This window comes from Hordeum vulgare, chromosome 3H (assembly GCF_904849725.1).
Source record: "Hordeum vulgare subsp. vulgare chromosome 3H, MorexV3_pseudomolecules_assembly, whole genome shotgun sequence".
In the NCBI taxonomy this organism is placed as follows: Eukaryota; Viridiplantae; Streptophyta; class Magnoliopsida; order Poales; family Poaceae; genus Hordeum; species Hordeum vulgare.
In genome coordinates, this window is record NC_058520.1 from 11,891,251 (window position 1) to 11,963,339 (window position 72,089).

Below are 72,089 nucleotides of genomic sequence, written 5' to 3' on the forward strand. Positions count from 1 at the left end.
AGTGGATTTTGCATCCGTGGCGCACCCCCAAACAAACGGGCAAGCAGAGCGGGCGAATGGACTTATTCTTCAAGGGTTGAAGCCTCGACTCCTACGAGAAGTTGGACATGCCGCCGGCGTATTGGTCACCGAGCTGCCTTCGGTGCTGTGGGGCCTCCGCACAACTCCGAATAGATCTACAGGCCGATCCCCGTTCTTCCTCGTTTATGGAGCAGAGGCAGTCCTTCCGAGTGATTTGCTTCACAACTCTCCACGAGTCGAACTCTTCTCCGAAGCCGAAGCAGAGCAAGCCAGGCAAGACGGAGTGGATCTTCTAGAAGAAGAGCGCGAGATGGCACGGACTCGCTCAACAATTTATCAACAAGATCTGCGGCGATTTCACGCGCGGCACGTCAGGAATCGCACATTCCAAGCACGCGACCTCGTGCTCCGAGTGGAGCAGCAGAGACCACACAAGTTGGCTCCCGCCTGGGAAGGACCCTTCATCGTCTCTAAGGTGCTGAACAACGGAGCATATCGACTCTACAACCTCGACAGGGAAACGGACGAGCCGCGAGCATGGAATGGAGATCTCCTGAAGCGCTTCTACACATAACCGCCGACGGGGGCAATGTAAAGAGCAAGTATCATTGACGTAATACAACGCAGATTGATTTCTTGCCGATTCAAAATTCTTCTGCATTTGCAGACTCCGGTCTAAAATATTCGCTCCGAGTGCACACTAAAAGTCGCACTCGGGGACTTAGCTGCGACCCAGAATCGCCTAAGTAAAAACCTCGCTCCGAGTGCACACTAAAAGTCGCACTCGGGGACTTAGCTGCGACCCAGAGTCGCCTAAGTACAAACTCGCTCCGAATTGCGCACTAAAATTCGCACTCGGGGACTTAGCTGCGACCCAGAATCGCCTAAGTACAAACTCGCTCCGAGTGTGCACTAAAAGTCGCACTCGGGGACTTAGCTGCGACCCAGAATCGCCTGAGTACAAACTCGCTCCAAGTGTGCACTAAAAGTCGCACTCGGGGGCTTAGCTGCGACCCAGAGTCGCCTAAGTGCAAACTCGCTCCGAGTGTGCACTAAAAGTCGCACTTAGGGACTTAGCTGCGACCCAGAATCGCCTAAGTACAAACTCGCTCCGAGTGTGCACTAAAAGTCGCACTCGGAGACTTAGTTGCGACCCAGAATCGCCTGAGTACAAACTCGCTCCGAGTGTGCACTAAAAGTCGCACTCGGGGGCTTAGCTGCGACCCAGAGTCGCCTAAGTACAAACTCGCTCCGAGTGTGCACTAAAAGTCACACTCGGGGACTTAGCTGCGACCCAGAATCGCCTAAGTACAAACTCGCTCCGAGTGTGCATTAAAAGTCGCACTCGGGGACTTAGGTGCGACCCAGAATCGCCTAAGTGCAAACTCGCTCCGAGTGTGCACTAAAAGTCGCACTCGGGGACTTAGCTGCGACCCATAGTCGCCTAAGTACAAACTCGCTCCGAGTGAGCGCTAAAAGACATGCTCTGAGACTTAGCTGCGATCTAGAGTCGCCTAAGTAAAAAAGCTTCCTCCAAGTGTATACTCAAGATCCACTTGGAGGCTTAGCAGATCCTCATTGAGGCTCATGTGGATGTGAAGACAACTGACAACTACATGAGTAACAACTCACTCCGAGTGCGCATGAAAAGTCACACTCGGAGACTTAGCTGCGACTCAGAGTTGCCTAACTAAAAAAGCTTCCTCCGAGTGTGTACTCGAGATACACTCGAAGGCTTAGCAGACCCTCATTGAGGCTCATGTGGATGTGAAGACAACTGACAACTACATGAGTAACAACTCACTTCGAGTGTGCACGAAAAGTAACACTCGGGGACTTAGCTGCGACTCAGAGTCGCCTAAGTAAAAAGCTTCCTCATGTTTGCCATTGGCTTCACCAAGAAACGCCAAACAAAAACCACGAGCCAAAATCGTGTCAAAAAAAACTTGGCGAAAGAAGAGCAAAATATTCTATTCGAATTCAAAGTTGGATCTACGATCAGTCGGCTTGGTGTGAATCAAGCTTATCCACACCAAACCACGAATGTGACGGCCAACAACAGTGGCCAAAGTTTGATACAGATACCACTCGGCATACTGAGGTAAATGTGCGTTCACCATCAAGTTTTTTTCAAGCGTCACCGGGACTGGCAGGTTCCACAAAGGTGTCAAGGTCGATTCCGTCTGCAATGCGAGTAGCTGTGTCCAGGAAGGTCTCCATGAAATCTTTGAATCGAAGCTTCTTGGTGTTGGCAACCTGCAACGTCTTCAGCTTATCTTCGCGAGCTGCCTTGCAGTGCACTCGGACCAGAGATAGCGCCACGTCCGCACCACAACGAGCGGCAGACTTCTTCCATGCCTGCACTATGCTCGGGACTTCCTCGAGCCGAGTCATCAACCCATCTATTTCTTGCCAAGAATCGTCTTCAGGCCACAGCTCCTTGTCGATCCGATCGATGACTTCTCTCGGGCGGCCAATGAAAGGTCCCACCCTGCTAAGGCGAATATGCGCTCGGAGCAAGTCCCGGTTGGCTTCGTCGCCGAGTGGAACGTTCGGAACAACCGACCGTTCAATGTCGGCTGCTTCAACCTCAACGTCCCGACAGAAGTCTGCAAAGAAAAGACAAGCAGAAAGTAAGCGCAGAGTGGACTCCAAAGTCAAGAAGCGCTCGGCAAAAACTTACTACCAAGCAGTGCAACCATCTTCCTTGCCCAGTCGCTGACGTACTTCTCCTGCGCCATGCACCGAGTGTTCATCAACTTCAGCTGGCCCATCCATTCAGATCTTTGACTCTTCAATTTTTCAACTTCGGCTAGTAATGCCTTGTTGGTCTCCCGAGACTCCTCCAAAGACTTCTCTCGGTCAGCAAGAGCCCCCTTCACACCAGCCAGGTCATTCACAGCCACCTCCAAGTCCGCAGCAAGCTGAATCTTCTCAGCCTTCAGAGCATTGTACGCACATCCCATTTCACAAGTCTTCTGCCAAATAAGCACAAAGGGAAGATCAGACACATTCAACAAGGAAAACAATCAAAGCTCAAAGTTCTTTAGACCCCTGTCAATGCAAGCAATCGACAGCACTCTCGGGGACTACACCCAGTGGGTTCACTAAGAGTTACCCCACTGGCATGAAGCTCGAACAGGTCGGCCCTATTGAACTACATGACAAACACACAAATCTATGAGACTACTATTACCCGACCTGAGTAACACTACTCTCGGGGACTACACCCAGTAGGTGCACTCGGAGTGCCCCCACTGGTACCATTCGGGCAGATCAGCTCTAATCTGTTCAGGTCACGGAAAATACATATAAAGACAACTGCCGGTGCAAGCACTCGACAGAAGTCTCAGGGACTACACCCATTGGGTTCACTCGGAGTGAACCCACTGCAAAATCATCCTACTGTATCCGAGTATATCACTGAAACCCCCAGTGGATGACAAGAGGAAAGTAAACACTTACTAGCGCACTTACTCGGATATCGTCCCGGAGCTCCAAGCTTTTCTTGTACAAAGACGCGATGGAGTCATACGCTCCCTTGGCATCACCCACCATCAGCTCCACCTGCACCATGGCGTCCTTGGTGGCCCCCACCTGGTTTTTTGGGAGATGTCGGGCGTCATATTGAACGGTTGACGGACCCGACGCAACAGAAGACTCCCTGGGCATCCCGAGCTCAGCTCCAGTCGGTCCCGCCGTGAGGGGCACCGTCTCAGTCGGCGGCACCGTCTCGGTCGGCAGCACGTTCATGGTGGGAGCAGCAGTAGATGGGACAACCTCAAGGACAGGCGCCAAAGCTGGCTCCGACCCCCTTTGGTCGTCGTCCTCCAGATGGATCACCTCCGAAGGAAGCTCGAGTGAACAAAATGAAATTACAGAAAAAGGTCAAGATCAAAGACAGCACTCGCGAATCAATAATACAAACTCTCGGAGTCGTGACAACGTACCATGCTGGGACGTGGCGGCGTTATCCGTGTCCATGGGGTCATCGTCCTGGCGCGGCAGAGAGGTGGCGGAGGTAGCAGCTCTGTTGAGTGAAATCCACTCGACGGGTAAGCATGAGTTCAATCAGATACTGAAGGAAGATAGAAGAACAAGACACTTACGCTGAGGCGACTGGAACAGCGATCCTCATCCGAGGCAAAGCTTTCCGAGGCTTAGGCACACTGGGTTTGGCCACCTTGGACGGCTGGTCCGTGGGCTCGGCAGCCGCGTCCCTGGTCCTCTTCACACTCCGAGCACTCGGAGCCACGGGAGGAGCTGGCGGAGCACTCGGGGCCGCTGGAGGAGCCGGCAGAGCAGCGGGATCGTGACGGCGCTTAGTTCGGTGCTCTCGTGGTGGAGGTGGCGAGCTCTGCTCCCCATCCTCCTCCTCCTCCTCTTCCGACTCCTCCTCCGTCTCCCCATTGTCGGAGACGTACTCGGTGCTATCCACGCTGCCCTCCTGGCTGACCTCCTCTTCCTCGGCTGGATTCCCGTTTGAGACAGCAGAATACCAGTTAGTCCACTCCCGCACAAAACACAATCGGCAACGTCAGTCAGCAGGACAAGAAAAGTTATAAATCTAAGAAGATTAAAAGCACTCGACAAGATGCACTCACCTCATTTGGAGGAGGATTGTCAGCGTGGAAGGGCTTCACCCGTCGGGCTCCTTAGAGGTTGTCACATGCGCCTGTGATGCCGCGGACCCACGCTCTCACAGTCTCCCCGGTCACGCACTCTGGATGAGACCGAGTGGAATCCGAAGGCCCCGCGTAGTGCCACATGGCATCGTGTCGGGCCTGCAACGGCTGGACGCGCCGACCCAGAAAAGTCTCCAGCAGGTCCGTGCCGGTGACTCCCTTGCGGACGACAGCTATCAGCGCGTCGACCAAAGGTTGGATCTAGATCTTTTCCCCCTTAGAGAGCGCAAGCTTCCTGGGAGGGCCCAGACGGTCTAGGCTAAAAGGTGGCAACCCACTCGAGGCATTCGGACAAGCAATGTACTGGCAATTGAACCAGGTCGAGTGCTAGTTCCTAACTGACTCGGACAGCTGGAGGGGGGGTAGCTACTCTTTGTTTTCTTCTGGAAGCCTAAACCCCCGCAGAGCTGGAGGAGATGGGTCTTATCGTCCGACTGGCTAAGCTTTTTGACGGTTTGGGATCTAGCGGAGAAGACGTACTTAAAGAGCCCCCATTGAGGGGGACATCCAATAAAGCACTCGCAAAGGGTGACGAATGCAGCAAGGTGGGCTATTGCGTTTGGAGGAAAATGATGGAGCTGCGCCCCGAAGTAAGTCATGATACCTCGGAAGAAGGGGTGGGGAGGCAAGGAGAAGCCCCTGAACACATGGCTGAGCAGCAGAACGCGCTCCCCCTCCTTCGGCGCCGGCTCCGTCTCGCCTTCCGGCAGCCGCCAGGACTTGTTGACGATCATGCCATGCTCCACCAACTCCAGCAAGTCGTCCTCCGTCACCGAGGAGGGGAGGAAATCCCCCTGGATCCAACCCGCCGGCAGCGCCCGCTGCCGCCGCTGGGAAGGAGTCGCCCCCTTCTTCTTCTTCTTCTTCTGCGACTCAAGTTTGCCGGTCTGCCCCTTCGTCATGGCGAAGGTGACGGATCCGCGGAGGAGGAGGGGAAGGAGGAAGCTTGAGGCGTGCAGAGAGCTGCGGGAGGAGCGGGATTAATGCAAGGAAGATGAGCAGCGCAACAGAGAATCCCGCCGGAGAGGCTTAAATAAGCTTTCGACTGGGTCACTAATAGGTGGACCCGAAATCTTATCTCCCCAACCGGCTGCTGCGATGTTAGTGGAGAAGATAAAGGCACGGTAATCGAGGCGGCGAAACCTAATCGATGGCAATGTCGTCATCCCCGCTGAGCGCGCGGCAACCGAAATTTGAGGATCCCGGAAAATCCGGCGCTGTCAGTTTGACCAGTCACGTCGAAAGATTCCGCGGAAGCACTCGGTCTCTGACGGTTCGTTTCACCGATACCTTCACTCGGATCACTGGTTGAAAGGACAAAATGGATCGAAGCAAACAACGCCAAAGTCACCTCCATACCAGTCGGAACCATACTCCAGACATCACTTCATCGTTCCAACCCCGATCCATTCGGGGACTAATGATGGGGTTATAGTCCTAGGATAGGGCCATAGGCCTTCCCTATAGGTCCTACCCAAGGACTACCCTTCATAAAGGAGGAGGCCCTTGGACAGTTCCGACTGAACTAAGGACTCCCCCATCATCAAGTCGGTGACGAGCACTCGGAGCATATTTAACGTACCGACTGGATTCCACTCTGTACATCGTAACCTCTCAGGAGGACAACGGTCATACGTTTTCATACACCATTATTAACATTTAAGGCTTATGTTACCTGTAACGTAGGCATTTATTCGCCACTATTCCACCCCTGTCCACCGGGCCATTATGAAGGGCAGCGCACTCTACATAAGCAGCCCTTCCCCACTGGTGAGGGGGTTGACAATACATGCTACATAATGTATAAAAAAACATTGAGTGAATGAATGAATGAATCAACAAGTTTAACAAGAAGAAGCAAAACTTACGATCTCACACGCAATGGTCACCTTGCCTCGAGCATATCAACCACATCAGAAAACGTGGTGATGGTGGTCTAGATGGTGTTCCATCGACATGCTAACGACTTCACATTGATTTCATGTACGATGTGCGTGTCGTAGGGTGTAATGTGCTTCCCCGCGTGAAATGAATAATGCACATGTTGCCAGAAGAGCCCCCTTCTGCTCCTACCTACGAAATCCGGGGATACGGCCAACCACGCATCACACAACTCATCCTCCATGCTCGATTACCTTCACCGGCCTTTGTACTCCAAAAATGACATGAAGTCATAAAATAAGCTAAATGGCATTGGACTGAATAACTGTCGGGCGTGGTGACTACCATGAATGTCGTCGAGAGGGGCAGAGGTACCTCGATGTGGACGAATCCTCGGTCGACGGTGTTTTAGTACAAGGCGAGCAGTTGGTGGCTGCGGACGTTCGACAATGTCGTACATCGTCGGAGTGAGAGGATGAGGGTGTGGATGCAAAAGCAAAGTGAAGCAGGGGCAGAATGAAATAGAATGAGACGGGAAGGGGGGTTTGAGTGAGACGGGGGGTGTTGGAGTCCTACGTACCTGATGTCCAGACTTCTGTCCCCCCCCCCTCCCCCCAACCCATGCACCCCACATTGTTTCCAATTTGCAAGGGGTAAAAATCCGGACTGGTTGGCACGTCGATAGAGGCCCGTGTTAGATGACAAAATATGTCTAGACCGGTCCGACTCATGTGATTTGAGGGCTCCTTTTAAAGACTCCCTAAAATCTAACAGGTCCGTGATCTTCAATCCCGAAATGACCACAAAACATTTGACTATGTGTTGTTAAAGCCAGCAATTTGACAAGTTGTCTCATTGACTTTGTTGGCTCGCTGAAATCAGTGCAAGAAGAAAAAAATTACTCTGCATATATACATATGGGTAGTCGACTCGGCTAAAACCAAAAGAATTACATACTCCATTCATCCATTGCAATGCACTGCGTATCTTCTGATTAGTATGATACTACCTTCATAGTGCATAGTATCATAAACTAGTATCATAGTTGATCTCCTTTATTGACATGCATAACACATAGTAGCATAGCATTTAACATGTTACAGTATCTACCTATGTTACTCTAATCCTCTCCCTCTTCTTTAATTACTTGACACATCATCATATTTGCTAGTTCCAAGACTATGTTACTAGCTATGATACCCCCACTATGGCCAGCCTGACTATGTGTTGTTAAAGCCAGCAATTTGACAAGTTGTCTCATTGACTTTGTTGGCTCACTGGAATCTGTGCAAGAAGAAAAAAAAATACTCTGCATATACATATGGGTAGTCGACTCGACTGAAACCAAAAGAATTACATACTCCATTCATCCATTGCAATGCATTGTGTATCTTCTGATTATCTATAGACACATATAGCACCCACTGCCGGCGAATGAATGGTTGTCAATCGTCAAGAAACAAGGTGCAAAACGGATCCCGCCGCCTGCCCGAGTAAGTGCAGCGCGATGACGGCGGAAACCGGCACACCGACGAGCACCAGCGCGGCAATAGCAACCGTGACGCCGGACCTGGTATCCATGGTCAGCAACTGCAGAGCGCCGGCGAGCGTGGACACATCAGAGACGTACGCCGGGTAGTAGCTCCTCTCCCAGGCCTCCCACCCCGGCGGCGCCTCGTAGTTGGTCTCGGCCATCCGCGCCTCCCGGATCCTCCGTCGGAGCACCGCCATGCACTCGTCCACCAGTGCACCTCCGTAGTGGTTCCGCCGGAAGGCACCGCAGCGCACCGTCGCCACCGCCCGTGGCCTCGTCGGTCGCAGCACCGGGCCGTGGCAGGGCGGCGACTCGTGCAGCTGGCGCCCAAGTCACTAGTAGAAAACGGGCCTTTGGCCTGGACCATTTAGTCCCGGGGTGCCTCTGGGCCGGGACTAAAGGCCCGGCCACGTCGCCCCAATTCTCAATGCCTCCCTCGAGGCTTTAGTCCCGGGCCGTAAGGAGCCTTTAGTCCCGGTTCGTGTCTCAAACCGGGACTAAAGGGCTACGCGGCGGGCGGTGGTGGTGGCAACCGTTCGTATCCCCCTTTAGTCCCAGTTGGTGGCTCAACCCGGGACTAAAGGCCTAACACGTGGCATGCCGTGGTTGTGGCGGCGGTTGGTATACCTCTTTAGTCCCGGTTGGTGGCTCAACCCGGGACTAAAGGACTAACACGTGGCCTGCCGTAGTGGGGCGACCGTTGGCATACCTCTTTAGTCCCGGTTGGTGGTTGAACCCGGGACTAAAAGCCTAACATGTGGCCTGCCGTAGTGGTGGCAACCGTTTGATATACCTCTTTAGTCCCGGTTGGTGGCTCAACCCGGGATTAATGGCCCAAACGGTTTGCATCCCGCGTCGTTTCGGGCGATGAAAAGCACGAACCGAAGCGTACAGTCACCATTTCTCTATTCTTCTTCTCTCTCGCGTCGCCCTCTCTGTTCTTCTTCTCTCTCACGTCGCCCTCTCTGTTCTTCTCCTCTCTTCTTCCCTTCTCTTCTTCCACCATGCCAACTACCTTTCGTGAGGTGTTCGCGCATGGCGCGACGAAGCTCCGTGTCGTGTACACGAACCTAAGCGCGGAGGTGCCGCATTTCCTTCAACAGTTGAAGGAACGATGGTTTAACCACGCACCGGATCATGAGAAGTTCTTCGGGCTTGATCTGGAGTACACGGCCGATCAACGTGGTGTCGCCGTCATCCAAATATGCTTTGCAACCCATGTCTTGATCTTCCAATGGGCGAAGTAAGTTTTGAGGCTTTCTTTGATCCAAGATAATCCCTCCCCTAGGGTCACTACTCCCACGTTCACATGGATTTTGTGTATTTGTGTATCTGATTAAGTAGCGTAGTAGGTTTTGTGTATTTGTACATTTGATTTAGTAGTGTAGGATGTGTGGAATACATTTGATTTAGTAGTGTAGTTCATTGGATTTAGTAGTGCAGTACATTTGATTTAGTACTGGAATACATTTGATTTAGTAGTGGAATACATTTGATTTTGTGTATTTGTACATTTGATTTAGTAGTGTAGTACATTTGATTTAGTAGTGTAGTATGTGTGGAGTACATTTGATTTATTTGTGTTCATTTATAATTCACATTGGATCGAATTTTGTCAATCCGATAAGACTTAGTTTGTAGTTTGGATTTACTAGTTAACAAGCTTTCTTTTGTTTGCATATTATGCATAATGTCCATAATCTATCATAGTGAATTCCACGTATAAGTTTATTTGTTTCTATCATAGTTGGTTCCCTTCAAATAGTTGTAGTGAAACATGTTTCCTTATTGCAGCAGTAGGTTCATAATCTATCTCTAGGTTCCATTGCATATGTGCTATATGAATCCTAAAGATAAGTTTCTCTGTAGTTGTAGTGAAACATGTTTCCTTATTGCAGCAGTATGTAACATTTGGTCCATTTTAATTTGTTTCTGTTGCAGGAGTGACAAGCATTGTCCAGGACTCATGGAGTTCCTTCGCAGCGGCGTCACTTTTGCTTCCGTTGACATAAGGAACGACAGGCTGAAGATGAGGCACAGCTTCGGTATTGAGATACCAGTTGGTTGCCTCGTTGATATCCAACCGATATTCAAGCTTCAACATGACAGGACTTCGATGGCTCGTATGGTAGTTGCCTTGATCGACGATTCATATGCTGATATGAAGACCAGTTTCCCAAGGTTTCAGCACAGACTTTGGGAGAAGGGCCCACTTGATGAAATCAACATTGAGTATGCAGCAAAAGATGCATATGTTTCATACGAGTTGTACCGCAAGATTCGACTCGTACACTATGGCCAGCGTCACCTATATCCCCTCGAGGAAGGTGGACATTCTGATTCATATGATTCAGACGAGTAGTGTTCTTAACGTCGAACACTTGTATATATATCTATTGTAGCTATTATTATGTACTGTTTGGACTAGTATCATGTACTTCTTGGACCAATTTATATATGTCTAGTTTCTGTTTGTGCCATTATAGTTTCCAAATTTGAATGGTTTAGCCCTTTCTAACTTCATTTGCTACTTTTGAATGGTTTAGCCCTTTCTAACTTCATGGTATCATGCATTTCGACCACATATATATACAAAAAGTCTTCAGTTCAAATAAGTTCAAAAAATGAAATCCCTTTTGTAACAGATCTGTTTTTGATTAAAACAATCACTTCTCCTTCTTCTCCTTGTGCTAGATATTGGTTATGCACTAGGGGAAGTAGGAGTAGCGACCATCATCGATGGTTGAAAAATTAGGTGAGCTAGTGTCCACCGTATATGAGAGAAGAAGAAATCCCTTTGTGATGTGCCTTTGAATGGTGCATTTTGAACACACAAAAAGTATGGAGTTCAAATAATTAAAAAAAATGAAATCCCTTTGTAAGAGATGAGTTCTCGTTCGAAACCCTCCTACTTCGAGAGAGATTGTCAGTTTTGTACACGAAGTGCATCCAGTCTTTGTCGTAGCCCTCTCAACTTTCTAACACATGCTATGTGGGTGAAATGATGATAGCATGCCAACTTTCAACATTTTCAAAGTTCATTTGTAGTGCTTTTCAATTTCCGGGTCAACTAGCTCAAAAAAAAAAGTAAATGCAAGAAATATACCAAATGAAGTCAGAAATTGTTGAAATTTTGTGATGTGCCTTTGAATGGTGCATTTTGAACACACAAAAAGTATGGAGTTCAAATAAGTTTTAAAAAAATGAAATCCCTCTGTAAGAGATGAGTTCTCGTTCGAAACCCTGCTACTTCGAGAGAGATTGTCAGTTTTGTACACGAAGTGCATCCAGTCTTTGTCGTAGCCCTCTCAAATTTTTAACACATGCTATGTGGGTGAAATAATGATAGCATGCCAACTTTCAACATTTCCAGAGTTCATTTGTAGTGCTTTTCAATTTCAGGGTCAACTAGCTCAAAAAAATAAGTAAATGCACGAAATATAACAAATGAAGTCAGAAATTGTTGAAATTTTGTGATGTGCCTTTGCATGGTGCATTTTGAACACACAAAAATTATGGATTTCAAGTAAGTTTAAAAAAATGAAATCCCTTTGTAAGAGATGAGTTCTCGTTCGAAACCCTCCTACTTCGAGAGAGATTGTCAGTTTTGTACACGAACTGCATCCAGTATTTGTCGTAGCCCTCTCAACTTTTTAACACATGCTATGTGGGTGAAATGATGATAGCATGCCAACTTTCAACATTTCCAGAGTTCATTTGTAGTGCTTTTCAATTTCAGGGTCAACTAGCTAAAAAAAAATAAGAAAATGCAAGAAATATAACAAATGAAGTCAGAAATTGTTGAAATTTTGTGATGTGCCTTTTAATGGTGCATTTTGAACACACAAAAAGTATGGAGTTCAAATAAGTTTAAAAAAAATGAAATCCCTTTGTAAGAGATGAGTTCTCGTTCGAAACCCTGCTACTTCGAGAGAGATTGTCAATTTTGTACACGAACTGCATCCAGTCTTTGTCGTAGCCCTCTCAACTTTTTAACACATGCTATGTGGGTGAATGATGATAGCATGCCAACTTTCAACATTTCCAGAGTTCATTTGTAGTGCTTTTCAATTTCAGGGTCAACTAGCTCAAAAAAAATAAGTAAATGCAGGAAATATAACAAATGAAGTCAGAAATTGTTGAAATTTTGTGATGTGCCTTTGAATGGTGCATTTTGAACACACAAAAATTATGGAGTTCAAATAAGTTTAAAAAAATGAAATCCCTTTGTAAGAGATGAGTTCTCGTTCGAAACCCTGCTACTTCGAGAGAGATTGTCAGTTTTGTACACGAACTGCATCCAGTCTTTGTCGTAGCCCTTTCAACTTTTTAACACATGCTATGTGGGTGAAATTATGATAGCATGCCAACTTTCAACATTTCTAGAGTTCATTTGTAGTGCTTTTCAATTTCAGGGTCAACTAGCTCAAAAAAAATAAGAAAATGCAAGAAATATAACAAATGAAGTCAGAAATTGTTGAAATTTTGTGATGTGCCTTTGAATGGTGCATTTTGAACACACAAAAAGTATGGAGTTCAAATAAGTTTTAAAAAATGAAATCCCTTTGTAAGAGATGAGTTCTCGTTCGAAACCCTACTACTTCGAGAGAGATTGTCGGTTTTGTACACGAACTGCATCCAGTCTTTGTCGTAGCCCTCTCAACTTTTTAACACATGCTATGTGGGTGAAATGATGATAGCATGCCAACTTTCAACATTTTCAGAGTTCATTTGTAGTGCTTTTCAATTTCAGGGTCAACTAGCTCAAAAAAATAAGTAAATGCAAGAAATATAACAAATGAAGTCAGAAATTGTTTAAATTTTGTGATGTGCCTTTGCATGGTGCATTTTGAACACACAAAAAGTATGGAGTTCAAATAAGTAAAAAAAATGAAATCCCTTTGTAAGAGATGAGTTCTCGTTCGAAACCCTGCTACTTCGAGAGAGATTGTCAGTTTTGTACACGAAGTGTATCCAGTCTTTGTCGTAGCCCTCTCAAATTTTTATCACATGCTATGTGGGTGAAATGATGATAGCATGCCAACTTTCAACATTTTCAGAGTTCATTTGTAGTGCTTTTCAATTTCAGGGTCAACTAGCTCAAAAAAATAAGAAAATGCAAGAAATATAACAAATGAAGTCAGAAATTGTTGAAATTTTGTGATGTGCCTTTGAATGGTGCATTTTGAACACACAAAAAGTATGGAGTTCAAATAAGTTTAAAAAAATGAAATCCCTTTGTAAGAGATGAGTTCTCGTTCGAAAAGTGCTACTTCGAGAGAGCAAAACCAAATCGTAAAATAAGTTTAAAAAGAATATTTAACAAAAATAGTTTTTAATTGAAAATAAAAAAATAGATAATAGTTTGGATAGTAAAAATTATTAATTATGAAAATAAAAAATAGTTTTGCATTATTTATTCAATTTGAAACACTTTTCATTATCATAGTTTTGTCAAATTCTCAAATATGCAAAAAGAATATTTAATAAACGTAGTTTTTAATTGAAAATGACAAAATAGATAATAGTTTGGATAGTCAAAATTATTAATTATGAAAATAAAAAATAGTTTTGCATTATTTATTCAATTTGAAACACTTTTCATTATCATAGTTTTGTCAAATTCTCAAATATGCAAAAAGAATATTTAATAAACATAGTTTTTAATTGAAAATAACAAAATAGATAATAGTTTGGATAGTCAAAATTATTAATTATGAAAATAAAAAATAGTTTTGCATTATTTATTCAATTTGAAACACTTTTCATTATCATAGTTTTGTCAAATTCTCAAATATGCAAAAAGAATTTTTAATAAACATAGTTTTTAATTGAAAATAACAAAATAGATAATAGTTTGGATAGTCAAAATTATTAATTATGAAAATAAAAAAATTGAAACTATATTCGAGATCATAGAGAAAATTCAACCTAAATTCTCATTTGAATTTAGATTGAATTTTCCCTATAATTTCTAATATAGTTACAATTTTCAGTGAGTTTAGGCCCGTAAGCCTGCTTTAGAGAGGAGCTCGATGGAGAAGCTGCGACGGGGCTTATAAACAAGTGTTAGTCCCCCTTGCTGGGCGAGGTGGGACTAAACTTATCGTACAGCCGAGGAGGGTCTTTAGTCCCGGTTGGAGCCACGCCCCGGGACTAAAGACCCCCTTTAGTCCCGGTTGGAGCCAAGCCCCGGGACTAAAGACCCACTGCGCCTTTTGGTCTACCCGAAAAGAGGCCTTTAGTCCCGGGGCGTGGCTCCAACCGGGACTAAAGCCCCTCCTATATAAGCGGGACTTCGAAAATTTACAACCAAATTCGTCCATTTCTCTTCTTCTTCCTCTCGTTCTCCTGCCCGGCGCGGCACAGCGACGAACGTAACCGACGCCGTCAGGCTGCCCGCCGTCCTGCTCGCCGTCGGCCGTCCTCCTCGCCGCCGCTCCGTCCTGCCATCCTCCTCGCCGTTGCGCCGTCCTCCTCGCCGTCGCGTCGTGCTCCTCGCCGTCGCGCCGTCCTCCTCGCCAACACTCCAGCCAGTAAGCCCCCCACCCCCTCCTCCCCAACACTCCGGCCAGTATAGAAGAAAAGAAGAATAAGGAGAAGAGAAGAAGAAAAAGGAGAAGAAAGGAAGAAAAAGGAGAAGAAAAGAAGAAAAAGAAAAGATTTTTTTGTCATTTAATTCCTATTGTTATTAGGTTTGTGCTAGATTATTACGGTTAGTAATATTTAGAATTAGGTTAGGGTTACAAGAAGAAGAAATATGAACAAAAATAAGAAAATAAGATTAGGAAAAATGAAAATAAGAAGAGGAGGAGAAGAAAAGAAGAAAAAGTGTATATTGTATAGTGTATATGCTTAAGTGTATAGTGTATATAGTGTATAGTGTATAAAGAGAGGGGGAATTTTGCTATAGTGTATATAGTGTATAGTGTATAAGAAAAGAAGAAAAGAAGAGGAGGAGAAGAGAAGAAAAGAAGAGGAGGAGAAGAGAAGAAAGAGGAGGAGGAGAAGAAAAATGAAAATAAGTGTTAATAGTTTAATTTTGCTATTGTATATGCTTAAGTGTTAATAGTTTATTTTTAGCAAGAAAATTAATAGAACTAGTTTATTTTTTTAGTTCATTTTACGATGCCTATCCCGCATCCTCGTCATCGACTCGGCGGAGGACACCTGCTTGATCAGAGGGGCCCTGTCCGAGACTGGGCTCCGCCCGGCTCGTATTGGGAGGTGCTACCTTCCGGGGGGCGTAGGTTGGTGAGGAGCCAGCCCGTCGTTGACCCGATCCTTGTTTGGTGGCGGTCGCGTGGGCCAGTGAGGGTGTCGAGCCTTCCGGACACCGCGAAGGTGGTACGTCACCGTGTCAGCGAGGAGGATGAGCACGTCCGTCGCTACATGGTTGCATTGGGGGGCAGGTTCGAGCATACCTGGCAGGTTCTTTGAGGATCTCACTGGAGCTATGATCCTGTGATGGTTCCTTCTCTTTGGGTGTCCACCGCCCGCGCCGATACCCGTCGGGCGCTACGGTTCTAGATGTATTAGTGATGCTATATGTATGATAGTATTCGAGGAGTATTAATGATAATATTCGACGATGTACGGACAAAAGTGATGATGTATTAGCTTATAATTGGATGCATGCTAATTTGAATACTACTTTATTTTACGATTTGGTTTTGCTTAGTGAATGCTCAAATTGGAAATTTACTCCTACTTTGAATACTATGCATAAATCTAGGAGTCTCAAATTGGAAAAGTACTCCTACTTTGGTTTTTGGTACAAAGGTTAAGAGAATCCGTTTTTTGCAGAACTATGGATCCACATATCAGGAACCTCGAAGAGGAAGAACTTCTGGAAGATATAATCAAAGACGGCCCCGACGTTGAACCAGCTGAATCTCCGTCGTTATATCTAAACCAGGACGTTGGAATGGAGGTCGAGCGACACGAAGATGAAGCCGATGGGGCAGGAGATAGGTTCAATGACGGAGAAGGTGATAGCTCCACTGATGGAGAAGCCGGTGAAGAGGAGAAGTCCGGCGAGGTATACATATGAAGTTCGACAATCACTTGTAATATGTGAAAAATATTGGAGATAGCTCTATATTGTATACATATACATTCATTTGACAAATGTTTCTCCCTCTTAGGCCTCCACATCGAGCAAAACGACGAAACGAGGCTCGACTAGAAAGTTGGATGCACGGACGCATTACACATTTGAGGTGATATTTCCTACGGGCGAACCCAAGCTTCCTAAGAATGCTGCTGACACATTCAAGAAGCAATGCGGAATTCTCGTTAGGGATCACGTCCCGATCAGCGTTCGGGAGTGGAACAAGCGCAAAGGGGCAACCGATAGTGACTATGTCGCCGAAAGGTACAAAGATAATCTTTGGAATGATCTCATGTCACATTTCAACCTGCCAGAATGTGAGAATGAAGACGCCGCAGACAAACTGAGGGCCAAAGTCAAGCAGTGGACTCTGAAGAAGATGGCCGAACTATTCCGTAGCTGGAAGAAGAAGCTATGGAAAAACTATCTGAAGACATAGAAAGTGTCAGTATTCGAGGGGTATCTAGCCAAGCAGGCGAATCACTGGAAGGCATTTCAAGAGTACAAGGAGTCAGAAGATGCCCAGGCATTATCAGAAAAGAACAAGATAAATGTCGACAAGAAGATATATCACCACAAGCTGGGGCCAGGGGGCTATGAGACTGCCATCCCAAAGTGGGATAAGAAAGAGCAAGATCTGATAGCTAAAGGCGTCGTACCTGAACCACTCCGTAATGATTGGGAATTGAGAGCAAGAAATTGGTTCCTTGCGCGTGATGGGTCGTACAACGAAACAACAGGGGACCTCATCTGCAATGACAATCTTAGGATACCCAAGGAGAATTGGAAAAGGATAGTGAAAGAAATTAAGGAGGGAAGAAGAAAGTTCACTGCGGATAGAGAGAAAGATTTGCTCACAATGGTCCTCGGCAATGACGAACATGGAGGACGAACACGAGGCTTCGGTCCTTCTTACCCGTGGTGGCTTGGGTTTGCCAGAGACCAAGACACTTACAGAAGCCGAGAGAGAGCAAAGAAGCGGCAGCAGGATGAGGAGAATGACAAGTTCAACCAGTTGCTTGCCAGGATTAACGAGCAACAGAAGCAGATTGATGAGCTTAGAGGAGTACCGCGCCAGGAAGATCCTGCAGTTGATATTACCGGCGCCCCATCTAAGCGGAAAAGCAGCGTGGCTGAATCTGAGGCCCCGCCCGACGATGAACGAAGAATGATAGAGGGCGGTCCCGGCTACCCCGTGGATGGAATCAAGGAGTCAACATCATGTGAACTCCATCAGAAATTCAAGAACATATCCATGAAGGTGGCCGTCGGACAAGCTTTACCTTCTGGCCCTGATGCACGCTGGCATGGCCGTGAGATTCCAGCTGGCTTTGCTAAAGTCGGGGTGGATGAAATCATGACGGGGTTTAATGATATGGAGCTCGACATAGCTGGATCCAAAGATGAGAGGACACTCGGAGAAGTACTGGGTGGAGTCATCCTATTGGACAAGAACTACATCAAGCTTCCAGGCTCGGCCCCAAGGACAACACCGCCTTCGAGTCGTCGCAGGTCACCTACACCTCCATTACCTCCAAGCCCTCCACATGACGTCGGCCAGCACAACACGAGTCCATCTCGATCACCGCCGCCGGACTTGGGTCGTCCGTCTTCGCCGCCGCCCGCACATGATACTAAGCGGAAGCGTGCCAGCAAGAATGCTTCGTCGATGATTTCTAAGCGACGGAGCTCCCCAAAGCGCAAACTGTCGCCCGTCCCAAAGGTACCTCATGCTAATCTTCCTATCAGACCTTATGATCGTACCCCCGAGGAAAACGCCAGGATAGCAAAGGAACAACATGAGGCGCAGATGAAAAGGAAGGAACCCAAGCCCCGCCCGAAATACACCGAGAAGAACATAGCATGGGCAAAAGACTTCATAACCACTCCATCACAGTATGACTTACACTATAAGCCTCATGACTATACACGCACATTGCAGAAGGAAGTGAAAAAGAGCAAGTCACATGCAAGTGCAAGTGGGAGCAAATCAAGTTCAACTACAAGCAAGAAAAAATCAGACGTTCCTCAGCTTGGACAACAGGCCAAACAGTCGATCCCACCCCTCAAGGTGTTAACCGAGAATGTTCCCCCTCCGGTGCAGGGGCAAGCTTTTGAAAACGCAAAGGAGTTGACGGATGAATGTGGTATATTGGTTGAAAATTTGCTGGCTAATTCCCAAGACGACAGGATACCCAAGGCTGTGGTAGCCCCTAAGCCACAGTTTGTCATGGGAGAGCCTTTGGTCAGCAAAGATGATCTCCCAACAAATATGCGTTACTTGCATAAATGGTACTTAAGTGAATCAAAGAATGGGAGAACGATGATCGTGCTGAGTGTCCCACAGGAGTACTACGGCCGCTCCGAAGAAATCCATATCGACTTTGATGAACTCTTCCATATGTACAATGGCGACGCCCTCGACAAATCGCTTATGAGTTGCTATTGTCTGTAAGTTTTTCAATTCGTTGTCTACATATAACTTGTTTAGTTATTTCAATTCATTGTCTATATATAATTAACTTGTACTCTATTATGCAGAATGAAGATTCTGGAGTGTAAAAGTAAGAGCATCATAAATATTGGGTTTATTGATCCAGATAAAATACATATAGCGACGCTGACTAATTATCCCAAGGAGACGGAGGAAAACCTTCTAAGGTTTCTAATAGATCAAAATTTCTGTGACCACATACTGTTTCCATACAACTTCAGGTGGGGGTCTTTACTCTGTTGTGTCCATTCACTTATAAGTGTAATTGATAAGTTACTCACACACACACACATATATATATACATGCGCAACTTCCATTGGATTCTGTTGGACATTCAAATTGATAAGGGAAGAGTTGATGTCTTCGACCCATTATCGAGACCCTTGGAACAGTTCCAAAGCCTGCAGGACATGCTCCAAGGGTAATTTTAATCATTCTTGCGCTCTATCGGTCTCTTTCGATGATTTTCTGATATATCAATTAATGAAAAACTTAGCAAATCATTATACTTGTCGAGCAGGGTTTGGAATCGGTTCAAGTGCGTGACTCCCGGTAACTTTCCTGAGAAGCTGACCTTTAGAGCGGCTCAGGTAAGTAGTAGTATGATATACTTCTATTAATTTTCAATACATTTATGATGCTAGATTATTATTTTGATTATATATATTCCATTCTCGTAAAGTGCGACCAGCAGCCACGGGGAACGCATTTATGCGGATACTATGTTTGCGAGACCATTCGCACGTTTACCTCTGAGTTCAAGGAGCACCGAATCGACGTAAGCAATGAACATTCAAACCTCTATTTTTACCCGTCATTCTTTGTTATCATGATTGATATTCATATTCATCTCATCTTCTTATATAGCACGAGGCCATGAGGACGAAGGTCCTACCAGAGCAACGCGCGATTGCTGTTGCAGAGGAGCTTGCGAGATTTCTGATGACGGAAGCTATAGAAGACAAAGGACGATTTAGTGTAGCTAAGGGCCATTACTGATGTTCGTCCATGTAATCGAATAGACGGGCTCTAGTCCCGATAATTCAGATCTCCATATAATTGTATATGATCGCTTGTAAGATGAGTTAATCTTATATATATATATGCATAATTATTTCTATTTTAAATTATATGAAAACTAATTCCCGAACACAAAACGAGGCATCACGTTAATCTCCTGAACACCTAAACCCTAAAACCCTAAAACCCAAAAATAATTTCATTCAAAAAAAAAAGCCAAAAACCAGCAAAATCTGAAAATCTTGAGTCCCGATCCGTGTAACGAGCCGGGACTAAAGGGCCTGCTCCTGGGACGCTACGATGCGCCCACGTGAAGCACCTTTAGTCCCGACGTGTAAGAGGACCGGGACGAAAAGGTTAGACCTTTAGTCCCGCCCCTTTAGTCCCGGTTGATGAACTAGGACTAAAGCCCCTTACGGGCGGGGCTATAGGAGGCTGCCGGCCGCATCGTCGACTGCAATGACACGGCGGACGACATCGATTGTGCCGAACCTGCTAGCGAATAGACCGAGCGTGTGATCAATGGAAGATATGATAATTGGTAGCACAACAAGAAAGCGATGGAAGGATGAGCGATGTAGCCTGGAGTGGGTTTGCTTCAGTTTTATAGACGGGGAGTTCACACGGTTGCATGGACGGCGGGTTTTTGCCGCTGATCTGACTTTGTTTATGTGGATTGGATTCCAACTAACACCTGCCTGCCAACTGCCTCTTGGTCTCCTCGATCAGTTGATCAGATGAATAGTTGGGTTGAACTAGTAATGCAATGCATGCCTCGCCTAGACGGCAAGTTTATTTATTAGAAAAAGTGCAAGCGCGCGACAGGTTCTCTGGATGTTGGTCTAGTCAGGCCGGACTTGAGATTTTGGCGGCCCGGGCCGAAACAAAAATTTAGGGGCCCTTGAATATTAGTTGGAGGTGCATGCTTTGCACGCATATAACTATACGATCACTTCTTCATGTTTAATCCGTGATTGATTTTTTTTAAAGGTATAAATTCTAATTAGCACAAAGACAAAATTAAAAAATATGTGGTACTGTATTACGTGTCATGACTTTATTAATTCTACAGGAATCCGAAGATCTTGAATTTGCAATGATGTGAGCGAATACGCATACCATCACATAAGACAATCCGTAAGAGTACTAAACTAAAATGAAGATAAGATGTAGAACAAGTCATGCAATGATTCGTATGGGAATATATACTTGAATCAAAATTTAGAATCCTTTAGGTTTTAAAATCTATGCACTCGCACTATAAATTAAAACCAATATCAATGATCCAATTAATCCCAAACTCCATTTTCTTAATGAAAATGAGGCTGTGTGGCCCCTTTGCTTGGAAAAAATGATTCAATTAATTATTTCTAATAGTTGCAGTTGAATTCTTTAGGACGGTGACGATTTTGAATAGCTCAAAGTTGTTGAATTTCGTAATGGTAACATGGTATACCTTGGATTGGCGTCGCTAGGCAAGGGTTGCGTCTCATGGTGGTCCTCCAAGTTGTAGTCTAGCCACCCGAGTATGTGTGATTTCACCGACTACATACTACTCCCTCCGTTTTTAAATATAAGTTTTTTGAGACATTTTATTAGGTGACTACACTGCATATAGAGTAAAGTGAGTAAATCTACACTCTAAAATATGTCTATATACATCCATATGTAGTCACATAATAAAAAACTTTTAAAAGACTTATATTTAAAAACGGATAATGTAGAAAGGAGTTCATCTATGTCGGCGTCGCTCACGATTCATGAATCGGCGAGATCGGAGTGATAGGCCTTTTGGAACTTGGAATAGCGAAATAGGGAATTGGGGATTGTAAAGATCTTGTTCTAAAAAGATCATAGCGAACACAAGGAAAGAACGATCTCCAGTCCCCTGGAATCTCCGCCCCTCCTGCCCCCCCCCCCCCTCATGGTCGGCCCTGGGTCTAGTATACAACATACTCCTCCATTTGTATGAAGCTAATCGACGACGGTTTTTCATACGTACTTATTTTGTTATATATATATGTTGTTTTCTTCGAAGGAACGCCGCTGATCGAGCATGCCTATACACCAACTACCTATCGTTGATATCTCTGAATATTCCATTTTCACCGACGAACAAAGAAAATAAACACATGCACATTTATCATTGGATACGTCATCAAGGTTTAGTGCCGGTCGAGCGCATCACTTTGTTTTATTATGTGATAGATGTGACTAACTTTCGGACTGCAGGATTTTAGCGACGGATGCGGACGATGCAATCTCACATGCAGCTATGTACTTCCGCACGCACATTTCTTTTGTTTACATGAAACGCACGTATTGAACCCAATTAACAATGCATCCATGTAGGTAAGAAAAAAAGATGATGCTAATAAAGATTTCATTAGAAACGGAACTTCAAAATGTTTTGTAGCTCCAACTGTTGGTCCGATTGATAAACCGCTTTCACATAAAAAGATTCGTCGCGACAAGACCTCCGAAATTAGATCCCATGTTCATATGTTTCAGTGACTTTTTTGGATCAAAAGTTATCGGACATGGGCTAAATAAGTTATCACCTATGTGCTACGCCAGTTACCATCCTGCTTACATCAAAATTACCGGGGCATAAAGTTGGCTCCTCCAACATTCTCTCCACATGCAAATGCAGTAGAGCAGGAAACTGATGTCATTGTAAATTCTCGCTATTTCAAAAATGTAAAATGTTTTATAGCTCAAACTGTCATTTAAAAAAAATGTTTTCACATAAAAACCCATCACGATGAGAACTTCGAAACTAGATCTCATGTTAAAATGTTTTGATCATTTTTTGGTCAAAAGTTGCCGTAAAGTTATCAGTTATGTCATATGTATATTAACATGTTATTTATGCAGAAGTGATTGGAGATGTGTTTTCAACGACTTCTTTCCCCTGGGTCAAATTTATCGTGGTATTTATACCTAAGTTATCAGCTCCTGATGCATACATTATTGTGTTGTTTGCACATAAATAACCGGAGTATGTTTCAATAACTTTTTATTCGGGTCTAAAGTTACCGCGTCGTTTATACCTAAGTTATCAGGTCTATGATGTGTGAGTTACCATGCTATTGACAAAAAAAGTTACCGGTGGTATATTTCATTAACAACCCCCCTCCTCCCTCATTGTCGTCGCCAAAGTTACCAGGACAGGGGTGCATAAGTTATCAGGTCTATAATGTGTGAGTTATCATGCTATTGACACAAAAGCCATCGATGGGATATTTCATCAACTCCCCCCTCCCCCACCGCCCCGCACCCTCGTCGCCAGAGTTCAAATATCACGGTTACTATTTTTGAGAAAAAGATACCAGTCAAAGGAAGTTATCGTGAGATCGCCAGCGTCGTCCAATCGTGAATGTATGACATTCACATCGTTCGGATCTGTAGCAGTTCTCCTACCGACTGGAAAATAGCTTTCCCGTCATATATATGACAAATTTTATCTATCACCGGTGGTAGTTACCACCACTTGCGTTTTGTATGTTGTATGTAGTATCTATCAAATCGAAGACTATGTACGCGTAGTATGTAGTATATAATAATGTTTAGGTAGTATATATACGGCAAAATTGATAAATTTGACCTAAAAGCCAAAGTATTTCACAAACTGAACTTTGTTTGAAAAAATTCCACTCAGCTGATCCTTTTGTGTGACGCCCGACAGTCAGGCGCCACACTACACTGTGTGACGCCTTTGTCTTAGGCACCACACAGTGTAGTGTGGCGCATATGCCTTAGACGCCACACTACGTCTCAGGCGTCACACAACATTGTGTCGGGCGTCATACAGTGTAGTGTGACGTCTAAGGCAAAGGCGTCACACAAAAGGGTCAGCTGGTTGAAAAAAATTTAAACATAGTTCTGTTTGTCAATTAGTTTAGTTTTTGGGTCAAATTTTTCCATTTTGCCTATATAAACTTTTTTTTATAGTATCTATCAAATCGAAGACAATTAATGCATAAGCATAGGCCCGAAAAATAGTCTTTTTGAACTTCTCAAGGTATGCCTATGGTCCATGTATGTACTATGTAGGCTTCTTCATGCAAAACTTGATCTTAACTGAGAATTCTAGTGTGTTAGCAAAGACCATATTGATCTATTTCTATGTAATACTAAGAACTAGTTACAACGTTTACATGCCAAATTTCTTGTCAATTTTTTTTAGAGGGCGGACCGCCCTGATGTGAAACGCTGGCTCGGCCACGGCCCTGACTGATTATTCTGGTTGTTCGCGTACTTTGTTAAGGTAGCTAGACAACCCATCGACCTCATCCATTATGGCTGTAGCACTAGCACAACTCCACTCACACGAAAAGCTATCTGATAACCATCACTAGTAAAATATTGACCTTTCGTTTACCCTTTAATCCCGGTTTAGTTTTGAACCGGGACTAATATGACCATCGACGAGCATGTTCTTTATCGCTTCACTATTTGGTACATCTTCACTATTTGTTACATAGCCGCATGACCGCACTATAGAGCATCGACTGTGTTCAGCTAATCAGCCCGCATGCCCGCATAGACACATGCATCTACTCCCTCCGTTCCTAAATATAAGTCTTTTTAGAGATTCCACTAGTAGACTACATACGGATGTATATAGACATACTTAGAATATAGATTCATTTATTTTGTTTTGTATGTAGACCACTAGTGAAAACTCTTAAAAGACTTATATTTAGGAACGGAGGGAGTAGTCAGCTAGATAGCCGCATGGAGCAAACCAAGCCGGCTGGACACATATTTTTATTTATTTATTATTATTAGCATCTAAAATTTTCATCATACAGCACATGAGGGGCAAAGTGGCCTTCTCACATGACAATTAAGACCATTAAGACAAAAAATAGACGAAAGTGTCACAAAGTGCATAAAATTTAGACTCGATGTACTAGGAAGAAAATATTTTTTGATGCCAAATAGGGAACAAAAATTTAAGACAACGTTAAATAAGGAATTCAGTCTTGGGAGGACTAACGATATGGAGGCAATTTGAACAAACAAAAAAGAAAATCAGTCGAAAAATGTGTATGTAGGAAGCAAACAAGCAAACTTTTTCTAGGAAGCAACGAACTAACTAAATGTATTTAATTATAATACTACATGCCTTGACTTAAACCAAAAGTAACAAACTAAATTTTAGCAAGCAATGCCGTAATTTTGAGGAAACAAATCAATCACAATTAATACAAAATCCTGCACGCAAAGTGACTCACACGGGAAATCTGATAGAATGGATACCTAGTGGTTGTTTTTAAGATATGGTGCCTTGCATGGGCATAATTACTACTGAACGGAGGGAGTACTTTCTGACCATAGGTCTCAACGTTCATGAACAACCTTCTCCAAAGGAATGAACTTTCCAAATGTGAGAGCTCAGTTTTGTAAAAGTAAAATTAGTTTATATATGCATGAACTTTTCGGTTGAGATTCATATATGTTTGCACTACAAATTTCCAATAATTTAACATTTTGGTAGCGCATTTATAATGTATTATAATTTATAACTAGCAAAACTGATTAATAATTTGAGTTAATTACACCAACGATACAACAACTTGCTTGAAATTAATAGATTAATACAGAAACTTGAAAACCCCACAAAACTCATACACATCCTTGTTTGTTGTAACAGTTGACTAGGAACTAGCCTAGCGTGTGACACGTAGTCTACCACGCCTACTGCACATAAAATTCAAACAAAATCACTATCAAATTCAGTAAATTTCAATCACAATTCAGTCAAAGTTCACAGTTCTCTTCAAAAAATCATACTTTTCATATAGGAATACCAAATCCACAGAAATAGTGTTTGTATGATAGCCACGCATTGCACTGTCCAATATCAATCTACTTCGCCCTACAATCACGCGTTCTTCACACTGCCCTAAATTCCCCACTCAACTCTTCACAAGCACCAACGGATGTGTTCACGTGTTGGAGAAACGCCGCAGCAATGGAGGTGGGGGAAGGGGGAATCGGCACATGTTGCTGGCAGGAACTCGACCGCAGCCCGTATGACTGGCCACATACCACTTCCGTCCAACGAGTTCAAACCGGCGCACTATCGATTGCACCGTAGAGCTCAAGGAGAGACCGAGGGAGAAGAAAAGGCAAGGGTTACAAGAGGGTTAACGAGGCCGTTTGACGAACTTGGCGCATACCACATTCCGCACAATCTACAGAGGACCACTACGACATAGGACCCTATAGTGTGATAATATGGGAATCCTCTTGAAATATTTCACAGTGCCATGGCGCGTGCCACATTCCAACGTGCCATGCCACGTCCGCCGATTTATGTTGTTTTGTAGTCAACCGTTACACCAAATAAGTTTATGTACAGGTTTTGTAAGGTTTTCAAGTTTGTGTATGAATCTATTAATTTTGAGCAAGTTGTTGTTCCACAGGTGTAATTAACTCTAATAATTTGTTCAAGCAAACATATTACACGGTTTCAAAAAGAACAAAGAATGCGCTCACAGTAAAAGCTGAAGCTACCACATACAATCCAAGATTTACATACAGTAAGCACTGGATACAGCCTGGCTAGCTACAGCGTCAACATTCTGAACATCCCATCGACATGAAGCTTTCACCAGAACAAACAAAGCAATCTTCGTGTCCTCATGCAAAACGCCAAAACCTGCAATAAATATATAAAATCTGATACAGAAACATTCTCTTGCCATTTTTTTTGCGGCATCCAATATGTCACATCCCTCTTCCCAGGCGAATAAAATGGCCATCGAAGGGTATCTGCAAGGCAAGCACGTGATGAACGTATGGGCCAAATTCGGCAAAAGTAAAGATTGCATGTGCTGCTGTCATCACCCATATCCAAGCAGCAGCAATATGGAATCTGTTGCAAATCTACCAGAAAATAATCGTGTGGTCACAAGTAGGATATGGAGATCAATGCGCCAATGGCAAGATCCAAGAGCACCATCACAAATGCAAACCGGTACAGACGACAGGCAGTGAAGGGACAAACACGAAAGAACAGTGACACCACCTCTCAAAAGCAAAGGAGTTTCATTAACTTGGGAGAAATCCAAAACACAACGGTTTTTCTAATCTTAGCTTCAAAAATACCGAAGAAAAGCAAGCTCGACGAGAGGTCTGAACGAAAGAAATAGCTTGTCTGCAGTAGTTGGTTCCAGATCTAGACCGTGGAAGAAAACAAAAATCTGCAAATAGCAATAGATCAAGATGCAGAGCTCCCTTCAATCCAAATAGCGGTCGGCGAGGGATCGGAGCGTCTCCTTGGTCATGCAAACCACAAGCCTGTCTCCTCGATTTCTAATGGAGATAGGATAGTGGGAACCATGAACAAGCAGCTGCACAAACCCTTCCGGTAGACCTTTCTTTGGAATGATAGGAGCTCCACTTCTAAACCAAATCGAAAACAACAAAAACAAGATAAGCTGAAACCAAGAACAAAGTTCTAAACCAAATCGAAAACAAGAAAAACAAGATATGTGGTTCACAAGCTGAAACCAAGAACAAACTCAACGAGCATCTGGCAAGAACTTGTAGACAGTAGGCTACATCTATTGGGCAAGAAGAGATGAAACGGAATCTACATCTACGTCTAGTAATGAGGAGGGGAAGGAGAACGAGAGAAACTATTCTTTGGCGATGTTGATGTGTGGGAGGGACGAAGACCGAGGGGTGGTTTTATAGCGGGGTGAGAAGGGGGGAGCCCCGAGGGGATCTCTGGGAGGTGTCATTGAAAGGAAAATATTGACTGCCATTTACGACCTTTGTTAATTGCATCTCTCAACCGTTTCTTTCTATTTTATGTGGTGCAGCGCCGGACAGCTCCGTATCCTCTGTCTCTATAGCTGGAATATATGTGGTATTTAAGTTGATTTATTTATTTATATGTTTGTATGGCATGGGATAGTCTAGAGAAGATGTCGACTGATTTCCTGCTAAAAGTAGTCATCGATCGTTTCCATGTGTACCCACCAGCACCAGCCTTGCCCTCCTGCCACGATATTCAATGATTTTTTCAAACTGCGAACGAGACATAAATTTACAGCAAATTATAAATTAAAATCTCTCCCTACACCATGCCGTAATGACTAGAAGCACTAGATCAAACTTGAACAGTAGTAGCACCGCTGTCATCGTCCCTCCCTGGCCGAAGCCGGGGGAACTTTGTTGTACTAGCCAGCACAACAAAAGAGCAACCATCATTGAGGAAGAAAATCATATATCGAAATGATTAAACATGCAAACACACGAATGAAAATTATGGACGACCAAATCCAGATGGGTCCACTCGAGATGGACGAGGATTGTATCCAAACATATCCACTAAGTACCGACACCGATCGTAACCCGTGATATCCATGGGAGACGCACCTTCACACGCCCTCTAATGATGTTAGATGTACCGCAAGAGACAGAGTCTAGTCGCGAAGGACATTATTTCAACTTAACGGAGCCGACATCGCTTTACCTCCCTGAGCAAGACAAAGACTCTAACCGACCCCAAGACTCTAACTACAAATTGAGCAGGATCTTTCCCGTCAGCGACGGGTCCAGCGCGCATCCATGACCCCAAGGCCACGGGAGACGAAGTGTATACCAATGGGAGTCAAGGAAAACTTTAGTCACGCCACTCGATGGGGGTGGGGGTAAAGGACTGATGGGACAACAAGCGTCATTCGAATTTATAACATTGCATGGGAATGAAAACTCCCTCCCCATGTATTAGTCATTAACTGCAAAAGCCAGTTAATTCATTTATCCATTCAATCACCAAATGATAGTACCTCAAATTTGTCACGGAGGTTAAGGAACATTCTTCTATGCTTAATATGATTAGTAAAAAATTAATGATGTTAATAGAGAAGTAGCCAACCTGCAACTACAACTTTTTCAAGCTTAAAATGTGATAGGGAAAGTATACGATAAACAAACTACGATAGTGAATAAAACGGTCGCTAAGCTGGAGTCGCTTTTTCCAGCTCGTGATGATGAGGATATTAAAACCACAAGAGTTTCCACTATATACCTGTTCATTAGCATAAAACTTGATGATGAAGGGCCTTGAGATGAGTCAATTTTAATTAAAGGGCGTCCCACTTGTTCGGAGGATGATGATCATAATGCTCAAAATAATATAAGAGGAGCATGTTCTTAATTTCAAGGGATCAATTAAGGGTCATCGAGTGCTCAACGTAAGAGGGCAAACGTCTATTTGACACTGATGGCCGACTGATGGAGCGAAATCCTGTCAGATCCCTGCGTAGGGTTCCTCATGGGGTGGAGTGCGCATAGAGGATCAGAATACCCTACACGATGCATGTCTGATTGTATTGATTGTCTCGTATGAGAGATTGGATCTATAGCAGGTCTAATGGACAGGTGGGAGATATGTCAACCGCCAACTTGGGACGCCCCTATCTCGCCTTATATAGATGGGTGAGGGCTAGGGTTACATGGCCCAAGTCGGTTTACATGTCTTGATGCCCAAGTTGTCTACTAGAGTACATGCCTTCCCGTACAAGTAGTAGGCATCCTTCTAGAGGAGGCCCACCATTAGTGCCCGGGGGCGGAGGCTTTGACCGGGCTACGAGGCCGACATGATGACCTTTTCCCTAGAGGCTCAGTACCCCTGGTGTATGGCACCATCAGTATCCCCTGAGCGCGTCTCGAGTAGGAGTCCTTTGTCTTTGCGACTGAGAACCCAAGCGGGCTCCCTTTGTTTTAACAACAGTTGTGGCCTATCTTCATGAGTCTAACTAAAAAATACTCGGGTTTGCTACGCGTGTGGCCTCCTAGGCACCATCGATGTATTGTTCCGTCGGTATCATGTCGATATTAGGGTTGGTGTTGAACCTAATGGGTTGTCTTGGCCTGCTTGGCCACGTCTTGAGGAATAAGTCGATATTGTGTCGGCTTGCGTTGAAGTGGTTGGAGATGATCCGTCGAGGGACGAGGCCGACAAGAGTAGGTCGACAACGAGGCATACGCCGTACAAAGTCCACACGCGATAAGGCCTACATGTGAAGGCCGCCTATGAGGCATATGACGTTGAAGGGTCGTCGGATCTTGAGGCCGGCATGAGGGGGCTGACGATGGGGCCTGCAGCGACGAAGGTCTGCTGGGTGATGAGGTCAGCACAGGGAGATCGGCGTTGAGGCATGCGGCGGTGAAGGACCGCTAGGCGATGAGGTCGGCGCGACGACGCCGACAATGAGGCGTGCGGCGTGCTCTCTACTCCGCAACTTTATTTTTTATACGTTGTTGGGCCTTCAAGTGTAGAGTTTTGTAGGACAACAATGATTTTTTCTCAAGTGGATGATCTAAGCTTTACCCTTTTTTCATCAATTTTCTTTATTTTTTTCTTCATTTTTACACTTTTTATACACACGTTTCCTATGTTTCTTTCTCTGTTTTCAATGTTTGTTCTTTTCTTTCTTTTTTGTCAGTTTTCTTTGATTTTATTTTTTTCTTTCATGGTTTTCATTTCTTTTTACCATTGGTTTTTTTCCTCTCAATTTTTTTCCCTATACATATTTTTTTGTATATATCTAATACACTTTTATAGTACATTTTTACATTTTCAAATACAAGACCAACATTTTATGAATACCTGGTCAACATTTTTATACACATTTAAGATTTTCCAGTTGCTTGATTAACATATTTCAAATAAAATATCATTATTATTTAATACAATGTTAACCATTTTTATTTACACATTTAACATTTTTTAATATTTGATCCGCATTTTTGAAATACAAGTTTAAATATATTTTTACAATACAAGATTAACATATTCTGTATACAAGGTCAATAATTTTCAATGCACATTTAACATTTATCAAATGCTTGATTAAAATAATTCATCTACTTTTTAAATATTTTTCGAATAAAATACAAATTAATATTTTTTCATACAAGGTAAAAAAAAATCTGTAAACAGTTAACATTATTAATTTTTTGATTGTGATTTTTAAATAATTGTTTAAGTATTTTCTTAAACAATATAATGTTAACATTTTTTGCATACATTGGCAAAAAAGGTATATATACATTTAATATTTTTCAAATGCTTGATTCACATTTTAAATTAATTACTTAATTTTTATTTAAAATGCTTCATTCACATTATTTGAATACATAATCAACTCTTACACACACATTCTATAATGTTTTTATACATCTTTCGTTTACATGGTAAACATTTTTTTCTATACACATTAAATATTTTTCTAATACATGATTAAGATTTTTCCTAATAACATTATGTAAAGCGTTTTTTTAGAATATATATGATTGGAATATTTATAAGTGTAAAAAGGTAAAAGAAGAAAATATCGAGTCTGTGGCCTCCCGCGCACTAGGCAGGACAATTAGCGTGGTCCTTGAGCGAACCTGGCTCTGTTCAGCACGGGTGTACGATTTGAACATCTAACCCGAATCTCCTATTTGCTGCTCGCTGCCGCGAGTTCTAGGGTAACTCATAGGGGAAAGAAGCGAGGGATTTTTATAAAAGGCTAACCCATTAACGTGTTTTACTAATCCCGACTTTGGTAACCTCCTTCCAACCGGGTTTTGTATGATTTGGGAAATTTCTAGAAGATTTCCTGAAACGGATTTTTTTTTCATTTTTTTAAATATCTTTCATGTTTATTTTTTTCCTTTTCTGTTTCTGTTCAAACAATGTTCTAGATTTTTAAAATAAAAACCTCAAATACAAAAGGTGTTTATGTTTTTTTAAATATTTCTAAATTTTAAATATTTGCCTTTTTCAAAAACATTCATAACTTTAAAAAATATTCGCGTTTTAAAAATGTGTTCTCAAGCTTCAAAAGTTGTTTGTATTTTAAAGAATTATTCGCGCTTCTAAATTTGCTTGGGGTTTTTCAAATTTGTTCCGCGTTTTGCAATTTTGTTCTCAAGATTGAAAAAATGTTCGTGCTTTAAAAAATTGTTCGTGCTTTTAAATTTGTTTAGGATTTTCTAAATTGTTCTTGGTTTCAAAAAAAATTCTCAAGATTCAAAAAATGTTCGTGTTTTAAAAAATTGTTAGCGCTTTTTAATTTTTGGGGATTTTTCAAAATTGTTCTCTGTTTCAAAATTTTGTTCTCAAAAATCAAAAACTGTTTGTCCTTTAAAACATTGATCAAGCTTCCAAATTTGTTCACAATTTTTGAAATTATTCTCGGTATAAAATTTTGTTCTTATGATTCAATAATGTCTGTGCTTTAAAAATTTCTTAGCGCTTTCAAATTTGTTCTGTGTTTTAAAAAATGTTCAAATCTGTTTGTGCTTCCAAAATTGTCTCTGTTTCAAAATTGGTCTCTGTTTCAAAGTTTTGTTCCCATGATTCAATAAATGTTCGTGCTTTAAAAATTGTCTGAGCTTACAAATTTCTTCAGGATTTTTCCAAATTCGTTCTCAAGATTCAAAAAATGTTCGTGCTTTATCAAATTGTTCGTGTTTTCAAATTTGTTAGGTTCTTTTCAAAATTGTTCTGTGTTTCAGAATTTTGTTCTCAAGATTAAAAAAAGGTTCTTGCTTTAAAAAATTGTCCGTGCATCCAAATTTGTTCAGGATTTTTCAAAAAGGTTCTCGGTTTTACAATTTGTTCTCAAGATTCAAAAAATGTCCGTGCTTTAAATATTTCTTCGCGCTTTCCAATTTGTTTGGGGTTTTCAAAAAATTTCCCTGTTTTACAAAATTCAGTTCTCAAGATTCAAAAAATATTTTTGCACTTCCAAATTTTTTCATGATTTTTCAAAATTGTTCTTGGTTCTAAATTTATTCTCAAGATTAAAATAATATTCGTGTTTTTACAATTTGTTCGCGCTTTCAATTTACTCTCCATTTGAAAAAAAATTCATGTTTTTTAATAACGATAGGAAATTCAGCATCTGTTTGTTTTCATCAAATACGAAAAAGAATGAAAAATAACCGAAAAAAGAAGGAAATAAGAAGGAAAGGAAAAATATTTTAACATAATATTTTAACGCAGGAAATAAGAAGGATGACCACCCTATGCGTCCGAGCGCAAAATCCAACTGGTAGGACCTCCGCATCTAACCTGCCAGTTTGCTAATATTTTAACCTAGAGGCTTTTTATTCGTTATTTTTTCCTTTTTCTTTATTTCCCTTTTTACTTTTCTGTTTTTTATTTTTTTTCTCCATTGTTCTATAGTGTCCTCAAACCCGTGAAATTTGTCTTTAACCGATGAACATTTTTGAATTTGATTGTAAAAATAATATACATGAACTTTTTTTCAAATTGGATGAACTTTGTTTTTCTAATCGATAAGATTTTTTGAATTAGATGAATTGTATAGAGTTTGTAAGAAGTTGTTTCACATTTAATGATTTTTTAAAATTTTATGAACTTTTAACCATTTTTTAACCAATGAACTTTGTTTTAAAAGCTCTAAGTTTTTTTAAAAAATTGATGAACATATTTTTCAATTTTCAGGGAACACTTTCTAAAATTTGATGAACCGTTTTGAAAATTCGTGAAGTTTTTTAAAGTTTGTTAACTTTTTCCAATTTCTGTTTTTTAATATGCGAATTTATTTTCAATTTGACATACTCCAACTACACTGCGGCGCCGCATATTTGTCTTCCGATGCGGCGGCTCTCTCTCTCATCTATTTCTTCCATGCATGGAGCAATACACAAGTATGACGTTATCAAATATTCTTTTGATTTGCATTTTTAAAAATATTTATCTCCCAAACAGTTATCTCAATTGATGATCCATTTTCACAATTGGCTTTCTCGCGATGAGATCTTCAAAACTAGATCACATGTTAACATGTTTTTGTAACTTTTTTTTCGTTGATACTTGCTAGATTATTGTTACTTACATGTCACATTATTATTCACTTAGTTGTCAAATTAAATCATCTTGGTTGTCAGCTTGATGAACAACAATATAAACCACTAAAAAACTTGAAGCATGGTACTTTTGCATTTTCTATCTTTTTTGTACCAATTTAATGCCCACTCTGTAGCTTTACATAGCACTGCAATGCTTTAAAATATATATAAAATGTTATGTAACTATGTATAACTTTTATGAAAATTGTACATGTGTAATATGACAACTATGATGATGTAATTGTGGCAACCAGTAGCGAACGAAAAATAATAATCAAAACATGTCAATATATGATCTTGTTTTGAAGGCCTGACCGAGACGAACATTGTTTGTGAGATAAATCATTTTTAAAAATCAAAATATATTATGATGATACCAGTATATTTTATATAAACCAAAATTTATTGAACATTGAATAATAACTACATGAAAAAAAAATGAGGGCACAAACCGCCGCACGGGAATGGCCTAGTGTTGCGTCCCTCATTAGAATTTCCCCTTTTCTAATGCTCAACCGCACTCAACATGCCCATGACGAGGGGCTCTATAGGCGCCGGTTCCCAAAGGCGCCACATCGGAGCTCCCCACTGGCAGCACCGGCCCTTTATAACGCTTTTGCTAAGATTCTGTAGATCCGTATGGACCGGTTTCAGAGCCTTTCATGTATCCTTTTCTCTCTTCCCTAAAAAAAATGTATCCTTTTCTCTCTTGTTTCCCTTTATTCTTTTTTAAATATATGTCTATTTTTTTCCATTGGCATCATTTTTTCGATACATGTTGAAATTTATTAAAATGCAGGATGAACATTTTAAAATACATGTTTTCAATTTTGTTACAAATACATGTTTATTATAATGGTACGCAACATTTTCTTTATAGTACACCAACATTTCTTATTATATTTCATAAATTCATAAATTTATGAACTTTTTTTGAAACCCGTGAATATTTGTTAAAATGTCAAGAAAATTTATGGAATGGTACAAAACATTTTTAGAGTACACCAAGATATGTTTTTATTAGATTATCTGCAAGTGTAATGGACAAATTTTTCTAATGCGACAGCTTTTTTGAAAATGTAATAATACTTTATGTAGGTACGGTTATTTTAAACATATTCGCCAACAATAGTCATAAATTACATTAGAAAATGCACAGTCGATACCTTTTAAATAGTTTGTCAATAGTTTGTAAACAATATGTATATATAACAATTGGAAATAGAACAAGAAAAGAACGTAACAAATGGAAACTAGTGTCATAAGACTTGTGGGAACTCTAGATACTCCCTTGTTAATTCTTGTTGCCATAATTGTAGACACTCTAGAAACTCCCTCGTTAATCATGGAAAAGACGGTTTGGTGAGGACAGAGTATTCTATAATCTATAATATAATCGAGAGGAATTGGTGTTGCGTACCAAACAAATTGGGCTAGTAACACACCTAGATCCATTTCTTTCTTACGTCGGTCGACAACAACCATCCTTCATCATCAGTCTCATTCTTGCAGAATCATAGGTAACTCATACAACAACCCTTTACCGCCTTTGGTGAGTTCTTAGCCTTCCACACACTCAATGATAATGAATACCCTCCTACCTCCACAAAGTCGTCGACTTCATTTCTAACTACTACAAGTATGTCAAGTCCATGTCGAAGTTGCTTAGTGTCAAACCTGGTTACCTGCAGGATGTCATCGGATCCTTATCGTCGGTGATCTCGGCCCCTCTTGATGCCGCGAGGAAAGAGCTCAAGGCGTCGCCCGACGTGGCTCTCCTCGGTCATTGGTGAAGCTTCATCATTGTCAATGGAGGAAATGGCCCCTCCCCCTCCCCCCATCACCACCACCACCCATTTACATCTACATAATACTAGTTTGATGTGATCAAGTCTGGAATAAAACTTCACACAATGCTAGTTTTTTGCACCTTGTGATGCTAACCCATCCTTGTTCTTTCCTAAACCATGATCATGTAGCTGTCAATCGATAAGGAAATTGTATATATGGTTTTTTACATACCTTTGCAAAATACATCGGGAAAGACATGATATGCGCCTGCATTCTTACTTATAATAACAAATAACAAAAAGATATATGTACCGTCATTAGCTGGACTAAGGTCTACTTCGTATTTGTTATTTTCACATGAAGTTACCTTGCATGTAGGTAGCACTTCTTTTACCTTCCCTTACTTCTTTGTTCCATAGGACGATCTACATGCCATAACTCAATATATGATTGCTTTGATGGCAACAACATGGGATCTAATTGTTACCATGAAACATATAAGTTGTTCACGACATTGCCTCGAAAGGTGTTCACTTCAACCAAAATGTCAACCACAAATATCATTGTGTCAGGAGAGCTTGCATACACCCTTATGCAGTACCTAAGCGATACAAATACTTCTAGTTTCAGCACATGTGTTGATGAAGCTCTCCAAGAGGCGGATGTTGTTTTTGCACTTGCAAACATCATTGACAAGGTGGGTATTTATTAACTCTCAAGATAGTAAACTGAGCATCTCAAGTGCACACGATATTGACGGCATAGGATGATATTTCTATGCTGTGGTGCGCTCATTGCTCGTGTAGCAAGAATGTGAGTCAATACATCCGGGGTTTTTGAAATGTAGTTCAGGATGTTGGCGACGGCTTATGAAATGGCACAATACATGCCATGGTTGACACTTCTAGATCAACATAGAGTACTTGAGGTCTATCAGCAGTTTCATTGGATGACCGGGTGGGAGGTTTGTTACATCGTGATTTGGTTTTTGTAGGAACGAGAGCATTTGTTGAATACTACTTCAGATCAACTACAACATCAAATCTAAGTAGTGAACATATTACCAAAATAATTTTGTGTATGTTTGTAGGGATGGTTGTCGTTGTTCTAGTAATCATCATGCCCTTTGGTTTGTAGGAATGTGAAAGGACGTGGATGTCGCCTAGAGGGGGGGTGAATAGGCGCTTTAAAATAATTAGGGTTTAGGCTTGAACAAATGCGGAATAAAACTAACGTTTAATATGTCAAGCACAAAACCTCAAACAACTAGGCTCACCTATGTGCACCAACAACTTATGCTAAGCAAGATAAACAACTAAGTGATAGCAAGATATATGACAAGAGACAATATGGCTATCACAAAGTAAAGTGCATAAGTAAAGGGTTCGGGTAAGAGATAACCGTGGTACGCGGAGACGATGATGTATCCCGAAGTTCACACCCTTGCGGATGCTAATCTCCGTTGGAGCGGTGTGGAGGCACAATGCTCCCCAAGATGCCACTAAGGCCACCGTAATCTCCTCACGCCCTCGCACAATGCAAGATGTCGTGATTCCACTAAGGGACCCTTGAGGGCGGTCACCGAACCCGTACAAATGGAAAACCTTGGGGGCGGTCACCGAACCCGTACACGTGGCAACCCTTGGGGGCGGTTATCGGTACCCGTACAAATTGCTCGGGGCAATCTCCACAACCTAATTGGAGACCCCGACGCTTGCCCGGAGCTTCACACCATAATGATTGAGCTCCAAGACACCACCAAGCTTCTAGGACGCCAAAGCATCCACGAAGAACAATATCTAGGGTACTAAGTACGAAAGGTAATAAGCTTCTCAAACTTCACTTCCACGTATCACCGTGGAGAACTCAAACCGATGCAACCAATGCAATGGCAAGAACACACGAAGTGGTCAAGTCCCTCACACTCAAATCCCTCCACAACAACGAAAGCTATGGAGAAATATGAGAGGAAGAACAAGGAGCTCACAAAGAACTCCAAGATCTAGATCCAAGGGGTTCCCCTCACATAGAGGAGAAAGTGATTGGTGGAGATGTGGATCTAGATCTCCTCTCTCTTTTCCCTCAAGAACAAGCAAGAATCATTGGAGGGATTGAGAGTAAGCAAGCTCTAAGAATGTCAACAATGGAGGTAGAAGAAGACCCCCTTTATATAGTGGGGGAAGGAATCAGACCGTTACCCCCACACCCGAGCCCAGCGGTACTACCGCTGGCTCGAGCGGTACTACCGATGACCCTCCAGCGGTACTACCGCTGGCTGCAGCGGTACTATCGATGACCCTCCAACGGTACTACCGCTGGCTGCAGCGGTACTACCGTTGAGCCCATGGTAGCGCAAAGATACTACCAGGCCAACCACCGCCAAGAATGTCTTCGCAAAAATGTCCCACGCAGTACAACCGCAAAGATGACGGTACTAAAATCTTGGAGCGGTACTACCGCTGACTAGGGGCGGTACTACCGTTGGGATAGCGGTACTACCGCCAGCTCTAGCGGTACTACCGCTCGCCACTGAAACAGCCATAACTTTCGCATACGAGCTCCGAATCGAGCAAACCCAACCTTGTTGGATTCAGGACGACAAGAGCTACCCAAACTTTTACATCTCTATATCATTGTTGAAAATGCCAATGATATAGAGATGTGAGTCCTCTATGAATGAAGAACCGGCAAAAACTCCAACATCGAAAACATCATGGTAGATGCATATGGACTCCATTTTCGATGAACTCGAGCTTGTCATGAAGATGACCATAAGCTCTAAAACTCACAAAGAGAAACACCAAACAAGAACCAAGAAGTATGATGCAAGGATGCAAATGGTGTGAGCTCTCAACGAACGATACGATCAAGCTACTCACAGGAGAGCCCCCCTTGATAGTACAACAATCTATCCTAAACAGAAAACCTATCAAGGGCAAACCTATACCTTGCACCTCGTCCTCTTGAGCTAGATGATGATGATCTTGGCTTCCTCAAGATGGACCACCTTTCTTGATTGCGTTGGCTTGATGAAGACTAGTTGATTGCTCCCCCATATTCGCTATGGGTGAGCCACTCTTCAGCATATCTTCACAAGTCCATTGCCACCACAATGGACGGCAAGCTTCAAGCATGATATCTTCGTGCTGATCCACTTGAACTTGCACATCGCAATCTTGATGACGATCACAACTTGACGTCATACTTCATGGGTTGTATGAGATCTTCCCTTTGACGCAAGCCCATGGAAACACACCTAACCCCCACATAGAACTCTCACAAAGACCATGGGTTAGTACACAAACACGTAATGGACAATGCTTACCATACCATGGGATCACTTGATCCCTCTCGGTACATCTTGTACGCTTTGTGTGTTGATCATCTTGATTTACTCTTTGTCTCAGATCTTGATCAACCATGTGTCTCTATGACCATTCTTTGGATAATACCTTGAATACCATCTTGGTCATCATATAAACTCCTTGAACCCAACAGATGGACTTCAAGAAGTGCCTATGGACAAATCCTATAAATGTAACTTAAGGCAACCATTAGTCCATATGAATTGTCATCAATTACCAAAACCACATATGGAGATATATGCTCTAACAATCTCCCACATTTTGGTAATGGATGACAACTACTTCAAGAGAGTTTATATAAGGAAATAAGCATAACCAACCGCACACATACAAAACAATAATGCATGCGTGCAAGATGTAAATGCTTACCCAATAAAAGCAAACCCCTCTAAACATATCCAAAGTAAACTCTCTAAACTTCTCCCCCATTGGCATCGATTGCCAAAATGGACGAAAAGTTTGGAAAGCCAATATATTTGGTGGTCCTCCAAAAAGTGTGTACTTCTCAGCAAATGAGTGCAAAGAAATACACAAATACAATGATAAGTAGTTGGAGGAAAACAAACTATATTGAGGACCGAAATATTGCAAATAAAAGAATCGTATGCCACAAGGACATACCAAAATAAAGGCAAGCAATCAAAAAAATACTGGATGGAACAAACAATCATATGGTCCTTCGAACCACATGAATAAAAGATATTATGATAAAAGCAACGGAGTGTTTTATCAAAACTAGAGAAGCTCCCCATGATTTGTGCACTAATAAGAGATTTTTGTATATGATACAAGTGCACAAAATAGGACCGTTGCTCCCCCAAAATTAATAAAAACACACAACGGGTGCAAGAAGAAAGATGAGACAATAAGCAAATCTCTTGCACAAAACAAGTGGTTGAGCAACATGTAAAAGAAGCAACTTCAGAATAGGCTCAACCAAAATAATGTGTGTGAGTCATGGCAAGGCACTTGAGCAGACTAAGATAAGGATGAGCATTACTCATCAACATAGTCTTGATGAAATGAGACACAAAGCGCAAGACATATCATTCCCACACACACATACTAGAAAATGGGTTCACAAGCTTACTAATAAACAAAATAAGAACCAACGCTTGGGACAACCCATGGTGAAGATAGGAAATAAGAACCTTGTCAAGAGAGGAGGGATACCAATCGAAATGACAAAACCCTCATCAAGACAAGCAAGAGGAAAAATAATCTTCACGGCCAAAGAGTGCATCAAGATGTAGGAAAATAAGATGCGCACTCAAGACAAATCCTTTCACGAAGCCACCAAAAATTGAAAAAGGAAAAGCAACGGTGGATGTGAAAGAAAAGAGGATATCAATTTGAGATGTAACTTCTCTCATGTGTAAAAGATTCTAAGTAGAAGACAGTCATGATGATATATATATCCACAAAGAAGGATGTACACATGAAATGGTTACAAGAAGGAACAAACAAGATATCCAAAAGGAAGTCATAAATATATCAATAAGATCTCTGCTTGGAAGCATAGCACATGGCCTAATATTTTCTTATTGTACGAAATGAACTTCCAATCATACGAACATCAAAGACATCCCAACTAGCAATAAGACATCATCGTTCGGATGCTTTGAGAAGGAAACAAGTACTACACGAACGAATCAAGAGATTCATGCCATGATGCAACCTGAAAAGAAAAGGCAGGTCCCTTTGCAAGAAAAGAATGCATGAAGTAGATACTTGTTACCGAGACAACACTGGATTGATGTAGTAGATAGTTGTTCTTTGATCATCCTAACTTGGCTCCAATAATCACATGGTCACAACACCTTCCTTATAGGTGAGCCGAGCATCCAATGCATCTCCAATTGTTCCTGGAACAACAAAACAAACAAAATGGTGCCCAAACTCATTGGGACCAAAGAGTTAGAAAACCAACAATACATAGGACAAACTCCACATGCATATGTGCATATAGATATGAATTTGAATTTCATGCACACTTTGCCAATTTATGACAAGGTGGAGTTTCCCCTATATATTGGGTGAAAGAAAGAAAGCAAGCAAAAGAAGTTGTATGGAGTAAATATGCATGCTCAAGGCTTTCAAGAATCAACTCAACACGAAGTTGATAAAACATAAAAAGAAAAAGTATCAAGTGATAATAAGATACCAAACTAAAAACTATCACTTGAAGGATATCAATGAAAAGATACCTCAAGGAATGAGATATCCATTGACACATGCCAAATAAAAGGAAACAAGATACCAATTGAAGGAAAGCACACACGGGGTATCTAGTTTCCAAAAGAGAGCTAGGTTCCAACAAACCAAACCCTCGACAAATTTTCATGATGGCACAAAGCATCATAAAGAGCAAGACTTGTCTCCCATCAACATACACTTGATGGGGATCAAAATATTTTATGATGGGCGAATAAAGAGAGTGTTCTAAAGAAAATAGGATAGCTCCCCAAGGGTTGTGCATTATATAGAATTTGTATTTAAATACAAAATGCACAAGATGGGATCATCACTTTCTCTATATCTATAAAAACACTAGACAAGTTAAAATAGATCCACAAGAGGCAAGGAAGACAAACGAAACACAAAATCCAATGTAAAGACGATTAGCAATTCCTACCACATGATGGGAATACCAATTGTCAAGGACAAGAAGTATTTTGGAAATGATACTCATTGGTAGATCGCAAATATATCCAAGATCATCTTTACCCATAAAACGCAAGCAAATGACACTTGTAGAGCAAACATGCCACCTAGGAACAAGATAATTTACAATATCAACACTAAGTGGCAATACCTCAAATGTACACATTCTCTAGGCTTGTAATATGCACATAGCATATTACTCCCCCATAATGTGATAACCCAACAATATTAACAAGTGGCAAACGAAAAACCAACAAGAGATAATTAATGGACCATTTAGAATTTGAATCTCTCATGAGTAAGACATACCGCATAGAAACTAGATAATCTTGAAATATCAATAATAAGTGGTATTCCCCATGTATACACATTTATAGGGTCGTGAGGTGTGCAAAGCACATCACTCCCCCATAATGAAATAATCCATTAATATCTCACAAGAGCCAATCAAAGATACAAACAAGATGCAATAAGGCTCAATACAAGACTCACATGTACATGATATGCAAACCAACATACACATATTTGCTTACTCAAGATAAGCAAGTTGGAAGCACAACATATACAAACACATGCAAGGTACAAAACCACAACATGCAAAAGGGGCAAGCAACTAACAATGTAAATAGTTTAAGTACAAGTTCCGTAAGGAGGCACATTGGATATAAGATAGAAACTCGATAATCCAAATGACTTGGCTTGAGATAATATGAATGATGAAGACCCATTAATTCTTCATTATGTATCCAAGTCTCTAATGTCCTCCACAAATACCTATTGATCAAGTTTGAGCTTGTTGGTCCCCAATCACGTTGGGTCCTAAGAGGTTAGTCACAATAGGCTTGGCAACCCTAATGGTGCTTTTCTTCACACCACTTTGAGTACCAACAAACTTGGCAAACACATTGTCAACCTTATCCTTCCCAAGAGAATAGATATCATCAATAATGATTGGGTTGGATAAATTACCTCTCGTGCAAGAAGAAGCGAAGTGACCCTTCTCACGACATAAGTAGCAACATCTACCCTTTAATTTCTTCCCTATTGATTTCTCAACATGAGGATTGTTGGCTTGGGTCTTCTTGGGAAGGGGCCTTTCTTCAACTTGTAATTGAATATGTGAGTGCACTTGTGGCCTCTTCCCTTGTTGCTTGTGACTTTGGGGCTTCTTATTTCGTGGGCAAGATCTAACATGGTGCCCTTCAATTTTGCACTTGAAGCAAATAATCTTGGCCGAATTCTTGACTTGTTCTTGGCCCTTCTTCTTGAAGCTTTTGGACTTCTTCTTCTTGTTGGAGTTGAATCCAAGTCCATTTTTATCATTCGGGGATTTTTGTCCACACAAGACATTGTTGAGTGTGGACATCCCTTCATGACTATTTTCCAAGTCTTTCTTCAAGAAAGTGACTTGGGCCTTGAGCTCTTTGATTTCCTCTACATGGTTAGTATCAACACAAGTACTAGAGGAAGTATAAGCTTCATTGTTAGAGAAACAAGGCATGGAAAATAATTCATCACAAGATGTAGCAACATTATGAGTAGATGAATTACAAGGACTAGCACATGGCAATATAGCTTTTTGACTAGAAGTAGTGCTAATGTCCACATGAGGCTCACTCGATGTTACCTTGGTAGTAATAGCCTCATGAGCTAATTTTAGCACATTATGGGATGCTAGAAGATCATCATGAGAGCTTGTGAGCATTACATGACTTTCTTCCAATTTCCCATAATTGCTAGATAGCAACTCAAGTTGAGCCCTTAGCTCAACATTCTCCTTAAAAATGGATGCTTCACAAGAAGTAGAGTTAGTAGCACAAGCATCATCATTAGCAATAGGAGGAGAAGGCACCTTGGCAAGCTCTTTAGCATATGAAGCTTCAAGTTGAGCATGAGACTCGGTGAGTTCAATGAGCGAGCTCTTAATAGCCCTTGAGCCATTTTAGAGGTGCTCATAGTCCTCAAGAAGTTTAGCATGTGCAACTTCAAGCTTATCATTTTTAGTTCTAAAATCATTAGCCACCTCGAGAGCTCTATCATAGGATCCCTTTAATCTAGATAATTCTAGAGCAAAGGTTTCCTTAAGAGATTCCTTGGTGGTTTGTTCATTATCAAGAGCTTGAGATAGCTCTGCGATCTCATTAGCGTAATCACGCTCATGACCTTCCATTGTATCAATGGTGGCCTCATGCTCCTCAAGATGAGCTTCCAACTCCTCAATCTATTTCTTGCCCTCAGTGGCAATAGACATGATTTCCAAGAAGTTGGAACAAGCAAGTTTATTATTATAAAGAGATTTAAAAATCATTTCACCCTTAATTTTTAAGGATGCAATATTATCACTCTCTTTATCATTATCCTCATCCCCATTATCATCAACATCATCATCATGAGATATATTGGAATTCAAAGTAGGAGATACCTTTGAAGCCTTAGCCATAAGGCAAAAGTGAGTCACAATAGATGATGATGTAGGATCCCTTGAAGCATCATTCAAGGCCACATCTTGTTCCATGGAGTGATGAATTTCCTATAACTTGTTACCACAACAACTCGAGGAAATATATACATTTTTATCATGGCAACAAGATATAGGAGGCATATCATCATGAGATTTAGACATGCAGTTTTTACATGATATGCACGGACTATCAACACAAGAATGTGAAACATTTAGAGTGCTCGAAGTGTTAACGCCCAAAGATGAAGCATTGCAATAATATAGTGATGAAGGATCATCAACAATAAACCCACTTTCATTATTGCAATGGTCACCACTACTCACCATATCGTTACCTTGTGGCAATCGACATGTAGGTGAAGTAGATGAAGTTGAGAAGACCACACGACCGGAGGTGGAGGGAGAACAATCATCCATGCAAATCTTGGACACACAATATTTATCTTGAAGCTTTGTCCACAAATCATGAGCATCCCGGAATGGCATGAGTTGAAATATAACTACATTGCTCAAAGCATCAAAAAGCACATTAGAAGCTTGAGCATTGAGATAAGAGTTTTTATCATCCTCTAAAGATATATTTTGAGAATCCTTTGGAGGAGAAAAACCCATATCTACAATTCGCTCTAAATTTGGGTCCAAGACCCGAAAGTGATTAAGCATGCGAATTACCCAAACATCAAAATTTGTGCCATCGAAACTAAGAGTGTCAGTGAATCCTAAACCCCTAGTCGACATTCTTACTCTCTAGATGGTTAAACCTAATAAAGAGAGACCTAGCTCTGATACCAATTGAAAGGACGTGGATGTCGCCTAGAGGGGGGTGAATAGGCGCTTTAAAATAATTAAGGTTTAAGCTTGAACAAATGCGGAATAAAACTAACGTTTAATATGTCAAGCACAAAACCTCAAACAACTAGGCTCACCTATGTGAACCAACAACTTATGCTAAGCAAGATAAACAACTAAGTGATAGGAAGATATATGACAAGAGACAATATGGCTATCACAAAGTAAAGTGCATAAGTAAAGGGTTCGGGTAAGAGGTAACTCAGGTACGCGGAGACGATGATGTATCCCGAAGTTCACACCCTTGCGGATGCTAATATCCATTGGAGAGGTGTGGAGGCACAATGCTCCCCAAGATGCCACTAAGGCCACCGTAATCTCCTCACGCCCTCGCACAATGCAAGATGCCGTGATTCCACTAAGGGACCCTTGAGGGCGGTCACCGAACCCGTACAAATGGCAAACCTTGGGGGCGGTCACCGAACCCGTACACGTGGCAACCCTTGGGGGCGGTTATCGGTACCCGTACAAATTGCTCGGGGCAATCTCCACAACCTAATTGGAGACCCCGATGCTTGCCCGGATCTTCACACCACAATGATTGAGCTCCGAGACACCACCAAGCTTCTAGGACGCCAAAGCATCCACGAAGAACAATATCTAGGGTACTAAGTACGAAAGGTAATAAGCTTCTCAAACTTCACTTCCACGTATCACCGTGGAGAACTCAACCCGATGCAACCAATGCAATGGCAAGAACACATGAAGTGGTCAAGTCCCTCACACTCAAATCCCTCCACAACAACGAAAGCTATGGAGAAATATGAGAGGAAAAACAAGGAGCTCACAAAGAACTCCAAGATATAGATCCAAGGGGTTCCCCTCACATAGAGGAGAAAGTGATTGGTGGAGATGTGGATCTAGATCTCCTCTCTCTTTTCCCTCAAGAACAAGCAAGAATCATTGGAGGGATTGAGAGTAAGCAAGCTCTAAGAATGTCAACAATGTAGGTAGAACAAGAGCTCAACGGATGGATAAGACCAAGGGGGAAGAAGACCCCCTTTATATAGTGGGGGAAGGAATCACACCGTTACCCCCACTTACAGCCCGAGCCCAGCAGTACTACCGCTGGCTCCAGCGGTACTACCGATGACCCTCCAGCGGTACTACCGCTGGCTGCAGCGGTACTACCGCTGAGCCCATGGTAGCGCAAAGATACTACCAGGCCAACCACCGCCAAGAAAGTCTTCGCAAAAATGTCCGACGCGGTACAACCGCAAAGATGACGGTACTAAAATCTTGGAGCGGTACTACCGCTAACGAGGAGCGGTACTACCGCCAGCTCTAGCGGTACTACCGCTAGGTCCAGCGGTACTACCACTAGGTCCAGCGGTACTACCGCTCGCCACTGAAACAGCCATAACTTTCGCATACGAGCTCCGAATCGAGCAAACCCAAGCTTGTTGTATTCAGGACGACAAGAGCTACCCAAACTTTCACATCTCTATATCATTGTTGAAAAAGCCAATGATATAGAGATGTGAGTCATCTATGGATGAAGAACCCGCAAAAACTCCAACATCGAAAACATCATAGTAGATGCATATGGACTCCATTTTCGATGAACTCGAGCTTGTCATGAAGATGACCATAAGCTCTAAAACTCACAAAGAGAAACACCAAACAAGAACCAAGAAGTATGATGCAAGGATGCAAATGGTTTGAGCTCTCAACGAACGATACGATCAAGCTACTCACAGGAGAGCCCCCCTTGATAGTACAACAATCTATCCTAAACAGAAAACCTATCAAGGGCAAACCTATGCCTTGCACCTCGTCCTCTTGAGCTAGATGATGATGATCTTGGCTTCCTCAAGATGGACCACCTTTCTTGATTGCGTTGGCTTGATGAAGACTAGTTGATTGCTCCCCCATACTCACTATGGGTGAGCCACTCTTCAGCATATCTTCACAAGTCCATTGCCACCATAATGGACGGCAAGCTTCAAGCATGATATCTTCATGCTGATCCACTTGAACTTGCACATCGCAATCTTGATGACGATCACAACTTGACGTCATACTTCATGGGTTGTATGAGATCTTCCCTTTGACGCAAGCCCATGGAAACACACCTACCCCCTACATAGAACTCTCACAAAGACCATGGGTTAGTACACAAACACGTAATGGACAATGCTTACCATACCATGGGATCACTTGATCCCTCTCGGTACATCTTGTACGCTTTGTGTGTTGATCATCTTGATTTACTCTTTGTCTCAGATCTTGATCAACCATGTGTCTCTATGACCATTCTTTGGATAATACCTTGAATACCATCTTGGTCATCATATAAAGTCCTTGAACCCAACAAATGGACTTCAAGAAGTGCCTATGGACAAATCCTATAAATGTAACTTAAGGCAACCATTAGTCCATAGGAATTGTCATCAATTACCAAAACCACATATGGAGATATATGCTCTAACAGAATGGAATATTGTTCTCCTTTTCTACATGATTTGAGATATATGGCATATCCTGTCTATAACTCTTCTATCCACATGATATTCATATCCTTGTTAACCACAAATTGTGTTACTCACACTCATACTTGGTCGATGTGCCACAACCCTCCGAGTAACATACGAGTACAGAAAAACTACTAGATTTGTGTCTCTACTAATATTGACCCTTCCTTGGTGTTGCACTATCATGGTCTCAAGTTATACTATTTTAATATTTAATTATTAGCTAGGGTATCACCATCAATAAAGTGTACATGTAATTCCTTACATACTTGTTCAATATATATTATAAGTATTTAGAAAAATATAGGTATTATCATGAACTAGACCGGTAACATTTACTTCGTGTTTGTTGTTTTTAAATGAAGTTTCCTTCCATGAAGATACCACTTATTTTACTTCTTTGACTTCTATGTTCTTGAACAACACGAGTGTCACAAGCAACAACCCGAGTTTTAGGCCTCTTTCAGTGCACGGGTGCTTAGATGGAGTGATAAGTGCGTGAAAGAGTTTAGCAACTAAAATCACCAATGCATAGGTGCTTGGCTTTTTAATAGCTAACTTCCTTAATTCATTTATTGAGAAACTAAACTATTTTGTGCATAGAGTAAGATTCCTTCATTTAAGTGGTTTGAGTACGTTGAGGCGTTTGGCATCATTTCTTCCTTGGCTCATTAAAGTTATCTCTCTCTTCCTTAATTGCTTTGCTATGTCATCTTTTTCAACATGACATGCTTACCACATGTACACATGGAGCACCGGGAAGGCCTTATTGCTCTGGTTATAACATAAAGAGACATTGAAGTTGTTTTCATGACACCGCATGAGAAAGTGTGCACTTATACCAAAAAAATTACTAGAGTCACAAATGTGTGAGGAGAGATCAAAGATTAAATTGTTATGGTGATGGTCCCTTCATGTTGGTCAAGAACCATGATCTTAAAAAATACCCCTCCATGCCAAAATGTAGTGTCTATTAGATATTCAGATTCAAACCTTATAAACTTTGAATACATTTATATAAAACAATATTTATAATTCCAAATCAATATCATTAGATTCATCATGAAATATATATTTTCGTATGGTATATATATTGTAGTGTAGACATAGATAATTTTCTTGAAAAAAACTTAGTTTTAGAATAATGACTTTCGCAAAAACCAAAGTACATTGTATCCATCATTCGCTCGGGTTATTTCAAAACACTTGAAAAAATGCTCGTTGATCCATAGCATTCTCAACACTTGGAGAACTATTATTCTTTTAAATCAAGTTTCAAGTAAGTGGATTAATTGCAAGAACAGGTCGCGCCGGGTTGACCCACTATCCCCATAATTGCATATATGCTTCACCCACTAATCCTTTATGATGCTGAACTCGTGCTTCTACATCACCCTATCTTCACACACTTGCCCCTGCCCCCCTAACATTGCAATACGTGAACGACGCTCTTATCATTGCATCTGTTTTGGCCTCTGACGCCTATAAACTAAGAAGTATCCTGGTCACGTTCTCAACGACTATTGGCCTTAATATCAACTTTGCCAAAACAACCCGTGTACCAATTAACGTCACGCTAGGCACGTCTTCCACCAATGCCGCTATCTTGTGCACTAACGTCTCCTCCTTCCCACAGGTCTATTTAGTACAACCATTTTAACCCATTCGGTTGCCCTCCAACATGTTACTTCCAATCCTAGAAGATTGACGCAAAATTTCTTTGGTTGGCATGCAAAATTACTTTTGAAAGGTGATCACTTACTTCTACTTTCCTCCTTCATAGATGCCACCACCATGTATTTCATGTCAGTCTTTTTAAATTCCAAAAAACATACTTAAATATGTAGATGATTTTCGTGGACCATTTTTTTTTACCAAAGAGACTTCTACTGAATCTTAATTCTTGATTGCTTGGAACAACATTTATAAACTCGAAAAAAATGGTTGGTATGAGTATGAAAATTTTACAGCAGTAATTTTGTGTATAAACTTTTTGGCAAATCCCTACTCCCTTCCACCAAACCATGTCTTTACCGGATTAGTCTACAACACGTCGATGTTTTCATTGCTTCAAAATCCCACCAAACAATGTTTTGCAAACCCATAAAATGTGACATCCCTGACCTACAAAAAATTTCCTTTGTGCTCACCAATAATGGTTCTACGACTTATTTTTGGTATAACACTTGGCTACTCTCAAACGACTATATGTAGCCTTTCCCTACCTTTGCTCATGGTAGATATATATTACAATTTGTCCTAGAATCTAACATGTGAAACTGCATGACCTTTGCAATCTTGCAAAAGTTAGATATGTTATCATATATGTTGCAGGATTTCATGACGTCTACGGGGCCAGACTTACACTTTCTCATCGGTGGGAAGAAATTCTCCATAAAAACGTTATATGATCTTCTCTTTCAAAGCCACGATGAATGCTGATTTTCCATATCTATTTGGCACAAAAGAGCTCCTAAAAAAGTTCAGATCTTTGCATGGTTACTATTCAGGGATAGACTAAACTTAAGTGCTAACCTTACCTTCAAGAACATCATCGATAATGCTTACTACTCACGTGGCAACAATGATGTTGAAGACTTGGAGCATATTTTCATTTCTTGTCCACTCTCGGCAAGGATATGGCAACATCTAGCAGTCAACCCAGATACCTTTATCACGTGCCTCTAGGACCGCGTCATTCCAACCGGTCTGGACTGAAAAGTATGGCCTTTCATCCTCTTGGCTATTTTGAAGATCTGGTATGCAAGGAATTCCAAGACATTTCGAGGAGAGTCTATAAGTTGTAACACGACCATTACGAAAATTGTAGATGACATTAGTCTTTGGTCTCCCCTAGACCTTGTGAAAAGGTGGTCGTCTCCTCGTGGCGGCTATACCTCTCTTCTAGATCCATGTGATTATGTGTTTTACCAACGTAATTAAATAATTAAACATGTACTATGTTGAAGCTTCACAAATATATTTAGGTGAGGAACCCCCCCCCTCCCCGTGGGGTGATTCATTAAAAATGTAAATTGTATGTGGATGGACGGAGTATTTGGTAAGAGTTTTATTACAAGGCGTGGAGTTAATGGTGTATAAAAATTATGTGATATATATGAATGGGAGTCGATGAGTTTTCTATCTCACGGCTGAGATTGCTTCCAAAATGCATCATATTTTTTGCATGCTACACCCCCAATTTTGCCGCCATGTTCTACCGATGATCCCTTGTTAGTTATTATGCATTAATTGTTGGAATTATGCCCTAGAGGCAATAATAAATGTATAGTTATTATTATAATTCCTGTATCAAGATAATAGTTTATTATCCATGCTATAATTGTATTGAATGAAGACTCATTTACATGTGTGGATACATAGACAAAACACCGTCCCTAGCATGCCTCTAGTTGGCTAGCCAGTTGATCAATGATAGTCAGTGTCTTCTGATTATGAACAAGGTGTTGTTGCTTGATAACTGGATCACGTCATTGGGAGAATCACGTGATGGACTAGACCCAAACTAATAGACGTAGCATGTTGATCGTGTCATTTTGTTGCTACTGTTTTCTGTGTGTCAAGTATTTATTCCTATGACCATGAGATCATATAACTCACTGACACCGGAGGAATGCTTTGTGTGTATCAAACGTCGCAACGTAACTGGGTGACTATAAAGATGCTCTACAGGTATCTCCGAAGGTGTTAGTTGAGTTAGTATGGATCAAGACTGGGATTTGTCACTCCGTGTGACGGAAAGGTATCTCGGGGCCCACTCGGTAATACAACATCACACATAAGCCTTGCAAGCAATGTAACTTAGTGTAAGTTGCGGGATCTTGTATTGCGGAACGAGTAAAGAGACTTGCCGGTAAACGAGATTGAAATAGGTATGCGGATACTGACGATCGAATCTCGGGCAAGTAACATACCGAAGGACAAAGGGAATGACATACGGGATTATACGAATCCTTGGCACTGAGGTTCAAACGATAAGATCTTCGTAGAATATGTAGGATCCAATATGGGCATCCAGGTCCCACTATTGGATATTGACCGAGGAGTCTCTCGGGTCATGTCTACATAGTTCTCGAACCCGCAGGGTCTGCACACTTAAGGTTCGACGTTGTTTTATGCGTATTTGAGTTATATGGTTGGTTACCGAATGTTGTTCGGAGTCCCGGATGAGATCACGGACGTCACGAGGGTTTCCGGAATAGTCCGGAAACGAAGATTGATATATAGGATGACCTCATTTGATTACCGAAAGATTTTCGGAGTTACCGGGAATGTACCGGGAATGACGAATGGGTTCCGGGAGTTCACCGGGGGGGGGGGGGGGCAACCCACCCCGGGGAAGCCCATAGGCTTTGGGGAGACACACCAGCCCTTAGTGGGCTGGTGGGACAGCCCCAAGGGGGCCTATGCGCCAAGAAAAAGAAGTCAAAGGAAAAGGAAAAAAAGGAGGGAGGAAGTGGGAAGGGAGGGGGACTCCTCCCACCAAACCAAGTCCAACTCGGTTTGGGGGGGGGAGTCCTCCCCCCCTTGGCTCGGCCGACCCCTTGAGGGTCCCTTGGACCCCAAGGCAAGGTCCCCCTCCCTCCTCCTATATATATGGAGCTTTTAGGGCAGATTTGAGACGACTTTCTCACGGCTGCCCGACCACATACCTCCACGGTTTTTCCTCTAGATCGAGTTTCTGCGGAGCTCGGGCGGAGCCCTGCTGAGACAAGGTCATCACCAACCTCCGGAACGCCGTCACGCTGCCGGAGAACTCTTCTACCTCTCCGTCTCTCTTGCTGGATCAAGAAGGCCGAGATCATCGTCGAGCTGTACGTGTGCTGAACGCGGAGGTGCCGTCCGTTCGGTACTAGATCGTGGGACTGATCGCGGGATTGTTCGCGGGGCGGATCGAGGGACGTGAGGACGTTCCACTACATCAACCGCGTTCTCTAACGCTTCTGCTGTACGATCTACAAGGGTACGTAGATCACTCATCCCCTCTCGTAGATGGACATCACCATGATAGGTCTTCGTGCGCGTAGGAAAATTTTTGTTTCCCATGCGACGTTCCCCAACATTAATTTCGCCTACCCAAAGCCACCCAACCATCTTCCCCAGCTCCCGTACTCCATGAATAATCCCTATCGACAAGCTCGCATTGCCATGTCGCCCTGGTTTTCTACGCCATGAACTCCCATTCCTGATGCGGTCGTGAGTTCCACAAAGATCACGACATTATCCACCACGAGCACGAGCGAGCTCCCAACATCCTCGCTGCCGCCACAAAACATCTACACTAAGGTTAGATCCAACCTTCTCTCATCCACCATGATGTAGCACCATCTTAGTTTCCCAACGAAGCCAACATGCGAGGAAGATTACAGGATTCGCCCCCTCCACACGGGCAACATACACTCATTTGACCTAGGTATCGACTCCTCCAATCTTGATTCTCTTGTTCATGTTATGATTTTGTCCGACTTGTAACTAATCACTGATTATCTAACAATTTTGGTCAATTTTTTCATGCTTCTATCGAACATGTGATTGATCACTATATTATCAATGACTTTTGGTTAACTTGGTACGAATAACATAATAGTTTGCATCTCAATCGTGGCGGCAATATTAGTTTTCTTTACAATTTCATTTTTTCTTGCTTCCATCCGAAGTACATGAGCATGCTTCTTTATTATGCAGCATCCATACTGGAATAAAGATGCTTTTGAACTCTATATATTTTGCTTGTATAAGGGTACAATGCACATATCATAATCTATAATAAAAACATCTATTCTGTATATTATTTATTTGTTAGCGAGTTTATATACCGAGCCATTTGAATGTGTTTCATGGCCAACGATGTAAGCACGCATGTAACACACGATCCATAAACACGTCTTCACATAAAATTTAAAATCACATAAATCTATTAAAATTTATTGAAATAATATTGAATAAACAACAACTAAGCAAGGTTATCTAATATTTATTTTTTGATTATGATTCTGTCTTGAAGGTACATTTGTTGATGCAATCTATGATGCTTCGTTCCATGGATGGGATATTGTTTAGAGCTTCATTCCCTTCGTACTCCCTCCAGTCATTTTTTAATTTTCATAACAGATTTGTGTGAAGTCAAACTTTGTAATGTTTGACCAACTTTATAGAAAAAAATATCAACATTCATGATACAAAATAAATAAATTAGTTGTGTCACTAATTTAATTTTCATATTGTATAACTTTAGTATTGTCAATTTTGATATTTTTTGTATAAATATGGTCAAACTTTACGAAGGTTGTGTTCACACATATCTTATATACTACGAAGTAAGAAGGAGTACTCGAAATATGTACAAAATTACCACTTGAGTTCAAAGAACTAATACCTAGCGAGTGGCATATTTGGAGGAAATACTTCATCACGTCGAAGGCAAGGGACCCATGGACAACCATGGCCTCAACGAAAGTTTCCCCACCAATGTGGGCGGTGGCGCACAATCCACTACCCCGGACTCATGGATGTCCTCCACCATCAGGCTCCCGAACGGCGAGGGCATCGGTTGTCCACGACACACGCAGTGAATGACATGTCTCGGCATCTCTCGCTCAGGCAAGCTATGGCAACTTTCTTCTTCCTTGGTGAGGCTATCATGTAGCATAGCTACCAATGGCGAAGGCGGTGCATTGGTCCTCGAGCCATCGGCAATGGTTCCCCATCTTCGGCTGCTCCCGGCCCGGGCGAGAGTGACGCAACGACGTTGTCTCCTACAGCCCTACCTGCAGTGGCGGTTGCAGTGAGTGGCCCTCCAGCAAAGAGCGTCGATGGTGTTCTATTTCTAACCACGCCCACGACTCCCGGATGCATATCCGCCATGGTGGGGACATGGCCAAACCAATCCTACGGTTGGTAACCGCACAAGCAACCTGGATAGGGAACCTTATGACGTGCATGTCTCTCGAAGGAGATAAATAATGTAAGTTTGTTTCCTTCGAAAGATGGGAGCTGAATTTATTTCCTTTTTAAAATGTGTTTGTATGGAAGGAGATAAATATTGTAATTCTGTTTCCTTTGTAATGTGGGGTGTTATGACAGAAGTTGCGCGGTTTCTGGGATTTGAATTGTGTGAGGTTGTGTTCAACATGGAAATTATCTGGGTTGTTCGTCGGAGTCAATTAAACTCGTGGGGTTAAATGTATCCCAACATGTTTGAGTAAGACGTTTTGGTGATCGAGCTTCATGGAGCCCTTTATTTTTGAAAAAATTAAAAAACAAACTTTCTGATTTTAAAAAATTCAGAAAAAATGTGTAATTATACAAGTATGAAATGTATGTGTGTGTGTAAAAATTCAGGATAAATATTTTTAAATGCGAGATGTACAAAAAAGACAAATTTCTATGCTTCGAGGATGAATAGTATCGTGTGTTAAAAAGCTTCGGATTTGTCATTTTTGCACACCCTCATTTCAACTTATTTCGTCCTAAAAATATACACACATGTGTGTTATGCCTTCATGTATATTTCTAAAAAAACAGATTTTTTTAATTATAAAAATATGAATTTCGATAAATTTTCAGTTTTTTTTTTAAAACCAGACTCCATAAAGACCGAGCTCAAAAAAGGCATTTTCGAACATGTTTGCTCTTTTATAAGTAGTGTAGATGTAGATTCACTCAATACCCAAATCATTTGTTCTGCCAACCTTGTGCTGCCAGGAAGAACACAACATACTTCGAGAAAGCATGAGCGAGACAAAGACAAGGCCCCTCTTTGAATATTGACTCGCTCTCAGAGGCCCGATGCTATGTGAATTCGGAATTCCATTGAAGCGAATTTTACGTTTATTAAGAATCAAGTTCTAATTTCTGTAAGCAATGTTTGATCGAAATAAATTTTTATTTTGTTGAAATCACTTTATCAATACACTCGAAACAGTTCTTTGATTGTCCTCCAAAAAATACGATCCTTTGATTGCACGAAACATTTTTTTCACCGTGCAATCAAAATACTCTGGATACAACTTCCTACTAGACTAAAACAACCTCAAAAAATTGTAACAATGCCAAACAAACAAGGATCCAAACAAATCAAAATTAAAACTTTAACCATATAGAAGCAATTTGACCAAAACAAATAAAAATCAGTTCAAAACAAGTGTCGGCAGCACACAAGTAAGGATCCTCTGATTGAATACTGTACAGAGCAAACAATTATTCAGGAAGCAACTAACTTGGTAATTGGACACCAAATAAAGCAACTAACTTGATAATTGGACACTAAATACCTTTAACACTGCGTTTGGATGTATGTGTTGGAGGCCCCTGTATTGAATTGATTTCAATACCAATTCAGTAGGAAAACTGTAATGGACATGAATACCGAATACGAATACGCTTGTTTGGATGCTCATGGAATTGGCTCACGGAATCCAGCGAGGTTTCAATATCAAATCTTGTTTGGATGACAAACTTTGGAACGGAAATAATTTTCTCCCCATGATGGTAGCTACACACAACTCCAACTTTTCTCTCTGATTATTTTGTTAAATTCTTTTGAACTATGAAAAATAACTCTATAATGAAAATATCGTGAATTTGGACAAGTCAGGCAAGCAAACACACAATTATGTCAAATAGACAAGCAAAAAAGACTAAGAGAAGTGAGAAAATGCCATTTCTACACAATGGAAAGACACTTGTGTCAAAAAGGTAATAAAAAGATAGGAAGGGGTGAGTAAAAGTCATTTATATCAACAAAAATGCACTTGTGCCAACGTCATCGCAACTAACACCTCATATATTAAGAAAGGTCACTTATTCCAAAGGCTGTGTAGCTACCATCATGCATAGAAAATTGCCTCGGGTTATGTATGAATCAAATCAAAATCTATACAATATGGGACTATAATTGAATGATCATGGAGCAATAAAAATCCTGCGTTGTTATAAGAGAGACCGTGAAATCTGTTCCTGCAGTTGACAGAACATGGCAGTGTAAGAGCATTGGTTAATAGTATACACTGTTGTCTATAAAATCATGTCACCTATATCCTATCTTATAGCTAACATTTAAAATAATTAGTTATAGCTAACATATACAATAATTAGTTACAAAACTATATTATGGAGTTTTTTTCCGAACTCATATGCTCCGTCATGTACAGTGAAATAAAAAAATAGTAAAAACATCCAAAAAATTCTGATTTTATTTTTTTGAAGAACTTTGAAATAACATTTGCGAAAGTCATGGCAAAAAAACAAAATTGATGCTCCAAAAATGCATGTTTTGAATACATTTTGGACTGTTGACTTCGTTTTTTCCACTGCGACTTTCAGGATTGTTATTTCGTGCCGAATTTTCGATACGCATGTAAAAGATTTGTCAAAGTTTATCATAAAAAAATTCAGAATTTTCCAAGTATTCTACTAATGTTTTTAAAAGCCCATTTACCATCTCTCTTCCTGCTCTTCCAACTTTGTCGGGAAAGGATGGGCAGCGCCGCCGGAGTAGGACTATATCATGAACAAAAAATTACCAATCTTTTGAAATGCAAGATTCCCACGATTTTCTAGTCACCCTACCAAGTAGTACACTTCTCAGAATGCTTTCTATTCAAAAAAAAGTAACTTTCTAAATGCATGAACAGTTGTGTTGTGATTTGTTAATACTTTGCATTAGGACTCTGCAGCATCATTGAAGTTCAAAAAGTAAACAAATACTGCAGACACCCCATTAAAATTTGGACCCGCTTACAGGATTCAGCATAGTAGGTATACAGACCAGCTTGTGAGTGTTCAAGATAGGCGTATCAAGAATATAGAATTGTGCGATTAAGGGGCTCGTTATGAGCCCGAATCTTCCTTTGCGACAACACTACAGATGTCCCTGTAATATGACCAGCTTTCTGAACAAGAGATATATTCAACGATATTTGTGACAAACTACCTCGTATTCTGCTATTCAAATATATTGCCAACGTTATAACAACATACAAATACAACTACTATAGCACAAAACAAAATCTAATTTCAGTAAATTGTTTCATATTTTGCTCAAACAGAGACTGATTACATACTCTTCAAAAGAATAGACACTGAGCTAACAGTTACAAGCCTAAGCTACCACATACGGTGCCAGATTTACAGAGTAAGCACAAGGACAGCACTATACATAGCCTAGGTAACTAGAGCTTCAACATAGCCTAGGTCACTTATAGATTCCAACTTCCCAAAAAGTTTCCACCAGAGCAGAAGGCATCAATCCGTCCTCTATCAAATCCTGCAAAAAAAGTATAAAAGATGACTTCTTTTACAAAGTCTTCACATTTGACAGCAAATCCCCAACCAAGCAGTTACCCACAACGGTGGCACGTGATGAACGCACGGGGAAGAGACAGCAACAGTAAAGGAACGCATGTGCTGTGCTCAGAAGCCGGATCCAAGCAACAACGGTAAGGAATCTGATGCAAATCTACCATGAAAAATCAGGCCACACGTAGGACTAGGGGATCAATGAGTCCATGGCTAGATCTAAGAGGGCCCCCACAAATGGACAACAGTACCGTAGAAAAAACGACAGTCACGGAAGGGATAAAGACGAAGGAACAGTGACACCACAGCTCAAAGGCAAGGGAATAAAGGTCCATGCAAAGTACAAAGCATAACCTGAATCTTTCATTCATTACCTTGAGGGGAAAACAAAACACCGGGGTCATACAATCACAGCTTGAAAAGTTCAAGCTCAAGGAGAGATCTAAACGCAAGAAACAGCTTGCACCCAGATCTGGACCGTGGAGGAGAAAAATCTGCAAAACATTTCCAGGCTTGCATGCAGCAGAAGAGGAAACTAATTAGTAATAGATCAAGATGCAGAGCTCCCTTCAATCCAAACAGCGGTCAGCGAGGGATCGAAGCGGCTCCTCGATCATGCAAACCACAAGCCTATCTCCTCGTGTTCTAATGGAGATAGGATAGTGGGAACCATGAACAAGCAGCTGCACAAACCCTTCCGGTAGACCCTTCATTGGAATGATAGGAGCTCCACCTCCAAACCAAATCCAAAACACAGCAAACGGATCACAGAAAAACAAGCAAAAACAGAGAAGAACCGAGATCTACGCATCAGCATCCAAGGAGGCATGCTGGGAACAACTTGGAAGACAATAGGCTACATCTATCTATGGGGCTAGAAGATATGGAACGGATTCTACATCTACATCTACATCTAGCAATGAGGAGGGGAAAGAGAGAAAGAAACTATTCTGTGATGCTGTTGATGTGTGGGAGGGATGAAGACCGAGGGGTGGTTTTATAGCGGGGTAAGAAGGGGGGGAGGGGCTCTCTGGAAGGTGTCATTGAAAGGAAAATATTGACTGCCATTTACGACCTTTGTTAATTGCCTCTCTCACCCGTTTCTTTCTATTTTATGTGGTGTAGGGCCGGACAGCTTCGTAGTATCTTTCTCTCTCTAATAGCTGGAAAAATTTGTGGTATTCCAGTTAATATATTTATTTATTATGTATGGCATGGGATGGTTTTGAGAAGATGTCGACTGATTTCCTGCCCAAGGTAGCTATCGACCGGCTGCTGGTTTCCATGTGTACGCACCACCACCAGCCTTACCCTCCACCACCAGCCTCACCCTCCGGTCCACGGTATCCATCGAATTTTTTTAAGCCTGAACCAAACGTCAATTTACGTCAAGTATATACAAATTAAAAAGTTTAAAATTACACAAGTAAATATAAATGAGTAGTGTTGTTTGCTTTGTTTTAGGTGTGCATTTTTCCGTTGAACTTTTGATTTATTTTACAATATGTGAAGGAACACGAAAAGTAACAAAAAAAAGGCCAAATCTCTACACCATGAATTGATTATGGTAAGCATTACAAAAGAGAACGGGAGGGTAATTAGAAGCTACCCATGTCTTCGCTTTATAGAAGAAACTACATCCATGTCTTCACTTTATAGGAGAAATTTTAAAGTGGGACTTCGAACCCTGGTCAAACACATCAACCATAGTGTTGTATATCATTGAGCGAGGGCTTTACATCCCGATTGCAAACACTAGAGGGACCATAGCTGCACCATCATCAACGTGAGTGACTGGTCATCGCCTCTCCCTCGTGAGAGCGGGCAAACCTTATTGTAAGAACATTTACAACCTCAACTTGCAAATTTGCCTTCTAAAAGTCCGCGCAAGCGTTCAAACACGTCCGCGGACACTCGCTGGTCACGTCTTAAACCTACTCGTTCACATCCAGCTTTCTAATATTTCATCTCCTAGACCCATATAAAAACATGCAAAATAAATAGCCTACGTACTACATACTATGCTACTCTTTGTCGTCGTGGAAGATGGCGTGAGTCGCGTGTGCCGGAGCGTGAGCCGCCTCCATCTACTGCCGACAGAGATGGCTGGCCTTCGCAGTCGACTTCGAGCAGATGGAGTTCAGGATGACCAGCTCCTCCGGCCACAGATCCACGTCCTCCATCGTCGGCGCCCCCTCCCCCGTTTCCCAACCAAAAAGTTCAAAAGACAAGAATGCAAGAAAAGATGTATTAATATTGATAGTGACCTTGATACCATAAAACATCAATTAATCCAACATGCACTTTTGTGAAACAACTGAATTTCATATTATGTTTTTAGCACCTCAAGGCATGAATAACTACAAATAATATGATGATGATGATGTGCTAAATGTACACCTCTAGTTCCCGCAAGTCTAAATTCAAAATCATTACGTGCTCAAAGTCGAAAGGGAGAGGATCATTTTGACTTGTGCCTAACTATCTCGGGATAAGTTTCAATACTAGATATTGACTCTTGCTTGTTATTGTCTTGAGTTGAATTGCATATCTTACTTACTTTACTTTGAAGTTCTTATATGTGTGTTAGCATGTCACCACAGAAATTATGCTTGTTATCATGTACCTACTCGAGGACGAGTAGGAATTAAGCTCGGGGATGTTGATACGTCTCAAACCTATCTATGATTTCTGCTTGCTCCGTTCAAGTTTTGGGTGATACTGTTATGTGTTTTGTACACTTTCATACCTTTTTCAACATATTTCTTCTAACCTACTAACTCAGTGCATCCAGTGTGAGTTTCTGTCTGCTGATGTCTGTGAATTGCAGGTTTATACCCATATTTAGAGTGCCCGAAAAATTCCACAAAAAATATACAAAAAATCAGCGTTCCAGAAGACTCCAGACGGCCGAAGGAGGGCCAGAGGGGGGCACCAGGCCCCCATGCGCCCTGGTGGCGCGGCCTGCCCCCTCACCGCGAAGGGAGGCCGCCTGGGTGGGGCCCACATGTTGGAATTATGCCCTAGAGGCAATGATAAATAAGTTATTATTATAATTCTGTATCAAGATAATCGTTTATTATCCATGCTATAATTGTATTGAATGAAGACTTAGATACATGTGTGGATACATAGACAAAACACTGTCCCTAGCAAGCCTCTAGTTGGCTAGCCAGTTGATCAAGGATAGTCAGGGTCTTCTGACTATGTACAAGGTGTTGTTGCTTGATAACTGGATCACATCATTGGGTGAATCATGTGATGGACTAGACCCAAACTAATGGACGTAGCATGTTGATCGTGTCATTTTGTTGCTACTGTTTTCTGCGTGTTAAGTACTTATTCCTATGACCATGAGATCATATAACTCACTGGCACCGGAGGAATGCTTTGTGTGTATCAAACGTCACAACGTAACTGGGTGACTATAAAGATGCTCTACAGGTATCTCCGAAGGTGTCCGTTGAGTTAGTATGGATCAAGACTGGGATTTGTCACTCCGTGTGACGGAGAGGTATCTCGGGGCCCACTCGGTAATACAACATCACACACAAGCCTTGCAAGCAATGTGACTTAGTGTAAGTCACGGGATCTTGTATTACGGAACGAGTAAAGAGACTTGTCGGTAAACGAGATTGAAATAGGTATGCGGATACTGACGATCGAATCTCGGGCAAGTAACATACCGAAGGACAAAGGGAATGACATACGAGATTATATGAATCCTTGGCACTTAGGTTCGAACGATAAGATCTTCGTAGAATATGTAGGATCCAATATGGGCATCCAGGTCTCGCTATTGGATATTGACCGAGGAGTCCCTCGGGTCATGTCTACATAGTTCTCGAACCCGCAGGGTCTGCACACTTAAGGTTCGTTGTTGTTTTATGCGTATTTGAGTTATATGACCGAATGTTGTTCGGAGTCCCGGATGAGATCACGGACGCCACGAGGGTTTCTGGAATGGTCCGGAGACGAAGATTGATATATAGGATGACCTCATTTGATTACCGGAAAGTTTTCGGCATTACCGAGAATGTACCGGGAGTGACGAATGGGCTCCGGATGTTCACCCGAGGGGGGGGGCAGCCCACCCGGGGGAAGCCCATAGGCCTTAGCGGTGCCGCACCAGCCCTTAGTGGGCTGGTGGGCAAGCCCAAGAGGGCCCTTGCACAGGAGATAAAGAAAATCAAAGAGAAAAAAGGGGAAGTGGGAAGGAAGGGAAGGACTCCACCTTCCAATCCTAGTTGGACTAGGATTGGAGGAGGATTCCTCCTCCCCCCTTCGGCCGACTCCTTGGGGATCCCTTGAGCCTCAAGGCAAGGTCCCTCCCCTCTCTCCTATATATACTGAGGTATTAGGGCTGATTTGAGACAACTTTGCCACGGCAGCCCGACCACATACCTCCACGGTTTTTCCTCTAGATCGTATTTCTGCGGAGCTCGGGCGGAGCCCTGCTGAGATAGATCATCACCAACCTCCGGAGCGCCCTCACGCTTCCGGAGAACTCATCTACCTCTCCGTCTCTCTTGCTGGATCAAGAAGGCCGAGATCATCGTCGAGCTGTACGTGTGCTGAACGCGGAGGTGTCGTTCGTTTGATATTGACCGAGGAGTCCCTCGGGTCATGTCTACATAGTTCTTGAACCCGCAGGGTCTGCACACTTAAGGTTCGACGTTGTTTTATGCGTATTTGAGTTATATGGTTGGTTACTGAATGTTGTTCAGAGTCCCGGATGAGATCACGGACGTCACGAGGGTTTCTGGAATAGTCCGAAGACGAAGATTGATATATAGGATGACCTCATTTGATTACCGGAAGGTTTTCGGAATTACCGGGAATGACGAATGGGTTCCGGATGTTCACCGGTGGGGCAGCCCACCCCGGGGAAGCCCATAGGCCTTAGGGGTGCCGCACCAGCCCTTAGTGGGCTGGTGGGCAAGCCCAGAGAGGCCCTTGCGCAGGAGATAAGAAAATCAAAGAGAAAAGGAAAAAAAAGGGGAAGTGGGAAGGAAGGAAAGGACTCCACCTTCCAATCCTAGTTGGACTAGGATTGGAGGAGGAATCCTCCTCCCCCCCTTCGGCCGAACCCCTTGGAGCCTCTTGAGCCCCAAGGCAAGGCTCCTCCCCTCCCACCTATATATACGGAGTTTTTAGGGCTGATTTGAGACAACTTTTCACGGCAGCCCGACCACATACCTCCACGGTTTTTTCTTTAGATCGCGTTTCTGCGGAGCTCGGGCAGAGCCCTGCTGAGATTAGATCACCACCAACCTCCGGAGCGCCGTCACGCTGCCGGAGAACTCATCTACCTCTCTGTCTCTCTTGCTGGATCAAGAAGGTCGAGATCATCGTCAAGCTGTACGTGTGCTGAACGTGGAGGTGCCGTCCGTTCGGCACTAGATCGGAGCGGATCGTGGGACGGATCACGGGACGGTTCGTGGGACGGTTCGCGGGGCGGATCGAGGGACGTGAGGACGTTCCACTACATCAACCGCGTTTACTAACGCTTGTGCTCTGCGATCTACAAGGGTACGTAGATCTGAAATCCCCCTCGTAGATGAACATCACCATGATAGGTTTTCGTGCGCGTAGGAAATTTTTTGTTTCCCATGCGACGTTCCCCAACAGTGGCATCATGAGCTAGGTTCATGCGTAGATGTCTTCTCGAGTAGAACACAAAACTTTTTGTGGGCGGTGATGTGCAATTTGCTGCCCTCCTTAGTCTTTTCTTAATTCCGCGGTATTGTTGGATCGAAGCGGCTCGCACCGACATTACTCGTACACTTACGAGAGACTGGTTTCATCGCTACGAGTAACTCCGTTGCTCAAAGATGACTGGCGAGTGTCGGTTTTTCCAACTTTAGTTGAATCTGATTTGACCGAGGAGGTCCTTGGATGAGGTTAAATAGCAATTCATATATCTCCGTTGTAGTGTTTGCGTAAGTAAGATGCGATCCTACTAGATACCCATGGTAACCACGTAAAACATGCAACAACAATTAGAGGACGTCTAACTTGTTTTTGCAGGGTATGCTTGTGATGTGATGTGGCCAACGATGTGATGTGATATATTGGATGTATGAGATGATCATGTTGTAATAGTTAATATCGACTTGCACGTCGATGGTAAGGCAACCGACAGGAGCCATAGGGTTGTCTTTAAACTAACGTTTGTGCTTGCAGATGCGTTTACTATATTGCTAGGATGTAGCTTTAGTAGTAATAGCATGAGTAGCATGACAACCCCGATGGCGACACGTTGATGGAGATCATGGTGTGGCGCCGGTGACAAAGAAGATCGTGCCTGTGCTTTGGTGATGGAGATCAAGAAGCACGTGATGATGGCCATATCATGTCACTTATGAATTGCATGTGATGTTAATCCTTTTATACACCTTATTTTGCTTAGAACGACGGTAGCATTATGAGGTGATCTCTCACTAAAATTTCAAGACGAAATTGTGTTCTCCCGACTGTGCACCGTTGCTACAGTTCGTCGTTTTGAGACACCACGTGATGATCGGGTGTGATAGACTCAACGTTCATATACAACGGGTGCAAAACAGTTGCACACGCGGAACACTCGGGTTAAGCTTGACGAGCCTAGCATGTGCACACATGGCCTCGGAACACATGAGACCGAAAGGTCGATCATGAATCATATAGTTGATATGATTAGCATAGGGATGCTTACCACTGAAACTATCCTCAACTCACGTGATGATCGGACTTGAGCTAGTGGAATTGAATCATGAACCACTCAAATGACTAGAGAGATGTACTTTTTGAGTGGGAGTTTAGCAAGTAATTTGATTAAGTTAAACTGTAATTATCTTGAACATAGTCTAAGTCCACTTTGAATGTATTTGTGTTGTAGATCATGGCTCACACGACAGTCACCCTGAATTTTAATACGTTCCTAGAGAAAGCTAAGTTGAAAGATGATGGAAGCAACTTTTAGACTGGGCTCGTAATCTTAAGTTGATCCGACAAGCTGGAAGAAGGATAATGTCCTTGATGCTGCGCTAGGAGATGAACCACCCACTACGGCTGACCAAGATGTTAAGAACGCTTGGTTATCACGTAAGGAGGACTACTCAGTAGTTCAATGTGCAGTCTTGTATGGCTTAGAGCCGGGACTTCGACGTCGTTTTGAGCGTCATGGAGCATATGAGATGTTTCAGGAGTTGAAGTTTATCTTTCAGAAGAACGCCCGGATCGAGAGGTATGAGACCTCTGATAAATTCTATGCTTGCAAGATGGAGGAGAATTCGTCTGTCAGTGAACACGTGCTCAAAATGTCTGGGTACTCAAACCGTCTAGCTGAGCTGGGGATTGAACTCCCGCAAGAGGCTATCACTGACAGAATTCTTCAATCACTGCCGCCAAGCTATAAGGGCTTTGTGTTGAACTACAAAATGCAAGGGATGAAAAAGTCACCCGGCGAGTTGTTCGCGATGCTGAAAGTCGCAGAGTCAGAACTCCGTAAAGAACATCAAGTGTTGATGGTGAATAAGACCACTAGTTTCAAGAGAAACAGCAAAGGAAAGAAGGGTAATTCAATGAAGAGCGGCAAACCTGTTGCCAATCCGACGAAGAAACCCAAAGCTGGACCTAAGCCTGAAACGGAGTGCTATTATTGCAAGGGTATGGGTCACTGAAAGCGCAACTGCCCCAAGTATGTGGCTGATAAGAAGGCGGTCAAAGAAAAATCAGTTATATTTGGTATACATGTTATTGATGTGTACTTAACCAACTCTCGTAGTAGTGCATGGGTATTCGATACCGGTTCTGTTGCTCATATTTGCAACTCGAAACAGGAACTGTGGAATAGGCGAAGGCTGGCGAAAGATGAAGTGACGATGCGCATGGGAAATGGTTCCAAGGTTGATGCAATCACCGTCGGCACAATTTCATTTCAGTTACCATCAGGATTAGTTATGAACTTGAATAATTGTTATTTAGTTTCTGCGTTAAGCATGAACATTATATCTGGATCTTGTTTGTTGTGAGACAGTTACTCGTTTAAGTTAGAGAATAATGATTGTTCTATTTCTATGAGTACTATCTTTTATGGTCATGCACCCAGTGTGAGAGGATTGTTCATATTGAATCTTGATAGTGATAATACACATATACATAACATTGAGACCAAAAGAGTTAGAGTTAACAATGATAGCGCCATGTTTTTGTGGCACTGCCGCTTAGGTCATATTGGTGTAAAGCGCATGAAGAAACTCTATATCGATGGACTTTTGGAGTCACTTGACTTTGATTCACTTGACACGTGCGAACCATGCCTCATGGGCAAGATGACTAAAACTCCGTTCTCCGGAACAATGGAGCGTGCAAGTGACTAGTTGGAAATCATACATACCGATGTGTGTGGTCCGATGAGCGTGGAGGCACGCGGCGGATATCGTTATTTTCTCACCTTCACTAATGATTTGAGTAGATATGGTTATGTCTACTTAATGAAGCACAAGTCTGAAACATTTAAAAAGTTCAAGCAATTTCAGAGTGAAGTTGAAAATCTCGTAACAAGAAGATCAAATTCCTACGGTCTGATCGTGGGGGTGAATATCTGAGTTTCGAGTTTGGTGCTCACTTAAGACAATGTGGAATTGTTTCAGAGTTGACACCGCCTGGAACACCACAGCGTAATGGTGTGTGCGAACGTCGTAATCGTACTTTATTAGAGATGGTGCGATCTATGATGTCTCTTACCGATCTGCCGTTATCGTTTTGGGGTTATGCATTAGAAACAGCTGCATTCACTTTAAATAGGGCACCAACAAAATCCGTCGAGACAACACCATACGAACTATGGTATGGCAAAAGACCAAAGTTGTCGTTTCTTAAAGTTTGGGGATGTGATGCTTGTGTCAAAAAGCTTCAGCCTGAAAAGCTGGAACCCAAAGCGGAAAAGTGCATCTTCATAGGTTACCCGAAAGAGACAGTTGGGTACACCTTCTATCTCAAATCCGAGGGCAAAGTGTTTGTTGCTAAGAACGGAGCTTTTCTCGAGAAGGAGTTTCTCTCGAGAGAATTGAGTGGGAGGAAGATAGAACTTGATGAGGTTGTCGAACCTCTCATCCCTCTGGATGGTGGCGCATGACAAGGGGAAACCCCTGTCGTTGCGACGCCGGTTGAGGAGAAAGTTAATGATGATGATCATGAAACCCCGGATCAAGTTCCTATCGAACCTCGCAGGTCGACGAGATCGTGTACTACTCCTGAGTGGTACGGTAATCCCGTCTTACCAATTATGTTGTTAGACAACAATGAGCCTGTGAATTATGAAGAAGCAATGGTGGGCCTGGAATCCAACAAATGGTTGGAGGCCATGAAGTCCGAGATAGGATCCATGTATGAAAACAAAGTGTGGACTTTGGAAGTACTACCTGAGGGCCGCAAGGCTATTCAGAACAAATGGATCTTTAAGAAAAGACTAACGCTGACGGTAATGTGACCGTTTATAAAGCTCGACTTGTGGAAAAGGGTTTTTCACAAGTTCAAGGACTTGAATACGATGAGACGTTCTCACCCGTAGCGATGCTTAAGTCAGTCAGAATCATGTTAGAAATAGCTGCATTTTTCGATTATGAAATCTGGCAGATGGATGTCAAAACGGTGTTCCTTAACGGTTTCCTTAAGGAAGAGTTGTATATGATGCAACCCGAAGGTTTTGTCGATCCTAAAAATGCTAACAAAGTATGCAAGCTCCAGCGATCCATTTATGGACTGGTGCAAGCATCTCGGAGTTGGAATAAACGCTTTGATGAGGTGATCAAAGCATTTGGGTTTATACAAGTGGTTGGAGAATCTTGTATTTACAAGAAAGTGAGTGGGAGCTCTGTAGCGTTTCTAATATTATATGTGGATGACATATTGTTGATTGGAAACAACGTGGAGTTTTTGGAGAGCATAAAGGATTACTTGAATAAAAGTTTCTCTATGAAGGACCTAGAAGAAGTTGCTTACATTCTAGGTATTAAGATCTATAGGGATAGATCAAAACGCCTGATAGGACTTTCACAAAGCACATACCTTGATAAAGTTTTGAAGAGGTTCAAAATGGAACAGTCCAAGAAGGGGTTCTTGCCAGTTTTACAAGGTATGATATTGAGTAAGACTCAGTGCCCAGCAACTGATAAAGATAGAGAGCATATGAGCACCGTCCCCTATGCTTCAGCCATAGGTTCTATCATGTATGCAATGATGTGCACTAGACCGGACATTAGCCTGGCCATAAGTATGGCAGGCAGGTTCCAGAGTAATCCAGGAGTGGATCACTGGACAGCGGTCAAGAATATCCTGAAGTACCTGAAAAGGACTAAGGAGATGTTTCTCGTGTATGGAGGTGACGGAGAGCTCGCCGTAAAAGGTTATGTCGATGCAAGCTTTGACACAGATCCGGACGACTCTAAGTCACAGACCGGATACGTGTTTATTCTTAATGGGGGTGCGGTAAGATGGTGCAGTTCCAAGCAAAGTGTCGTAGCTGATTCTACATGTGAAGCGGAGTACATGACTGCCTCGGAGGCGGCTAAGGAGTTTGTCTGGATGAAGCAGTTCATGACGGATCTTGGAGTTGTGCCAAGCGCACTGAATCCAATAACCTTGTTCTGTGACAACATGGGTGTCATTGCCTTAGCAAAGAAACCACGGTTTCACAAGAAGAACAGACACATCAAACGACGCTTCAACCTCATCCACGACTATGTCGAAGGGGATGACGTAAATATATGCAAAGTGCACACGGATCTGAATGTAGCAGACCCGCTGACTAAACCTCTTCCACGGGCAAAGCATGATCAACACCAGAACTCTATGGGTGTTAGATTTATTACAATGTAATTCGCATGGTGAGGTGAGGGCTAGATTATTGACTCTAGTGCAAGTGGGAGACTGTTGGAATTATTCCCTAGAAGCAATGATAAATAAGTTATTATTATAATTCCTGTATCAAGATAATCGTTTATTATCCATGCTATAATTGTATTGAATGAAGACTTAGATACATGTGTGGATACATAGACAAAACACTGTCCCTAGCAAGCCTCTAGTTGGCTAGCGAGTTGATCAAGGATAGTCACGGTCTTCTGACTATGTAGAAGGTGTTGTTGCTTGATAACTGGATCACATCATTGGGAGAATCATGTGATGGACTAGACCCAAACTAATAGACGTAGAATGTTGATCGTGTCATTTTGTTGCTACTGTTTTCTGCATGTCAAGTATTTATTCCTATGACCATGAGATCATATAACTCACTGACACCGGAGGAATGCTTTGTGTGTATCAAACGTCACAAAATAACTGGGTGGCTATAAAGATGCTCTACAGGTATCTCCGAAGGTGTCCATTGAGTTAGTATGGATCAAGACTGGGATTTGTCACTCCGTATGACGGAGAGGCATCTCGGGGCCCACTCGGTAATACAACATCACACACAAGCCTTGCAAGCAACGTGACTTAGTGTAAGTTGCGGGATCTTGTATTACGGAACGAGTAAAGAGACTTGCCGGTAAACGAGATTGAAATAGGTATGCGGATACTGACGATTGAATCTCGGGCAAGTAACATACCGAAGGACAAAGGGAATGCCATACGAGATTATATGAATCCTTGGAACTGAGGTTCAAACAATAAGATCTTCATAGAATATGTAGGATCCAATATGGGCATCCAGGTCCCGCTATTGGATATTGACCGAGGAGTCTCTCGGGTCATGTCTACATAGTTCTCGAACCCACAGGGTCTGCACACTTAAGGTTCGACGTTGTTTTATGCTTACACTACAAGGAATATGCTAGTACACGACACTATTTTTTCGCCGCTACATCGTCACGGTTTTTCATTTACGACGATCTCACGACGAAAAACCAAGCGTCGAAAACGGAGCGTCACAAATGAACATCAACGACGTTTTGGTCAAAATCGTCGTAACTTTTACGACGATTCCTGGATTGTCGTAACCTTTATGACGATCCTAAATCGTCGCTGACAATCAAACCCAGTCCTACGTGGCAGTCCTACGTGGAAAAATTACGACGAAATCAAAACGTCATGGCTGAAATTAGCCCAACCCATTTCAATTGATCACATGGGCTCGTTTTATTTTTTTGGGCTTTTCTTATTGGCCTTCTTTTGGGCCTTGGCCTATTTTCAGCCACTTTAGTTTTTTTTCGAATTTTTTTATCTTTCTAATTTGGGCTTCTTTTGGGCCTTGGCCTTTTCACGCCTAAATACATTTGATCCATTTTCAGTTTTGGCCTTTTTTCATTTTTGAATTCAGCAACTTTTTTTCTTTTATGTCCAAATAAATCTGAGCCCATACAAATTCGAAGCCCATACACATAAATCTGAGCCCATGGAACTTTGAAGCCCATACACAGATTCTAAAACATCTCAGCCCACATCACAAAGTCAGCCCACATCACAAAGTATGAAGCACAACCAAAATCTGATATTATATAGCTCACATCACAAAGTATGTAGCACAACCAAAAATTTCAGCCCACACCAAAAATAGCATAGCACATACAGATCCTAAATCTGAGCCCATACAAATCCTAAATCTGTAGCACAAGAACTGCTACCAAAATCTGAGCACAACCAAAATAAATTTCAGTCCACACATAGTTATCAAGTGCACAAGAACTGCTATCAAAATCTAATTCTAAAACCAACTAGTTTCGTGTTTTGGCTCCAAGCAACACCATCAGCTGAGCATACTTCGCATCATTTTCTTCCGCCTTCTTGAGCAGCAGCTCATAGGACTTGTCGCGTTCAGCTTGTGCAGCTTCAGCTTCTGCTGCCTTCCTCTTCATAGCATCCATCTCTTCACGCATAACTTCACTTCTTTGACGCGACATCTCGAGCTGCTCTTGTAGATCCAGCACACGAGCATTGACAGTAGCATTTGACTTGCTGGACTTGTCAGTAGAGTTTGGCTGCAGACCAACATTCTTCAAAAATTTGCTTGATGGGCGATGCTTGGTCAGAACTTCCGCAACAACTGAATCAGAAGACTTTCGCTCTTCGCCTTCTTGTACAGGAGCAGTCAGCTTCTCTTCCATCTCAGACAGAAAGATAATGAATGCATTGAGAAACAGTTTAAATCCATGAGAAAGAAAGCAAAATAAGCGCCCAATAATGAGGAAAGCAGACATAATGAAACCAGATTTCTGTTTCATGTTAATAGAACCAGTAGAGTTTGGTAGTACCATCTCCGAATAAGATAGGAATAAGTTTCTGGTTTCATGTTAATAGAACCAGTAGAGTTTGGTAGTACCATCTCCGAATAAGATAGGAATAAGTTTCTGGTTTCATGTTAATAGAACCAGGGAGAGGAAACTATTTATACAGAAATTACATACAGAAACTAATGAAACCAGAAACTACATAAAACCAGAAACTAATGAAATAATGAAACTACATACAGAAACTACTTATACAGAAATTAATGAAGAATACAGAAACTACTTATACAGAAACTACATACAGAAACTAGTTATACAGAAATTAATACAGAAACTACTTATACAGAAACTACTATTTTACTGGTTGTTATTTTAGACTCAACAAACTACATGTATAAGCATGTATCATCACATAGCAGGATAATAATACAAAGGCAAACGGGAATTTTACTGGTTGTTACAATAAAATGCTGGACACAAAAGGAGCTGATGCATATAGGGCGTGTTTGGTTCCTTGCGTCGCACCTGGCTCGCATCCATGGTGCAATACTCTCAATGTTTGGCTTCCCTCTACTTTTATTATTGTGGAATCAGATCTAGCACCAATCTACTCTTCCCCTATGGATTAGAGATAGCTGGGTAGTTTTGTATTACGCCAGGCTCGTCATTAGCATGGATATGTGCAGGCAATACATGGCCAAAGACCGCACCCTGCCGGCTGTTGTTTTGTTGGTTAGTAGGTAGACAAACAAGCAGCCATGGCCATGAACTAGAAAACTTTGCTAGCTTCTGAAGATGCTCAGTAGGTAGACAAAATAGTTATGCAAATGGTGTAAATAGTATTAATAATATGTGCATATATTTTTACCGCCGGAGCATACTTGGACTGGGAATCCAGCCTGTGATGGTGTTATTGACATAGAAAATGATGTACTATGTTTGCCATTAGTGATGTAATAGTAATATGTGTTCTAAGATGTACTATGTATTATGTATTCTGTGACCAGGTTTAATAATTATGTTCATTGTTCTAAAATTCTGTGACCAAGTTTGTTGTATGTTGCATGTCTCATACAACCCAAGATGCAACATACCAAACAAAATCTGAGTTGAACCCGGCTCGTACCATGCAGTACACCAAACACACTTCTCATCTCTATTTTGCATCGGCTCAACCAGGCCAGACCCACCCAAGCTCCTTCATGCAATGCATCCTGGATGCACCCAGGCAACCAAACACGCCCATACTACTTATAGTGGCTCATCCAGAAACAAAATCCATGTTTTTCACTCCTAGAGCATACAA

The 72,089-nt window shown here is 42.1% G+C and overlaps 1 protein-coding gene and 1 long non-coding RNA gene across 2 annotated transcripts; both read right to left on the bottom strand.

The window, feature by feature from the left end:
- Positions 1-8,039: 8,039 nt before the first annotated feature.
- LOC123441338 lies at positions 8,040-53,820 on the bottom strand. Its single transcript, XM_045117818.1, has 2 exons — positions 53,770-53,820; positions 8,040-8,441 (listed from the first exon to the last, which is right to left on the bottom strand). The coding sequence occupies exons 1-2, from the start codon at positions 53,818-53,820 to the stop codon at positions 8,040-8,042; spliced, it is 453 nt and encodes a 150-aa protein (XP_044973753.1).
- Positions 53,821-57,285: 3,465 nt separating this feature from the next.
- LOC123442509 lies at positions 57,286-58,572 on the bottom strand. Its single transcript, XR_006630480.1, has 2 exons — positions 57,947-58,572; positions 57,286-57,540 (listed from the first exon to the last, which is right to left on the bottom strand). It is a non-coding gene; the product is annotated as an uncharacterized LOC123442509 (long non-coding RNA).
- Between the last annotated feature and the right edge of the window lie 13,517 nt (positions 58,573-72,089).

What these genes read in the sequence shown, in the direction of transcription:
- LOC123441338 (XM_045117818.1), bottom strand. Translation starts at nt 53,820, where the DNA reads ATGCCCTCGCCGTTCGGGAGCCTGATGGTGGAGGACATCCATGAGTCC. An exon ending in AGGACATCCATGAGTCCGGG is followed by an intron (nt 8,442 to 53,769) that starts GTAGTGGATTGT and finishes CTTGGGCGCCAG; the next exon opens with CTGCACGAGTCGCCGCCCTG.